This window comes from Solanum tuberosum, unplaced genomic scaffold (assembly GCF_000226075.1).
Source record: "Solanum tuberosum cultivar DM 1-3 516 R44 unplaced genomic scaffold, SolTub_3.0 scf00296, whole genome shotgun sequence".
In the NCBI taxonomy this organism is placed as follows: Eukaryota; Viridiplantae; Streptophyta; class Magnoliopsida; order Solanales; family Solanaceae; genus Solanum; species Solanum tuberosum.
The window spans coordinates 538,795-601,797 of record NW_006239217.1 but is presented as its reverse complement, the minus strand read 5'-3'; the positions used below and the strand labels follow the sequence as shown (position 1 = coordinate 601,797).

The 63,003-nt window shown below is 34.9% G+C and overlaps 6 protein-coding genes across 7 annotated transcripts; 2 read left to right on the top strand and 4 right to left on the bottom strand.

Moving 5' to 3' along the window:
• The first annotated feature begins 10,265 nt into the window (after positions 1-10,265).
• LOC107062992 (uncharacterized) lies at positions 10,266-11,201 on the top strand. The gene has a single exon (XM_015314335.1). The coding sequence runs from the start codon at positions 10,266-10,268 to the stop codon at positions 11,199-11,201; it is 936 nt and encodes a 311-aa protein (XP_015169821.1).
• Positions 11,202-16,758: 5,557 nt separating this feature from the next.
• LOC102600532 (NAC domain-containing protein 2) lies at positions 16,759-18,714 on the bottom strand. Its single transcript, NM_001318666.1, is given in 3 exon segments — positions 16,759-17,462; positions 17,710-17,984; positions 18,389-18,714. Coding segments are annotated over 3 exon segments (912 nt in total). The 5' UTR covers positions 18,567-18,714; the 3' UTR covers positions 16,759-17,003.
• Positions 18,715-23,445: 4,731 nt separating this feature from the next.
• On the bottom strand, positions 23,446-31,605 carry LOC102600200 (NAD-dependent protein deacylase SRT2). Its single transcript, XM_006359256.2, has 11 exons — positions 31,370-31,605; positions 29,859-29,901; positions 29,537-29,771; positions 28,391-28,456; positions 27,756-27,801; positions 26,591-26,751; positions 26,386-26,515; positions 25,351-25,512; positions 24,403-24,530; positions 23,929-24,028; positions 23,446-23,808 (listed from the first exon to the last, which is right to left on the bottom strand). The coding sequence occupies exons 1-11, from the start codon at positions 31,415-31,417 to the stop codon at positions 23,758-23,760; spliced, it is 1,170 nt and encodes a 389-aa protein (XP_006359318.1). The 5' UTR covers positions 31,418-31,605; the 3' UTR covers positions 23,446-23,757.
• Positions 31,606-32,205: 600 nt separating this feature from the next.
• LOC102599743 (psbP domain-containing protein 2, chloroplastic) lies at positions 32,206-35,294 on the top strand. Of its 2 annotated transcripts, XR_368249.2 has the most exons (4): positions 32,206-32,593; positions 33,651-33,806; positions 34,512-34,830; positions 35,001-35,294. XR_368249.2 is itself a non-coding variant. In XM_006359255.2 (3 exons), the coding sequence occupies exons 1-3, from the start codon at positions 32,282-32,284 to the stop codon at positions 34,770-34,772; spliced, it is 729 nt and encodes a 242-aa protein (XP_006359317.1). In that variant the 5' UTR covers positions 32,206-32,281; the 3' UTR covers positions 34,773-34,932. The 2 variants fall into 2 exon arrangements, 1 of the variants encoding a protein (XP_006359317.1); XM_006359255.2 differs by lacking the exon at positions 35,001-35,294 and having other exon boundaries at positions 34,512-34,932.
• A 377-nt stretch (positions 35,295-35,671) lies between these two features.
• Positions 35,672-40,710, bottom strand: LOC102599420 (proteasome subunit beta type-3-A). The gene is made up of 7 exons (XM_006359254.2): positions 40,585-40,710; positions 40,245-40,426; positions 39,321-39,428; positions 38,254-38,343; positions 38,052-38,136; positions 36,886-36,980; positions 35,672-36,078 (listed from the first exon to the last, which is right to left on the bottom strand). Exons 1-7 carry the CDS (start codon positions 40,588-40,590, stop codon positions 36,030-36,032), a joined length of 615 nt encoding a protein of 204 aa, XP_006359316.1. The 5' UTR covers positions 40,591-40,710; the 3' UTR covers positions 35,672-36,029.
• A 3,375-nt stretch (positions 40,711-44,085) lies between these two features.
• Positions 44,086-51,032, bottom strand: LOC102599098 (uncharacterized). The gene is made up of 6 exons (XM_006359253.2): positions 50,800-51,032; positions 48,464-48,549; positions 45,500-45,874; positions 45,173-45,394; positions 44,967-45,091; positions 44,086-44,888 (listed from the first exon to the last, which is right to left on the bottom strand). Exons 1-6 carry the CDS (start codon positions 50,800-50,802, stop codon positions 44,665-44,667), a joined length of 1,035 nt encoding a protein of 344 aa, XP_006359315.1. The 5' UTR covers positions 50,803-51,032; the 3' UTR covers positions 44,086-44,664.
• Between the last annotated feature and the right edge of the window lie 11,971 nt (positions 51,033-63,003).

Here is a 63,003-nt window from a genome sequence, read left to right as displayed (position 1 = left end):
AACCCATAATGTTCTTCCTTTTAATTACCACAATGATGACCATTAACATTTTACCACACCACATTCATACATTCAACCACTTGTCACTTTTCAGACATATTATGTACTGCTACCATATTCACATAAGAGAATTGAGCAAATTAATTGGGCAAATTTCATGACTTTCAGTCAAAAGTATACAACTTTATGTTAGTCATCATCATATCATCACTATAGTGCATTAGGACTTAAACCCAGTGTCTTACCCATATAATAACGTCTTTGGTCATAAATCAATGGGACTTAAACCCAACTTCTTATTATCATGGTGCACCGAGACTTTAACTTTGTGTCCTTACCCACTTGGTGCGGTGAAACTTGAATTCACCGTCTTACCCTCAATCAATGTCTTGATAAACCAAATACGTTACCAAAAAATAATTATCAAAAAACCATAAATATAATCTGAATTTAGACTTAAAGTACAAGAAAAATGAACAAAATCAATTAATTAGAACAACATGTTAGAATCATATAAAAGTACCAAGTTAAAATAAATTAAAACATTTTAATAGTCCCTCTCAACATTGTTATGAAGATTATCATAATTTACTAACCATTTTAAAATAACCACAAAACAAGGTTTGTTAGTACAAATAATATATAGGATATGAAGTATGCCATGCAATCGAAAAATTACTAGGATAATTCATAAAAATCACCTACCATTGATTCTTGAGAGAATGAGCAACTCGTGCCGATAACGTGTTGTAAAACTTAAGAACAAAAGAATAATATAAAGATGAAGACAAGAAGAATATAAGACAAGAGGAACAATATGAGATAATTTTCTTTCTTTCAAGTGTATCCAATATGAACCTTTATGCCTCTATTTATAGTGTAACATAGAGGCTTACAAAAGGTTAGTCATAAATATGACATTAACATGAATATAATGGGGGAGGTTATGGAAGTGAAATGTTACAAGAATAATGGTTATAAAGGTGGAGGTTATGGGGGTTATGATTATCTTCATAATGGAGGAAAGTAATGGAGTAAATTCTTGATGTAGTGGACATTCACAATATATTATTTTATAACAGTATCGAATATATAAACTTATTTTTAGAAGTACAAAGTTTGAAAGAAGAAAATAATTGTTCTTTTTTAAAATTCTCTGTTATTAAATACTCCCTCCGTCCCTATTTAGTTGTCCACTTTTATTTAGCTACGGATTAGCGATGAATTGTTAGAAAATTCAATTAGTGATGAATTGTTAGAAAATTCAACTAAAAATAGATGATCATTAATATTTGTCATTTCACAAAATCAATGTATAATGACATTATTCTTTCTATTTTACCCTTGCGAGTTATTAGCCTTGAAAATATACATTTAACCAAACATAGAAAAACTAAGTAAATAGTTCATGTTCATTGGTCAAATTAATTAATCAAAATAAATTAATTCATGTTGAAAACTTGATTTAAAAAAACATCAATTAAAGGTAAAATAGTAAACTTAGTTTCTTAATGCACGTGAAATCTAAAATGATGACATATAAATTAAAACGGAGAAAGTATCAAATTAAATACTCCCTCCGTCCCTTTTTAGTTGTCCACTTTAGAAATGGCACACAGATTAAGGCAACAATGATTAGCACAGTGAAGTTACAATTTTACCCTTATAGTACAATTTACTTCCAAAATAAATTCACTCAAGATAACTAATCAATGATGGGAAGTTCATAAGTTTATTTACTTTATTTATGACAACTTTTCACTTTAAATAAGGGTATAATAGGAAAAAATTTGTTGTCCTTTCTTGATTTGTCAAAATGGACAACTAAAAGAGGAAATATGGACAACTAAATAGGGACGGAGGGAGTATATAAAATAATAAATGAAAAAAAAAACATTAAATGCACTCTAAACTTGTTCGAACTCAGGATAATTTGAACACATACGCCAATTAATGTCTTTAATTTTGAAAAATCACTGAATTTTGTATGACACTCACGTAAAAGTCACTTAAGTAATGATAATTATTTTTAAAAATCATTTATAGGCCTTCTAACGAAAACACAAAGGCAAATAAAATCATATTTGTAGCATTCTTTAAGGAAATACTCATTAAAGCAATTGACCATATATTTTTAGATTGTTTCAATCCGTCTATAAGAATTTTTTAGGCTTTATTGAACAACTTTTTCGAAAGTCTTTGTATGTTTCAAGCATTATCAGTCCTTCAGGAATGTTCATAAAATTTGTGTTGTCTAGTGAGTAGTGAGTCATATAAATAGGTTGTGACAATATACATCAAGCGCATATCAAGTTTTTCATGCGCTACCAAACTTATTAGATATCATAGAATGATTGCATCTACTACAAGAGAATATGTCTCTATATAAATTATAATCAACACTAGGTCTTTTCGAGAAATATTGTACCACCACTCATTCTTTACATTTAAGGATTTTATTTTTCTCATTACGTTTTCTTATAAAAAAATCATTTGTACTTCACTGGCTTTACACATTTAGGATGTTAACATTATAGATCCAAAAACTTTATGTTTTTCAAGTGAAGCTAATTCTACTTCAATTGCAAGTTCCCATTTTGGTTAGTCACTCATTTATCTACACTTGTCAATAAATTTTGGTTCAAGATTTCAGTCTTCTTGCATTACTTCAATAGAAATATTATATCCAAAAGAATTGTCAACATCAAACATCATTTTGGTTCCACCTAACTTATTGATATCTCTTTATAATCATATTTTTCAGAAACTTAATAAACATTTATATACAACCAAAAATAATTATTTTATGCAATTGATGGAGAAAAAGAAATAGAAACGATTTTTTAAATATTGATAACAACTTTATTATACAATATATATTACATATACATAATATGTCGTTATTTGTTCCTTGGCCATTAAGAGGTGTCACATCACTTCTTTTTTATATGGCTTTATATATATCTATATATATAGAGAGAGATTTTTTATAACTTACACAAATCAAATCTATCAACAAATCATATACAAATAGCTAGGATAAGCATATACAAATTCTAAATTTATTCAGCCATGGACCGAATTATACAAATTCATAGCAAAATTTAAGAAATTATAGCTGAGAATCATAAATATCTGAAACTGTAGCTAAATTAAATAATACACTATAAATGTTTATCATTTCGTGTAATTTTTTCCTTACTAATAACATAACTTTTCATGTATTAGTTTTTTTTTTTTTGGTAAACAAGATACTTATATTAACAATTTAATATCCATCATTACATGGGATGGGCAGAGCAGTACGCTCGCTTAGTAACGTAAGGGAGGATTCAACAGCATTGTAGCTATTACATACATTAGGAGCTAATATTGGCTTTTGTAACCTAACAAAAAATGTTCCTTCCTTGTCTGCTTCCAGCGCTTCTGAGACAAACACCGGAGGAACATCCAAGCACAAAAAGGAGTTATCTTGGACTGTTTTTGATCCTTCCCTTGCTAGTGGATCTGCCACCCTATTAGTCTCCCTAAACGAGTGGTGGATTGGGGGGCTCCCCAGCCTGCGCAGCAGATCCCTGCAATCAAGAAGCATGTTAGTGTAGGAAGAGTGATCATTATTTATGATGCTTATGAGTTCCTTGCAATCTGTGTTGATCTCTAATGGCATTGGACCTCTGGTTAATGCCAATTTGAACCCCTGTATAAGTGCTGTTAATTCTGCTCTAATGTTATTTGCCAGATGGAGATTTCCTATGAAGCCTACTATCCATTCTCCTTTGGTGTCTCTTATGACTCCACCTATTCCGCTTTTTCCTTGGTTTCCTATTGAGGATCCATCAGTATTCAACTTGTAGCCTTGTATAGGAGGAATCCATCTGATCAAAGTTTTGATCGTTTTTTCCTTTAGGCAAGTGTTTCCCGTAAGGGTGTAGAACTCGATGGCTTGGTTAAGAGTTTTTATCGTGCATATGTCAGTTTTAGTGTTCTGGTGGTAATTTTCATTCCTCTTGTGCCATATGTTCTAAAGGAAGAAGGGGAATCCCTCTTTCCAGCTAATGTATTTTGTGTTTAAAGGTACTTGGAGGTTTTTAATGATGTTTAGCCAATCACTCCTTTGGGTATTTCCAATCTGATTTATGGAGTGTAGCACTTTGAGACTTTTCCACATTTTTCTTACAGTATAGCATTCTACAAAAATATGTTCTATTGTCTCCATTTTGTTACATATGTGGCATAGTGGGTCAATCTTTATTCCTATAGAATGTAAATACTTTCGAGTAGGTAATCTTTTATGTTGGCATAGCCAAATGAAGTATTTTATTTTGTTTGGGTAGTAAAGGGGCCATATCTAACTGAAGCTATCAGAAGTAATGGTCTTATCTTGTTCTGCTAGTATTTTATATACGGAGGTCGTTGATAGTGTTCCTCGAGGGCTTGGCCTCCACATAGCCTTATCTTTTCTGTTATGAGATATGTATGTACAATTTATTTGTAGGAAGATATCTCTCGAGAGCTCAAAGGTTATTACGTTTAAGTTCAGAATGTTGTTCTTTAGGATTACTTCTCCCACTCTAATGTTATTTTCTTCTTTTCTAAGGGTGCCCTGTATTTGTTCCCTAATTGTTTTCCCATTTGGTAGCCAAACATCGTACCAGAAGGATGTCGACTTTCCATCTCCCAGAACCCATCCCATGCCTTTTCTGCATATATTCCAGCCTGATAGCATATATTTCCAGAGTTTGCTATGTGTACTATTGGCTTTGGTATCCTTATCTAATTTCATATTGCTGGAATACTTCCTTAGTAAAACTGAGGCCCATGGCAAATTTGGTTGTTGAAAGGCTCTCCAAGCTAATTTGGATAGGAGGGCTAAATTTTTTATTCTGATCTTTGGACTCCCAATCCCCCTTCATTTTTTTTTGGAGGTTACTACTTTCCATTTAACCATATGTAATTTCCTTTTCTCACTAGTGGATCCCCAGATGAAATTACGTTGTATTTGATCAATTTTTTTTGTGATAGTTCTTGGTAATTTTATCATTTGCATGATATGAGTGGGAATATTATTTAAACAGGCTTTCGCTAAGGTAGTGCGTCTTGCTAGATTAAGAAATTTTGTCTTCCATCCTGCTAGTTTCGATTGGAGGTTATCAATAATGAATTGGAAGTCGTTGTTTGAGCTTCTTTTGTGCATAATTGGGAAGCGTAAGTATTTTCCAAAATGATTGCCTTTTTTTATGTTCAGCTTCTTGGATATCATGTTGCTTGGAGAATATTAGTTTTGATTTGCTCGTGTTTACTACTTGTCTAGAGGATTCGCAGAAGTCTTCCATTATTTTCAGAATACACTTACATACATACATTAATACCATATAAAGTGTATAATTAATACTAATTACTTGCATTAGTTAATATATGTTTTAAAAAAATGTACCAAGCAGGGTACTAAATATTAGTAATACAAAATATTAGTAATACACAAAGCTGATACACACATTATTTTTTCTAATACACTCTATCAAACGACCCCTAAAAGTATGAGTTAATATCTTAAAAGGTCACTGAAGTATGAGAAATTATCTAACAAAGTCATTAAACTTTGTTTTGTATCAATAAAATCACTCAACTTAAAGCTTTTATCTTCAAAAATCACTCAACTATATTTATTATTAAAATAAATTAAACATGACAAAATAAAATACTTTTCATACCATGTAATCATAAATCCCACAAATAAATAAAATTTATACAATTTATTTATTATTATACCAACCCACCCTGAAACCCATATATCCGATTCATGCTCTTATTTTCATTATTTCCTCTAGCAAATTGTATAGCTGAAAAATTGAAATTGTTGGCAAGTTACAATTGTTAGTTCTGATTACAGAAATTAAATCATCACATAAAAAATAAAAAAAAAGAGAAATCAACTTCTTTATCTTTTTATGGTCAAATTATTCCCTTCATTGTACAAATTAATTTCTTAAAAAATATTCTCTAACTTCATTAAATTCATGTCCAATCTTTTACATATCAATAATATGAAAAATTAATATTAGTACAATTGAAGATACTTATCTGTGTAATGTCACGAGACTTGGAACAAGCTAAGTAATTATATAGTAGAAAATAAAAATGTAAAATTAACTAATACTCCCTCCATTTCAGCAAATCAAAAATATATATTTTTTAAAATACTACGTGCCATTATCATTAAATAATTACATAAATTATTAGTTGTCAAATTAAAATTTCCATACATAATTCGTAAAATAAATTTGTGTCGAGGACCTTGAAATCTGATGGACTAAACCACTGAAAGACCTCAACATCCAAGAATTCAAAAATGTCACTGATAAGATCAAACAGATAAGAAAAAAATAATTGAAGCCAATTTATGGGTGGGTCTGGTATAATAATAAATAGATTATATAAGGTTATTTATTTTTGGGGTTTATAATTACATGACATAAAAATAATCTTTATATTTTATCATGTCAAGTTTATTTTAATGATAAATGAAGTTGAGTGATTTTTTAAGATAAAAACTTTAAGTTGAGTGATTTTATTGATACAAAATAAAGTTCAATGACTTTACTAAATAATTTTCTATAGTTCAATGACCTTTTAAGATATTAACTCCTAAAAGTATATGTTTAGGTTTAAGTTCATAACATACTAAGCACGGTGAGGTATTACATAATGCCCTAGAGGTTGTTTTATAATTTTTCAGATGCTTTTAGTATGCCATGTTTCATGTTTCTCTCATATGAGCTTTGGTACTTAATGTTATTTTGTCTAATACCTTAAATACGAGTACAATTTCATATGTACTCACATTCTTTTTGTACATATGCATTGTAGGTATAATCAGGTAAAGTCGATTTGTTTGATCAAGCTATGGTATCAAAGTTAAAGACATCGAGAGTCGGTCCACCTCATCCAGATTCGGGGTGTGACAAGCACATTCTTGCTTTGTATAATTAAGTAAAGTCGATTCGTCTGATCAAGCTATGGCATCAAAGTTAAAGACATTGAGAGTCGATCCACCTCATCCAGATTCGGGGTTGACAAACACATTCTCACTTTAGTTTATTACTTAACCATGATTTAGTATGATTTGATATAAACGTCCAATACTCGTAAAATTAACCCAATTTCATCCATCACCTCAGATTATTATTTGATGCATTACACTAAATGGAAGTAATACATTGACAATGGCCACATGGTGTTTTATAATAACGATTGTGCTAATCATAACAATCTTAGTAGTAAGGAAAAAAGTATAAGTAATTATTCATCTAACTTTCTTTGGTTAGTAACTCGATGTACTGCCTGATCACCTCTTCCCAATCGTCAATGCTTGCACGACTGCTTTATCATCTCAGCTACTCTACGTTTCCTCTTTGATCGTCCATTACCAGTCCACGGGGAGCTCATGTACTTAGCTGGACGTCTAATGTCCCTAGAAACTTTAGCATCCTGCATCTTCACTAAATAGTTCAATTTTTCGTTAATATCAACCAACAATGTCTCCGCCTTTTCTGATTGAGCTTCCATTTTCTCTAATCTTTCCTCAACTTGTGCTAGACGTTCATCAACTTTAGCACCAGAACTCAATCCACAAGAGATCTTAGAACAAAACACACGAGCAACTATTAGTAACTTGAGAGGTTTATAAATTTTCAAATACCTTTAACTTTAAACACAGGAGATCTTAAAACAAAACAAACGAGACGATCATTTATACAAAACACGAGATCATTAGTAACTTCAGAGATTTATACTACGAGAATAAAATTACCTCATTCTCTTTGTGTCTAATAACATAGTTTTGCTCCTCTATAACCACCACCTCCTCTACAACATCCTCCTTTTGCACGTCCCAATCGTGTACTTCAACTGTTTGCTCCTCGTCACTCTCCTCCGGCCCAGAAGTAGTTTTGTAGGAAGTAGCTTCCATTGTCATCTCTTAGGTTCAAATTTCAATATAAAACGGAATTTTAGAAATGAATAAAAATACAAGGAAAAAGGTAGATTTCTAAGGGGAAGTTTGCTTCCAACAAAACTCGTGTTCAAGATTTAATTTCCATAAGCTTCCTTATTGTTGTGTACGACGCCACATAAGAAATTTGAAAAATGAAATGAATCAAACAGAACATTACAAATGAGAGGATCATTTTTCTTAATTTCAAATTGCAATTGAAAATGCGATATAAAAAGCATAAACTTTCATTGTTCACCTGCAGGGCCATGGGCGTTCTGACCATCATTTGCAACATAGGGATCGAAATAATTGATCAGATATTGAGAATTCGCCTCCAAGGTCCGCGTCTTTAAAGATATTTTCCGCATATAATCTTCCTGCGACATCAGATAAATTTAAGATAAAAATGCATACACCGCGTCTAGATGACTGGAAAAATGAATGACGTGTACACAAACAGGAATAACAGCTAAAAATGCATCATTTAAGTATATAGAAATGAGTTTAGAAAGCGTACATTACTTGTCGCAATATTATAGATCTCTTCCTCGAACTGCAGTGCAATGTTCTGAAGCCGCAATACTTCTTCTTGCTCAAAGACAGGTGTATGCCTGGTTAAGATTTCCGTCCTAAAAAACCATATCAACAAAATAAAATCAGCCTAAAGTATTTGACATTACGCTCTGCTGTGAAAGACTAAAACTTGTTTTCTCTTGACAGCATCAGTTATTATCCAATTAACGCGAGCAGCAACCAGTCATTTCTACAAATTCAGAACAAAATGTAAGGCGTTGAGAGAGTTAAAGTAGATTTTCCACTTGAATTAGTTCCTTGAGTGAAAACCAAAAAATGGAAATATCCAGGGCATACCCCTCAAGTTAAGAAAAAAAAATGTTGCTTGATTGAACGAACATTGGTTCCCTCTGAAATGAGGGATGTAAGGAAGTCACTATGAAGAAGTTCCGGGAGCTACAAACGAGGCTTTGAGGCTCATATTGGTCAGGGGTTGGAACAGGAATTGAACTCTATGAGATCGAATCTCCTGTTGTTCCTCAGTAGTTCAGTGGTAGAGCTATCAGTTGTTAACCGACTGGTCTTAAGTTCAAATACTACTTGAGGAGATATGATTGATTTTGAATTCTTGAAATTCAATTAACCAAACAACCAATGGGAATATGAATGGACCTAGCTTACAAGTTATCGGTTCGTGTTTTAGTGAACTGTAGCTTTTCCCCGTACCTTGTATTTGAAGTATAATATAAACATATCAATAATGCATATTAACTTGAAATCACTATAAGAATCCATAAACTTCAGATTATCAAACCGGCTTTAAATGCGAATACCTAATTCTGACAAAATTCCAAAGTTGACTTGTCAAACTTTTGCCTAAGTAGTAATCTTCAGAAAACAGATAAACCCCGTGAATTTTCTGGACATATTTTCTCGGAAAATAAGTTACTCGAAAATGATGGAAAATGACTTCTCTAAAGTAGTCTCCTCTCCACTCACCAACACCTCCGACCCGGGAAAATGACTTTCCTAAAGTAGTCTCCTCTCCACTCACCAACACCTCCGACCCCAACCCTTGACCATCCCACCCCTCGCCACCCCTGACTCACTCCCCACACCATCTCACAATAGTGTTTTCACACTCAATATTATTCATATTTTCTTACTTACCGGTTATCAAACACTAAAAAATAAGTAAGAAAGCATTCGACCACCAATTTTTTAATACTTTTTTCCATAATTCAACTCATAAAAACACATTTCATCGTAAAATTACAAAATTCAACTTGAAGCTGAATTCCATAATTTTCAACAATTTAAAACTAACAAAAGGTATTTTCACTCAAAATTACTCACAAAAAATCGAAAACAACTACTCCCTCCGTTTCAAAAAGATTGATCTGGTTTGACTTGGCACGAAGTTTAAGAAATTAAAGAAGACTTTTGAATCTTGTGGTCCTAAATTAAAGTTATGTCAAATGTACAAAATTGTCCTTAATCTTGTGGTCTTAAACATGCCACGTGGAAAGCAAAAAGTAAAATGCTAACCAAAAAAGGAAAGAAGTCTATTTTTTTGAAACTGACTAAAAAGGAAAGGAGGTCATTCTTTGTGAAACGGAGGGAGTAATTTACAAAAATCATTTTTCATTTTCAAAACAAAATTTACTTTTTCTTCAAATTACACAATGAAAGAAAATTACTCTCATTATCTCGTTTTGGTGTGCAGGGACCTTCCAAATGTTCTTGTTGTCACAATGGAATGAATGAGGACATCAACCACCTGTTTAGCTATGGTCAAATAGCGGAGAAAGTTTGGAAATTTTTTGAACATACTTTGGGACTGCTCTGGCCTAATTCTGATAGCATTCGTACTAAGCTTATGAGATGGTGGCGTATTAAATCCACCAACAAAGTGCTTGAATTGACCACTCAATGCCTTCCTTCTGTGATTTGCTGGGAATTATGGAAACATAGATGCACTTATAAATATGAAGGCACCAAAATTTACTCTGGCAACATTATTCATCAAGCTACATACCACATCCATTTGATCCTCACTTCCCAGTTCCCTTCCCTAAAGCTTCCCACAAAATTTCGAAGCATTTGTCGGATGATGGAGAATATCAAGCCGAAGATAGATATCACCCCCGTCTTGTGGAGTAAGCCTAATTACGGAGAATACAAGCTTAATGTTGACGGTTGCTCTAAGGGCAATCCAGGAAGTGCCGGCGGTGGAGGTATTTTGAGGAATCATATGGGTCATATGATCATGGCTTTCACAGCATATTTTGGTCACTCTTCTAACAACTTGGCCGAGGCACGGGCTATCAAGATTGGATTGAAATGGTGTATTGATCACGGTTTCAATGTTCTTACTATAGAATCTGATTCCTTGACTGTGATTAACATGATCAACCAAGCTACTACTACAACATGGAGCATTAAGGAGGAGATTAACGACATCCATAATATGACTTCAAAGGGAAATTTTCAGTTCATTCATATTTTCAGGGAAGGGAATAACACTGCTGATCTCTTGGCCAACTATGCGGAGCTTGACAGGAAAAATGACTTCTTCACAGAAACTTTTCACTTACCAAGGAAGATTGTAGCCACTATGAAGAATGATGAAGAAGCTCGTCCCAACTTTAGAATCAGATTAAGGAAAAACACTTTTATCTTCGACCCTGGTTGAGCTCTTCTTGAATGGTACTAGGTATTCTATACTAGACTTTTTGGAAACCTCACTGTACTAGGAACAATCTTCCTCTTTTGCTTTATTTTTGGAAGCTAAAATTGTAAGAATGGCTTACCATTCTAGCTACTCTTGTATGAGGTAAGGTTTGGTCCTCCTCTGTAACCTTTTGCTTTGAAATAGAATCTACATTGTTGTTAAAAAAAAAAAAAAAAAAAAAAGAAAATTACTTGTTTTTCAATAAAAAATAATTTTCTAAAAAAAACAATTTTTTTCAAAAAATAAGCTTTACATTGTGTCGACATTTCTTTGACGACCACCAGATGGAATTAGATTCCACCAATAACCAGACTCTATGGCTACGGCAACAGCTCCGGCGACATCTCCGGCGGTGGCGGTACCTTCAACCCATTTAGCCTGAAACCGAGCCCGAGCACGAGAACGAGCTAGAGATCTTCGATTATTCAAATTCATCTAAATACTGATTTGATTTACAGATCGAAAATCAGATTTATACGTTCCGATCAAAGAAAAATCAAAACATTTTCCAAAAAGAATACAGAGAACAAGCGCATACATCTCAAAACAAAATAATCTTTTTATAACTCACTAGAGTTATGCGGTATTAATAATAAATTTAGTTACGAGAAATTGTGTATTATTTTGTGTGAGAATTGATCAGAGTTTAGTTATTCATGCATGGCTTATTTTATCTTTTATTTTTATAAATATAAAATAAGTAAAACTTATCTAAATACGTAACTTATTTTTATCATACTTTTTAAAAATTCCATACCATTGGAAAAAATTATAAAAAATCTCATTTTCTTCTCTCTCCTATTTTTGGATACATCACTCATGTATCGGGACGAGATATATCGGGGTCGGTGTACCTTGTATCAATAAAGGTAATGTATCGAAACGCGATGTATCAGGATGCGATGTATCAAAACATTGAGCGACGTATGAGACACGATGTATTAGAACATTGAGCGATGCATCAGGATAGGTATGCCTTGTATCAACAAAGGTAATGTATCGAGACGCGATGTATCATGACGTTCAATGATGTGTCTGAAATCCTTTAATTTTAAGGATTTTTTGTAATTTGAAAAAGAATAGAAATATGACGTAATTAGCTCTTAACACTATGAAATTTGTGTAAATTTTACATAAATAATACACAATTTTTTCGTTATTGTTGCTGTTTCAAATTTCAAATCAAATATTTATAATTCAATTCGTAATCATTTCATATAGTACGAATAATTTCTTCATGTTGAATATGAAGAAAGAGAGATTGAGATGGTTTAATTTGGACATATGAACATGAAATATTTAAATGCCCCAGCAGGAGGTGTAAGAGGTTGTATATAGTAGGTATGAGGAAAGGCAAAGTGGATCGAAGAAGTATTGGCAAGAGGTAATTAGACATGATATTATGCAACTTTAACTTTCCGGTGACATAACATTAGATATGAAGATATAGAAAGCACGATTTGAAATATAAAATCAATAGATAGTTGATTTTTAACTCGCTTTTCTACAAATTTAGGCATGGTGGAAGCTTGGGCACCCTATTTATGTTGTGCATGTATGTTGTAAATACATGTATTTTCTTTTTAGTTACCACATTATTTCATTTTTATTATTATTATTTCTTTTCTCTACTCCCATGTACCACTTTCCTTATTAATTGACTTTTTTCTTTATTGTCGTATTTAAATATTTTGATTTGTTGCACTTGAACGGAAAGTTTATTAAGAAACAAACTCTTCACCTTCGGGGTAAATTTGTCTATACTCTATTCTCTTCCGACACCCGTCCTAAAAAACAACCTCTCCACCTCCACCATGTAGGGGTAAATTTGTTTATACTCTATTCTCTTTGGACACTCGTCTTCAAATTACACTGAATATATTGTTCGTAACCAACTACGCTATGTTAACCCGTCAAAAGTTACCAAGTTATACATTTCTACTCCTCAAGAACAGTTGTCATCATCTCACTGTTAAATGTGTCAATTGTCAGGACAAGTGTCAATGGAAATTCCACCATTAATACTCTCAAACATGCTCATCCTCAATTCCAATTCCCCTTTTTTCATCTCACCCTTCAATCCCATGCATTGTTCTTGTACATAGTAATTCGCCATGGAATCTGCAGGAGCAAATGCAGAAGAAAATCAAAGCTCTGTTTCTGCTCACCACATGTATGATGAAATGCCAAGCTCAAATTCCACTAACAAAAGTGTTCCTGCTGCTGAAAGGAGTGACAGTACAGTTTTGGGTTTGCAGAATGCAGCAAATTTTTCTGGGGTTCGGAAGAGGAAACGAGGCGAGTATGTTGCTGAAAAATGGGACCCGATTACGAAAAAACGGGTTTGGTTGGGTATATTCAACACTGCTGAAGAAGCTTCCGAGGCTTATTTAGCTAAGCAATGTGAATTTGCTACTGCCCACCACATGCTTGATGAAATGCCAAGCTCAAATTCGACTAACAAAACTGCTGATGCTGCTGCCGCTACCACTGCCACTGCTGCTGATCATGGGAAAAATCCCTTTATTCAGGAGATATCTTTCCTTCACAAAAGCACCTTACTTGGAGCTGAATGGCATAACATGGGGAAATTGAGAAAAAAAACTTTCAAGAAAAAGCAGGTATGCAAAGGTTTTAACTCTAACATGCATGCATCTAAGAAACCAATAAACGTCATGAATCTAGAATCTTGTAAAGAAACATCATGTTCATTGTCTAAATCATCTGATAGGTGTAATACTATGAAAAGAAATCCTAAAGCTAAGTCAGGCTTACTTGGAATCCGAAAGCAAAAGAATGGGAGATATAGTGCTGAAATTAGAGATCCAATTAAGCATAAGCAAGTATGGTTAGGTACTTTTAACACTATTGAAGAGGCTTCACAAGCTTATTTATCCAAGAAGTCTGAGTTTGATATGTTAACTCAGGGATATAAGAAGGATAAACCAAAGAATTGTGATCAAACTAAACCTGAATCATCTGTTGGGGCATCATTGTCTAGTGGGGGTAGAAATAAAAAAATGGATTCTCCCAAAACAACGCGTTTCGTTGGGGTTCGCAAGAACCAGTGGGGGAAATATACATCTGAGATTGTAAACCCCATTAGTAAGAAAAAGATTTGGTTGGGGACTTTTGGCACGTATGAAGAGGCTTCCCTAGCTTATCAATCTAAGAAGCTCGAGTTTCGGGAAATAGTCAAGCCAAAGAAGAAATGTAGTAAGAAAATTCATTTAAATGCTAGGGAGAAACAAGTTGGGAAAGAGAAAATAACTGTAAATTGTGAAGGATTTCAGCCTGAATCAGTTGCTGGAGAAACTTTCCATGCTAATCTGTATATGAAATTCGACGTTCAGAGATCAAAAGAGGCCGAGTTGCAAAGCAATATGCCGGTTGATTTTAGTACAGGGGAGAAGCAAGCTGGGAAAGAGAAATTAGTTGTAAATTGTGAAGGATTTCAGTCCGAATCAGCTGCTGAAGAAACTTTCCATGCTAATCAGTATATGAAATTCGATGTTTCAGAGATCAAAAGAGGCCGAGTTGCAAAACAATATGCCGGTTGATTTTAGTACAGGGGAGAAGCAAGTTGGGAAAGAGAAATTAGTTGTAAATTGTGTAGGACTTCAGTCTGAATCAGCTGCTGAAGAAACTTGCCATGCTAATCAGTACATGAAATTCGATGTTCAGAGATCAAAGGAGTCCGAGTTGCAAAGCAAAACGCCGGTTGATTTTAGTACAGGGGAGAAGCAAGTTGGGAAAGAGAAATTAGTTGTAAATTGTGTAGGACTTCAGTCTGAATCAGCTGCTGAAGAAACTTGCCATGCTAATCAGTACATGAAATTCGATGTTCAGAGATCAAAGGAGTCCGAGTTGCAAAGCAAAACGCCGGTTGATTTTAGTACATGGGAGAAGCAAGGAAATCAAGAAGACGCAGATTCGTCAATGGGAAAATGGGTCCAACTTCCAGATGGCAGGGAAGTCAATTTTTCGCTGGAACTGGGTGTACCAATCATTGATAAGTATGGATCTCTTTTAGGTGAGTTCTGCGGTTTGGACAATCTCTGGATATATGATGAGAGTATATATTAAACGGAAAATGACAATGAATAGTTTGAAAAATGCAAGAAGAATTTTTGGGTAGGACTCTGTAGATAGTAGTAATATGTAAGCTTCTTGCAACTTTTGGTTTTCGTCATAATGATAATGACTATGTGCATATTAGTAAATCTGTGTTTGTTTGGAAGTTTCTTTTAGTGTGCTAATTAATTATTCTCATCTTGATGCCTTTGTGGACATTATGAAAATTGGACGTTGAAAAGTTCATCATGTCTACTTCCTTTCGACCCTAGCGCTTTATTTCATCGTTGTTACTACTTTCATTTCCGTATTTTCCTTTTCAAACTGCTTTGAGATGCATTACTTGAGCCGTGGGTCTATTGGAAACAGCCTCTCTATCCCTACGAGGTAGGGGTAAGGTCTACGTACTACATTGGGTATGTTTTTGTTGTTGTTTACTTCATTTCGACTACAGAAAATGGTATAACGAGTGCGGACAAAGACATATCTCATACATAGTTTCAGTCCCTACACAAAGTGTTACGACTTGTTTTGCAAGGTAGTCATACATACCAAGTTGCATATTAATTATGTCCTTCAATGTGAAAAAAGAGATGGGAAAAACAGTGTGAAACTGGATCAAAGACCCCAAAGGAATCCAAATTGTTCAAAGAGGCCCGTGACTGAAACTCAAAACTCCACTTCCCCAGTTGAGGAGGAGGACATCCTGGTTTAAAAGATTATACTGCACAGATTCGGAAGGAAAGAGGGACAGAATCAACAGGAGAGACAATAACCAGCAACTTGATTACAGTTTACAGGTTAGTGTTTGGATCGTCTCGAGACTAGGATGATATTGCAATGATGTAATGTTCAACATATGGAGGCGATTGACACTTAATTAAAGGACACACATAGAGAAATTCCAGGTACATACCGGCTTGCAGTCCATTTGGAGGTGCGTTGACAGTTAACGAGGAGTCAGCACTCAGCAGTATGTAGCGGAAGCCGGAAAGGATAAGTGTCTGCTAACATATGATGATGAAATGAGGAGCGACCACACTCCTCACGTAAGGAATTTCTTTTCGTTCCTTACTCTTTTTCATTTTATATCAAGGACCATGCAAAGTTCTTATATGAGGTAATCGAAATCTTACTAACTGCTAGGTTAAAGATGTTTTGCTTTGTTATTTGTTACATTCGTCTATTTTGTATGTAGAAAAGAGTCTTCGTCACTGTTTAGTGTTAACAACTCAACTTGGTGATTTCTTAGGCTTTTTCCCTATTGTTTTCACCAAGTCGACAACGATTTAGACTGTCTTATTGTGGATCTTACAATAGAAAGTTTTAGCTCTCATGCCTACATGAATCAGACACATCGATAAATTTGCTCCTGGGCCCTGAGCCCTTAAATATGCTATTTTCTATTGGAACCAGTGTAGAAGAGTCATAATCACAGAGATTTGAAGAATGATAACTTGATATTAACAAATTTTCATTTGTTTTACATGTTCCTTACAATAATAACATTAATAAGCCCTTCTATATGACTCTTTGGCTATGCTTATCAAGGCTCATTACAGGCCACCAAATTTGACTTGCATTTTGTACTTTTCTAAACTAATTAATAAAAAGTTGACCTACACCACCAAAGAACAAAGAAAATGTCATGGATCACAATCAATTTAGATCCAATGAATTTATACAATTTTAGTAAGGTTTTTGCATGTAAAAGAACATGTCTTGGAAATTGTTGAACTGGTCAAAGTTGCAAATTTGCTGCTGCATTTGGGTTTCAAATGGTTCATTTAGTAAACCATCCAAATAATTTAGCTGAAAATCAAGGGTGTTTCTGTGGTCTTCGTCCCATTTGGGCGCGCTCTGAACCTCCTTGTCACATGGCGACAAGACATGCTCTGAGCCAGAGCTCGAGTTTGTGGTGTGCATTCTAGTCATTGACTCCGATGATTCGAAATGGAAGTAGTCGTTTGTCGGTGTCGGTGTCGATCGGGGCCGTGGTGGCATCTGTGCTAATTGTGTGGGCAATATTTTTGGTTTTATTTCTTCATCAAATTCTCCAAAGCTTGCAGTTTCCTTGTTGTCCACATTGTAATGCTTCTCAAGTGTGCCTTTCTTGTTGTAAATTCGACACAATACCCAATCATCAAGCTGCAATATATGTCAAATCACATAATCAATAAACAATTTACAAATTGTATTTTGCACTCATAATTTACAGAGATGTAAACCTTTCACTAAGCTAGGATAGAGGGAGCAAATGTGATCTCCAATAACTTTTGTCACACAAATATTTATGAATATTTGATTGTGTACTATATTACTATGCTATATACTATATTAACTTAAATTCTGAATCCGTCTCTAGAGAGATAATTAAAGATGAAAAAGGACTTACCCTCAAGTTATTGTTCTTGCCAGCAGAGCGGTCCACATTGGCGAGCCTGTACTCGTGCATAATCCAATTGGTTTTTATTCCTCTAGGTGCTTTTCCAGCATAGAACACAAGTGCCTTCTTTATCCCTAACGTTTTGGGTTTTCCCACCGGTTTATCTGCTCCGGTTGCCTTCCAATAACCGGTTCCTGCTGCTCGGTTCGGTCGTGAACCGTTCGGATATTTTCTATCCCTTGGTGAGAAAAAATACCACTCCTTTTCACCGTACAAAGCCTTTTCTGCACTTGCCAATAATAAAGAAAGTTTAGAAAAAAGAAAAACAGTAGAAATAGGCAAAAATTAGCTTTCATAGATTTTGAAGTTATAATTTATTTTGAATAAAAATTATTTTTTGAGTGGAAATCTCAAAATTCCAAAACTTGTTAACTTAGCTCGTAAATTTAAGTTTTTGAAGTTGTGATTTTTGAGATATGAAGTTGTGTTATACATGCGACTTAGTTGTAAATTTTTTATGAAGTTTTGTAAGTGAGTTTCAAAAACTGATCTGAATCTGAGCAGTTTTTGGAAACTTGAAAATATGTGAAATCAAATTTTCAATTTTAAAATCTGATCTAAAATTTATGTTCATTGATTTTTTAAACCTAGAATTGTAAGTATGAAAGTTTGGAAGAGTCAAAATTACCAGGCAACTGCCATGGATCAAACTTGTAAAGATCAATTTCAGTTATAATTGATGCTGCAATCGGCTGTCCAGCACATTTCCTGCAGAGATAATGCTGCACCAATTCGTCGTCTGTCGGATGGAATCTGAATCCCGCCGGTAACTCCAATTGCTGATTTCCGGTTGCTCCTTTGTTCATTTCCTTCAAATTCTCACTCTTCGTAACTTCCCTTTCCCTTTTGATTCGATTCGATAAATCTCCCTCTTAATTTCCTCTGTTTATCTTCCTCTGTTTGTTGCTGTTTCTGCTGCTGCTGCTGCTGCTTTGTTAGTTTCAGTTGTTTGACAAAAAAATGATTATGGGTGTGAAGTGTATATATAGAGAAAAAATGGGGGGCAAATTGCACGTGATGGGTTGAAACTAGTCGTAGGTATAATAATATAAAATAAAACGTGCTGTAGAGTTTGACAGCAGAAACCAGGCAATAACAGGACCACCGTTATTATGTCGACAATTAAATATTACTCCCTCTATTTCAATTTATGTGACACTTTTCGTTTTTTGAGAGTCAAACAATTTAAGTTTGATCGGAAATTTGAGCATGAAATCTTCAATTTTTTTGAAATGAAATTTATATATTTGTAAACTACGTAAAAATTACTATAAGTCACAATAATTGATAATTCAAAATGTTTAAAAGATCTATGAAAAATTTACTGTCAAAAATAGACTTGTTTGAATCTCAAAATTCGAAAAGTGCCACATAAAATGGGACGGAGGGAGTAATATAAAGTATAATAACTAATTCATTAAAATTCAAGTATTGAGACTTTTTGGTAAGTTATTTTTATAATCACATACCCCATTGATTTCACAAGAATGACTTAGTTTGATTTGTTATGGAGTTAAAAAAATAAAAATTAAATTAAAGTTGTATCAAATGCATCAAAATAATAGTTAATCTTGTGACATTAAACATGTTAGTTGTCACGTGAAAAACTGAAATTAAAATATTGTCAAAAAAGGAAAATGGTCATTTTAAAGCAGACTAAAAAGAAAAGCAATTATTCTTTTTTAAATGGAGTGACTATTAAATTAAATCTAGACCAACTTTGTTCATGTAGTGTAGTCAAGAATATCCACGTATAAAAGATGAAGATAGTAGACATGAGTATGCTCTGATAGATGTGTGGGTATACTATGAGAGATATGCTTAGTAACGAAGTTTTACAAGTTGGGAATAGCTTCTGTAACAAAAAAGAGGAGGAAAGACAGACTGAAATAGTTTGAACATGTAAAAAGAGATAGAAAAACGTGTTAGAGCTGACATAGTTTCTGTTTGTTGAAGACATGACCCTTGTTAGGATAAAGATTCGGAAATTAAAAATTAAGACTAAAAAGGTTAATAATATTTTTACTTAATTTAAGAATCTAACGAAAATTATAATATATTAATATTATTATTATTATTATCATTTATATCTAGTCAAATGAGATCACATAATTTTATTTTTTAAAAATAAGAATTTTATTTTATGAGCATTAAGTGGGGTGGGGGTAAGGGGGAGTACTTTTAAGAAAAAAGTTGCTTGGTGATCAAGAGTCTAAGCAAGTGGGTGTGTGGGGGCCACTTTGTTTTTAGATTGACCGCAGCCATAGACTCAATAGAAGAGTAATATCCAATGAGAGTACAAACACGTGTAAAGATGTCCCCCACGTGTGCCTATGATTTTGTCACTGCTCTCGTCACTTGCCAGGGACCACTTATAATATCTCCGTCCCAATTAATATTAATTTTTTAAAAATATTTTCTTATTTTAATTGGTACTAAAAAAATTATCTAATTTATACTTCTCATATTATTTATTCTTTTAATGATAATTTATTATAATCATATTAATATTATGATATGTTTTAACAGAGACGAATCTATCATATTTAGTATATGATTGGGAAAAAAAAGAAAAAATATATTTTAATTATTATAGCAAAAATATTTTTTACTATTGACTTTAGTAACATTTACAAAAAATGCTAGAATGTAATTGTCACTAGTAAAATTGCCTCTAAAAAAGTATATTCAGCTATAACTAAGTTATTATCGTTAATTAATTTGTCGCTAAAAATTGTTTTAATATAGTGTAGTGAGAATTGATCACCAAACTTCTAAATAAATAATTTAACAACCAATCAAATACACTATTTAATATTATTTATAGCGTGAATATCAATAAATAATGTTATACAAATTTTAAGATATATACATAAAAACTTTAAGGAAGTCGGCTGTTAAAGTAATATAATAATAATAACTATCCAATAAATGAAAAAGAAAAAAGGATTCAATAGCGGTCAGGTCAGGACAAAGAAGACCACTCGTGTGCTGCCTACCAAACCCACAATTGTCAAAAGGATATTCTTAGAATAATAATACACCTTTCATTTCAATTTACGTGATGTTATTTGATTCGATACAAGATTTAAAAAAGATTTGTTTCTTCAAATTTTGTGATTTAAAATTAGTCATAAATATTGTGTGATTATCTTTTTAAAGTAAAATGAATATTTTAAAGTTCAATTATTACATTTAGAAATATGTAACTAAATAAAAAGTCGAGTTATATAAATTAGGACGGAGGAAGTAATACTCCTTCCATCTGAATTTATTAGATATTGTTTGACTTGACCTAAAATTTAAAAAAAAAAAGAGATTTTTGAAATTTGTGAGATAAAACAGCAAGTCATAAATATTTGTATAGTTATAAATCATTTAAAGTACGATAAACATTTTGAAGTTAAACTAACTAAAAAATATGTTTTTATATTTTAGACCGATTAAAAAAAAAAGTTATATAAATTAGGACAAGGGAGTACTTAACTAGTTTGTTCATAGCTCCAAATTTTAACTAGTGGAGTAGATGACTAGTTAGTTCTTTTTACTTCAAGCTTTTACTCCCTTTCATTTTTGAATATTCTTCAAAGTTATCGACTATTTACGAAACATTCAAAACATATGATTATTCATCATTAGAATTAAAATGTAAATATTCGATGTCGTGAATTATACATATATGAAGGTGTCGGCCAATTAGTGACTTACGAAAAATATCTACGCTAGTATAAAATTTCGAGTCATCAAAGTCTTGATTCTCGATTGCAGAAAACTTGAATCCACGTGTGATTAGGGGTGAAGCTAAAACATTCCATTCGAGTTTTGAATAAATTTAGAAGCTTTTGCTTGAACTCACCGATCTAATTCTCTGAACAATCAAAAATTTATACTTCTATCGAATCCTATCCTCCTTATCTCCAGATTGAACTTGTGTAGGTAGATGTTATATTTTTACAAAAACTATTAAACATGTAATAATATTTAACTGCAAACTCAATAACTTAGACAAATTTAAAATTTAAATCCTGACTCCGCCACTGACTCCTGCCAACCGTGAATACATAACAAAAGTCCTAAGAAGGAGGATTTGACGTCTCTAGATAAAATTGTAGCCACTCACCAGATATGCCCAACTCACAAAAAAATAAAAACGCCCACAACCAATAAAATTTGATGTTGATTGGTCAAATATATTAAAAAATGACTAGTAAAGTGTTAAAAAAAACTGGCAAAATACTATGAATTCAAAAAAAAAAAACTAACAACAGATTTAGTTCACCAAAAAATAAAAAATAATTGAGTTCACAGCCCTTTGACTAAGAAATTTAAGCACTTTAATAGGCCACCAAAGCAAGAAAGTTATTATTAAGAAAACAGAAACATAAAAAAGTGATGAACCACCAAAACTCCAAAAGATATGATGCAATGGATGAGTTGTTTCTCATTAAGTCAGGTATCTCGAATTCAAATTTTAGTATTAAAAAATTATTGGTAGGGAGTGTTTCCTCCTGAATGGGCCTCTAAATTCGAAATAATCAAATTTTAATGTAGATATCGGACATAGAAAAAAAATATTAAAAAAAAACAGAAATAGTGGTGAAGTTTTCAACTTTTTTTATAAGACAGCTAAGAGATGATGTGAAGTTTTGACTAGATTATGACGCGCTCCATGAGAATATATTTGTGATACCTCCAACCTCGAAGTTTCTTCATTCCTTATTTGCTAAACATTGGGTTTTTGTAATTTTTATATTCAAATTTAAATTGACTCCTAAAACTCCAAACAACCAATTATAAAATTATCTTTAGTTCATTTTTACGGCTATTATAATAAAAAATGAATCTTTATGTTAACATAATAAGAGAAAACAGTGTTTTTTCTTCAGGTTGTATCTGTAACATTAACTACTCATTTCAAATCATATTCTCAAGTTCATTAAAAAATACATCAATTAATATGAGTATCTTGGTAAAATATATGCATACCATTTATTATTTCTTAAAAAGTGTACAAAATTCATCGTGGACAAAGAGAAGTAAAGAAAGGATTCGTTGTATAGAATTTTGAAAAAAAGTTTAATCTTACCACTCTATTATAGAAAAATTGCTCTATTTTACCCTTAATTATACTTTTAAAATCCATTTCATGCTCTTATCGTTAGCAAATCACCTCGAATTTATGTTGGACCACATTGAAAATTATTTTGGATTCACACAACATAGGACCCCATTCGGAGGGAAACACTCAGTAGCATACCTAAGGCTCGAACCCGAGACCTCTGGTTAAAGAAAGAGCAGCCCCATCCATTGGATCACAATTGGTTATCCAATTTTCAAGTTTAAATGTGTACAAATATGGCTCAATTTTCAAATACAGTTTTTCAACCCTTTTTTTCATTTTTCAAATATCACATTTTTAATATCCAAATTGGTACTACATGTGTCAAAGTATTTTTTTAAAAATAAGGTCCAAATATAGCTAGTTTATCTCCTATTAACTATGATTCAAGACTACCCTCTAATACTTCATGTTAGAGCTCTGCCTAAGATCAAGAGGAAACACAGGACAATAAAGGTAAAATTAAGCAATGTGTATATTATATAGTATAGGGGTATTTTAAAAATAAAATAAAAATTCCCACCCCTATTCCTCTACAATCTTATACAAGCATAATAAATCTTTAATGATGCAAAAGGCCATCCTAAAATTTTTCATTTCCAAGCAATATTCTGTGTATTTTCGCGCCATTTCAGCTTCAACTCACTCATTAGAAATTCAAAGTAGTCGAGTTGTGTGGAAATACAGACGCGCACACATTAGTGTGTGGTACTTGAGCAGTGCATTTTTAAGAATTACAAACATTGGGATGGATTTAGTGGATTTACCACAAGTGAAATGCAGCGAACTTACATGTTCCGTCCAAGTGTACATTCCATTGCAGCAACTGATGAACAAGAATCTGGATGCTATTAATTAACAGTTCTCTGCATCAGGAACTAGGGAGCAGGGATACTCAACGATCCAATGCTGAGCAATCTTGGAAGTATCTGCATCATATAATTGTATAAGCTATGTTTCTAGTAACATTACAGCAAGAGAAACTGTAAAATAGATACGAGGGTCACTCTAAATTCTAATTGAAACTAGAACTTCCGGAAAGCACTAACCTCTCCAACTCGAGCACTAATTTTCAAAGGTACAATATCGTCAGCTCGTGTAGCACCAATATTTATAATTGCAGTAGCAGCACCTGCCTCACGCGCAGCTCTGTTGCAAAGGTTTATTCTCATGGTGTTGATATAAGTTATCCAAAAGGGAGAGAAGGAAATAAAAACCAACACAAAGAAGGAAATTATGATGTGATAATCTAACAGGTATATGCAAAGAGAGTAATAATGTTACGTTTCCAGAACCATCCAAAACAATTTTCGGAAAAGAGTAAGTGAATCAGAAGGGACCACTCTCCCAATTGAAATCTCAGGTCATGCAATTGCAATCTAGTTAAAAAAATTTATGCTTGGTATAAGACTAATTCATCAATGATGCACTTAGACAAGAACCGAATGATCAAACAAGTTAGAACTAACCAAGTAGACCAGATTTTCTTTTTATTAAAATGGAAGAGAGAAGCAAATTCTCACTTGATAAGCCGGAAAGCGGACATGGTCATCAAAGATGAACCAAGTACAAGGAAGGCATCACATCCCTTTGCAGCTTCCATGGCAGCATCTGCCCTAGATTTGGGGACATTATCCCCAAAGAAGACAACCTGTAATGTACCATATTTTAATGACTTATACTAGTACACTACGGTCAATATGACCATAAATTCAAAGGAACAATGATTAATCGAATACAACCAACAACATACCCAGTGAAATCCCCACTAAGTGGGGTCTGGGGAGGGTAGAGTGTACGCAGACCTTACCACTACCTCGTGGAGTCATCATATAAAATTACTAGGCAAAGGTGAATTGTGTCTTTTTCCCTTTTTATGAACTTTTAGAAGTTAAGGATGCCATTGACTAGGTATTGTATAAGTAGCTGTAGCATAAACTTTGAACTAACTATTAAAAACAACATAGAACTTATAGAGTTTTGATATCCTACAGCGAAATCGAAAATACAGTTCCCTACGGATTTGCACTGCAAGATCCAATCTTCTTTCTAGATGCGGAGCTATGATTAGCACGGAGCAAGAATAGATATATGTAATAAGTCCATATAATTTTCATTATAAATCAGCAGACTTATTACATATGAACTTTCTTCCCATGGTATTATGTGTATAATTATGGCACATGGCAGAAATTTGAAAGACATCTCTACCTATTGGCTATTCTTATTCACCCCGGTGAAAGGTTCGTTCTTCACTTCAAGATTACTCTTTGACATATTCGTGATAACAAAGGAATCATCTTTTACTCAATTCTTGGGAATTTCTTGCATTTGCTATTAATCATTCTTCATGAAAAGCCTCCTAGGCCAATTTTAACCTCTAGGAAACGAAAAAACATAAAGAATGAAAAAAGAGAAGCTGCTCCAAGTTTATATAAACTAGTTCATCTGATAAATTGAAAATTGCTTACGTCAGGTTTCAGAACTCCTTGGCAGCTCTGACATTCAGGAATGTAGAAATTCTCTTCCCAGAATTTCTCATCAATCTCAATATCCCCATCAGGCCTTTGTTTCATTCCAAAGCTCTTGTCTGATCGACTGTCATAGTCCAAACTTTCAATAGCTTCTGCCCACTGCAGTACTATAATATTTCCAGTTCATTTTATGCCAACGGAACAAAACAGTGAATACATTAGGTTGATCAAGAAGAAAGCATGATCTTGTTATTCAAGTTTTCCAATTTTGGGTTGGCTATTGTAATACCCCTTAGATGATGTCTCATACACCATAATCAAGGGTTAGCTGTTAAATTCTAATAATGTTGCCAAATAAACCATCGAAAACCAATGCTTGCTATACACAAGAAGACATATATAATGTCACAGCTGAACATGGTAGTTAGGCAGCTAATCCAGTACTTATTATTTGTTTATCCAAATATTAACATATGCTGTGTTGTCATCCAAACTGAATAGACCCTTATTGCAGTCCAATATCAATGAATGACAGTTTTCTGCATAAACAAGGTAACAGAGTTGTATGTAGAAATAGAACCCTTTAAGATGTGATGATGATGGATGACAAAGCAAAGCGATTGCTGTAACAGGTACAGGATTGCAGGCCAAAGGGGGAAGGTTTGGGGTAGGGGAGGAACTGATGCGTTGAGGCCCGAGGGTAAGGCAGATGGTTGTGTGACAATGAAATCCTTTTCTTTGTGGTAAAGTAAAGGTGACAATGGAATCAATAACATTCTATGCACCAAAATGTCCCTCCTCTTTTTGCCAGACATGTATAGGAAAAGCATCGTCAGTGTTTATAGTTCTATAGGACTTGGACATACATATAGACTAGTGCCTTGTGGAACAGTGCTGAAATAGATTTCTCTGTCATCTTTCATGAAGTCAAATCAACATAACTCAAATCGATAATTAGGCAGTGATTTCAAATGCTATGAATGGACTTATATGCACATTACTAGATTAATAGAATAATTGAATAAAGATAACCTTGGGATTATGAGCCTTCACTTGATCTTGAAATAGATCTCGAGGTAAAGAAAAACCACAATTTGTACAGGCAACAATGTAGACAGTCCCATGCAATTCAAGAGGATTGCTGCCAGCTCGGTGATGCAGCCTGAGAGAAAGAGTAACAAATTAGTGTCAAAAGGCTCATAAAATCAACGAAAAAATGAAAAGATGAGACAACTACCTGTCCACATTCTGTGTAATCAGAAAACTTATATGGCCTGCTTTCTCAAGAGATGATAGAGCTATATGACCTGTACTAGGTTGAGCAGCAGTGAAACGTCTCCAGCCAGCATAGCTCCGTGCCCAATAGCGCCTTCGAGCCTTGATTGATCGAAGAAACTCCTACAATTGGATATATAAATCAGACAGTTAGAATGTTGGCAGTAAGCAGAAGCTGACTCTGTAAATTTTAATGAAAGCAGAACTTTTTCTAGCACCTAAGAATGTGGTTTAGCAGTAAATGAAGCGGGATTGTAACTTTGGGAGACCAATTCAAATCCCAAAAGAGGAAAAATCACTACGTGATTACTTCCTATCTGCCTAAGCATTAGTGACAGAGTTACGGTACGGGCTTCAGTACCTGTGCTAGCAAGAGGTAGCAAATAAATAGTGGAATAATTGACATGCATGCAAGTTTAGTCAGCATGAGAAGAGCGAAGTTGAAATGGAGAAGTGCTACTAGGGTATTATGTGACAGACAGAAGGATAGATAAGATTAAAAAATGATCAAATTTGCCTGAAGGTGCCAAGTAGTACGCTTGAGGATACAATGGGAGAAGGTCGCCTGAGATGGTTTGGTCATGCTCTGCATCGACCTACAGCTGCAACCGGTACATCTGGTGCATAGATGTGCAAGTGCAACTATGGTGAGTGAAGGTGTTAAAGAGGACGAGGTAGAAATAACAATAAGGAAGTTGTCTCGAAAGACCTACAATTTCTGGGAATCAAAGCACACTTAGCTAACGATAGGACTTAGTAGAAGGAAAAGATCCATATAGGTGAGATCTACTAGTTGGGAATAGGTCTAACTTATTTTTTAAATCTTTTTTTGGTATGATGATGACATGAATTGAGCTTAAATGGAGAAACATGAGTATTCATAAGCCAATCCCAACCTATTTGGGACAGTTGTTGTATCATGTATATATTTCTGGAGATGACCAAAACCAAATTCATGTAGGATTTATTGTCTAGAAGAAATATATAGGTCTAGAGATGAACAGAACTAAATCCATAGTAGACTGATACATTTTTTTTCCACTGTGAGATATGCGAGAAATGGTATTTATAAGTGAATAATGACACTTCAATGGAACCAAGAATCATAGCACATGCCTTCAAATCACCTGATGGGTAATTGGTTTGAAACCCGTACTATAAGCTCCGTTTGGGCTGCCAAGAGAAGAGGGAAAAGCATTACCATTTGTCAAAAATATCACTTAACTTCTTTATACAGAAAATATCAGGCCCCAAAATAAAATTTAGAAGCAGCACAAAGCTGTAATACTGAATCCCCAACTCCACTCTTAAACACAACACAGACGTACCACCCTATAGAAAAAGGCGAAAACTGCAGGGAATGCTCAAAATAGAGTAATTACAAAGAAACTTTGGTTTCACAGTACCGTCCTGCATTGAATCGAACAGGACATCTTGCCGCACTTTCAGATTTAATCCTCACTTGATACAATTTATATAAATGCTCAACACCAAAAAAGTCAGATTTTTTAATTTGTTTATAACTGCACCAAATAGCAGGAAAACTAAATGTTGACAGCCTTCTGATTTTAATAAGAAATGTGTCTTCCTTTTTAGAAATGTAACTCAGCTAGGATGAGAAATTAAATATTGACAACGTCTTCTTCCCTTAGCAGTAAAATGTATTTCCTTTTGAAATGTAACTCAAATTATCAACTTCAGAGAATGATCAAACTGTTGACTGTTGAGAACGTTGAGCAAGCTCATCTAGTTTTAAACCAACCTTCTGTAATCCGGAATTCCACTCTCTGTGCTCATGCCAGCTCCCGTCAATACAACAAGCTTGGTACTACAAAAACAATGGAAAGGAACTAGTCAGTAATTCATGTCATAGTGTAGTTGATATTAGAAGAGAACACAAAAGAAAGTAGTATTTTATAACTCAAGTGTGGCTAAAGGGACACCCAATTTGACCTACAATTAAAGAATCAGCAAATGAATCACCACTAAAGTTCTAGTTTGTAATACAGAAAGTAGAAACACACGATGCCTGATAAAATTGCATGTAGGCTTATCACATAGTAGTAAATTCAGATAACAAATAAAAATACATCTATACTATGTGTATTATATCACAAAAACTTTAGCTACTTGGACTGTTAAACCACATATTATTTAGCTAAATGACTTTGAAATAATATCTTTCTTCCCTTTTTTTTGAATTTTATGACTTCAAAATAATGAACTTAATAGCAGTAAAAAGAAGTGTGGTCAGAATCAACGGCCTTGTTATCGTTACAAATCTACCAAATGCAAGAAATAAATAGAGGGATTTGATGTAAATGATGGCAGTGAGTTTCAAGGGATTCTATGTCTTTGATAATCTGCTTAGGAAATGCTATTTCAGTTGCACTCTCTTTTGTAGTAAATACATTTCACAATTCACGTAACCTCTGCCCCTCTTTCCCTCCATTCGTTCTGCTTTTCCCTGTAATTTTGACCTTCTTTCCTATACTTAGTTGCCACGTGATTGTGAATCCCTCTGTACTACATAATCTATGTATAATGAACATTGTTGCACCCATTTAAGAAGACATAAACAGATGAAATAGTTGACTTGGTTCATAATTTCTTCTTCCAGAATGATTAGAAAGAAACAACAAAAATGCCTTACCGAGAAAATGGGAAAGAGTAAAGAAGGGTCCTCGGAATGAATATATAGAAATACATGAAACAATTCACATTTCCTTACATGAGACTGTAGAATTAGACCATTGCAGCACAAAAGGAAAAAGGGCAAGCGACTAATCAAGCAAATTTTTCCAAGGACAACCAAGTATTCTCCAGCACAATAGAAGTAGCTAAACATCCACTTTTGTATTTTCCGGACCTTTCTAATCCAAAACAAAAAAAGGAGCACAATTCCTACCTTCTATCAAAGAATTCATACAAACTTTCCACATCTTCCATGCTAGGCGGGTCCGAATAAGGAACCATCTTCTTGTGACTCAAAAAATTTGAAGGTTCTTTATCTGTACAGTCTGATGAGATCTTTGGAAATGATATTCGTGCTGCTGTTTTCACAGACTTAGCATATCCCTCAAAGGGGATGAACTTCTTCACTCCACTAAACCATTTCCCCATTGGATTACTTGATTGATAAGCTGTAAACAAGAAAATAAACTGCTCAGGAGCCAGAGAACTTATAAGTACATATATTACGAACTTGATATCCCTGAACAAAGACTCACCTGCCAATTCTAAGCCCAACAAATCTCTTTTATTCTTGAAGCCCTGCCCATTCAATTTACACGTTATCGCTATAATTTTATCAGTACCACCAAAATCTATATGTTAAAGGTACCATAACTCTAATATCCAAAAGAACAGTTGCAGAGCTAAGTGGAGGCAAGGGGTTCAATTGTATCCCCTTCACCGTAAATCATACTGTCCTAGTAGGGCAAAAATGAACTATTTTTTGTTGTATATATGAGGTGTAGTTGTTGCGTTAACTGTTGAATCTCAACCAAAGATTCCCGTGTAGTAATAAAGAAGTTCGAAAATTTGCTTTAAGTCCCAGTTCCAATTTGCAATTGTGATATTCTAGCACTTTTTTGAATCCCCTTGTAATAAATATATTAGTCTAGTGGTCTATGAAGTAGGTTGAGAATCATGAGGTGTCAGATTTAAACCCCAGTTGATGCAAAAATACTAGGTAAGCACAACCTTGATGGACAGAGTTACTCAATATTTGTTGGTGGGAGGTAGCAAATACAACTGAAATTAGACAAGGTGCGCATAAACGGACCCTAACCCAAACTTAGTGGTTATCAAACTAAAGCTCTGCCACTTCAAAAGATTATTTAGTCCTAGCATATGATTAGATTCATGTGTAGTAATAAAGAAGGTCCAAAATTTTTCTTTAAGTCACAATTCCATTTTCCAATTGTGATATTCTAGAACTTTTTTGAATCCCCTTGTATAAATATATTGGTCTAGTATGATCAATGAAGTAGGTTGAGAATCACGAGATGTCAGATTTAACCCCAACCAATGCAAAAATACTAGGTAAGGACAGCTTGATGGACAGAGTTACTCAGTATTGAGGTAGCAAATACACTCTATATTAGTCGAAGTGCAAGCAAACTGGCACCAACTCCATGGTTATCAAACTAAAAGATACACGGCTCATTTGGTCATTGCATATGATTAGATCCTTTTTTTTATAACCATAGTGTCCGGATCAGTTTCTGCACAACTCGACTAATTCCACGGATACCTATCACCTCCCACCAACATTTGCACAACTCGACTAATTCCATGGATACCTATCACCTCCCACCAACATTTGCACCACTCGACTAATTCCATGGATACCTGTCACCTCCCACCAACAACAAATACCACGCACCTCTATCCACCAAGGCTAGAAATAAGACTTCTAGATTAAAAGAAATCCGGTAATGTTTTTGTTTCTATTGGGAATTGAACTTGAGACCTCATGGTGCTCAACCAACCAACGTCATTGACCACTAAGTAACACCCTTGGCTGCCATATGATTAGATCCTTCTTCAAAAGTAAAAACAAAACAAAACAAAAAAGGAAGAAGAAAGAAAATAGAGAGAACATTTCCCACTATATGCCTAGAAATGTATCTCAGAAATCTAACACTTACAGCAATTCGGCATAAAAACATCAACAAAGTCAACAATTAGATAAAATAGCTGCCGGTTATTCACAGTTAGATTATTATAAACTTACAGAAATTGAAGGTCTGCAACAAAGTCGCAGTGACATTGACATGGCCATAGAAATGGACTATAATTTCAGATTTTTGCTCTCAATTTCCTTATTTTTAGGTTCTCTGCTGTTCCGCCATCGAACGTATCGTCTTCCACGTCGAACAATTCTCCACCGCTCACAACTGAAAAAGGGGAATTTGCAATGGTTTTTTTTCCCTCTCAGTTTATATATGTCGTTGATTTTTTAATTTTATTTTTTGTTGTAATAGTTTTTTATTTAAAGCTTTTTACAGAGCTCCCACAAATTATACTTCTCAATTCTCATAACCTTAGATTTGATTGCGAGTGCTTTTCAAAAAAAATAAAATTGCTTTTCAAAAAAAATAAAATTGAATTAATGTTTCTTTGATTTAGTATGATAGAAGATAACTAATATGATATGCTATTTTAGGATAATGATCAATTAATATAGATCGTTAAATAAATATTTATTCTATCTATTTTATCATTTAAATACTTTCTCAATATTTTATATGAATTATAGTATTTTTATATAGTTCGTAAATATATAGGAAAACAAACAACATAAATGATATTCCAAGCTTGTTATCTCTTTTCCGATTCATCCAACACCCTCAAAATCCACTTCTTTACTATCCCACCACTCCACCCTCTAGAATCCCTAATCATGTCTTTATCTCATCTTCAAAATATTTTGCTAATTATATAAAAAAAAAAAAATATTAAGACAATAAATAAGAAATTCATTTATTTTTCAAAAAATTAAAAAAAATATTTTCATATTTTATTCAGATTGAGACGTGTTAATGTTGATAAAAACAAATGGACCTCAGTTCAGTTCATGTAAGGCAAAGGCAGAACAAATAAGATGACCCTTCCTTTCATCTCCTCTCAATTACTGTAACACACAATGTCCGCCATTAGCTCAGTATCTTGCTCAAGTCCCCTTCAAAATGGCTTCTCTCAACGCCTCCCGAGCATATCCATTAATACCCCATTACAGTTGAAAACGAGAAACAGATCCTTAATTGTGTCATCAAATGATAATGAATTGATTCCAACTTATTCAACGAGACGAGCACTGAATGTATCAATTTTGACGGTGTTACTGTCGATACCTTTCTCAAGCTCCGCTATTGCCATTGGTGAGGTGTTAGAGCTTGAAAGATATACGGATTCAGCTGAAGGTTTCACTCTCCTCAAACCCTCTTCTTGGAGCAAGGTTCGATTTGCCCTTATTTTACCCCTAAACTAATCGAGAATTGTTATTGTATTTGCAGCTTTCACTAATTAATCAGCTACCAAAACATATTCTGTTTTTTTTTTTTGCTTAGATTAATTGTAAATGTAAACTATATTAGGCTATTCAGCCAAACTTCTCTGTAGTAAAAAATGTCCTTTTTTATTTACTCCTTGCTTATCAGTTTATGTGATGTAATTGGACTTATATGGAGTTTAAGAAAGGTGGTTTCAAGTAAGTCGTAGTATGGTTAAAAGTTATTTCATTTAGGGTAAAATGAGCATTTTGAAGTTAAATTGTTAATGATATAGAAATGTGGCATTCTTGTTTGAAGGACATAAAAGAAAAGTGAGTGATAACAATTGGGACAAAGGGAGTAATGTTTTTAAAAGTTTAGGTTTTTGGCCATTTTAGGGGGGAAGGTGTTTTAGAGTAGTAGCATAAGTTGTTTTAGGCTAAAAAAGTTGAGTTTTCGAAGCACTTTTGGGACATCGATCAAGCACAAATTGATGATTCTAATATTGACAAAAGATGCTTTTCAAATTGGTTTTGCCAAACATACTCAGCTACTTTCTAAAAAATACACTACTTTTGGTGAATTTGACACACTCTTTGACATTTTTTAGAGTCCGAACAACATAGCTTATCAGTGTTGATTACCACCCTAGACCAAAATTGTTATCATGATTGATGTTGTGCAAATCCTTACTCTATCACGTAGACACGCACACATAATTGGAAGGAGAAAAAAATCACTCTCAGAGGTGTACCAGACAGTGGCGTAGCCACATGGTGGTCAGGGTGTTCAATTGGACACCCTTCGTCGGAAAATAATACCGTATATACAAGTAAAATGATACACGAAATGATTAAATAACATAATTTGGACACCCTTAACACAACAAATTATTGTAGCCCAGTGCTTTCACCTCCTAGGAATGAGCTATTTCTGGACACTCTTTGTGAAATTCCTGGCTCCGCCACTGGTACCAGATGAAGAGGTTTTGGATACTGATTATATTATTATTGGGTTCTTCAGGTTGACAAAGCTGGGGCAACTGCCCTGTTTCAGGATGCAAACAAGGGATCCAACAATGTGGGCGTTGTGGTTATCCCTGTAAAAATAACAACCCTTAGCCAATTCGGAACTCCACAATTCGTGGCAGATAAGTTAATTCTGGCTGAAAAACGCAAGGTCAGAATCCTTTTACTTTTGCTGTTCTTCTGTTTTCTTGCTGTTCCGAAACTACATTTACTAATGAGAAACTGCTATACTTAGCAAGCGGAAGAGTATTAATGAGGTTGAAATTCTAGTGGTTATTGTTCACATATTTTGCATTATCTCCATTTCCTTGGTAATATCTTTTATGTTGGTAAAGGAGGTGAATCCTATCCGAAAGTAACAACAACAACATATCTGGTGAAATTCCACAAGTGGGGTCTGGGGAGGGTAGAGTATGCAGACCTTCCACTACCTTGTGAAGCTGTTTCCGAAAGACCTTCAACTCAAGTGCAGCAAATCCAAGTTTAAAGAAGAAGAAAACAATGTAGAAAACATAGCAACTAACAAAGGAAGCAATGTAAAGCCTACAAGAAAGGACTAAGAACAACAAATAGTGTGATAGTCGAAATACATTAAACAACAAACGATGATAGATATCATAAGCAAGAATAATACGGCTAGTACAGTGACAAACACCAACAAGCCTAAACCCTCGAAAAGCAATAACAACCCTCCACTACCTACTGACCTTCTACCCTATCCAACAATCCTATCAGCAAGTGAGATTTTTAAATTTGGACTTTATAGAAGGATGTCGAAAGACTGTAGATCCCACTGAAATATTTTGCTTCTAAGGATTATTGGCAACTAATAGTACTATGTCTTTTTTACTTTTAGGAAAGTACAAAGGAGGCTGAAGTGGTTTCAGTATCGGAGAGAACGGGTGAAGGAGGTCTTCAAGTATATGAGTTTGAGTACAAGGTTGATAGCACGAGGGGAGGGTTGAAGAGGATACTTTCTGCTGCATTTGTGGCATCTGGCAAGCTCTATCTGTTAAACATTGCTCACTCTGATGGGTTAGAAAGTCCTATTGATCCAGATAGAAGAAATACGTTGGAACAGATTCTTCATTCCTTTGATATTGCTCCTTCAACTTAATTCAACATGAGCTCATTTTTTTCCCTCATTGGGCTTCGTCCTGGGATCAAAACTGAAGGTATGCCCTAGGTTTTTTTTTCTTTGGGGTCCTGTGTTGTAATTCTTCTACTTAATAGTACTAACCTGTTTATCTTTAATACGAGCCTCACATTCGTCTTGATGTGTAGCGTGTAGCTGTGTGTGTATGACAAAAGAGTCTCAACTGGCTACTTATGTTCCATTTTACAGGAACTTCCGATGCATAAAGGTAGTAACTCTATACACATTGACTCGTGAACCTCACGCTGATACTTTGTTCTTCCCTCAAGTTGGCAATAGACACCTCTATCACATTATCATGTTGACACCATTTTGGTCAAGCCTCAACCAATATTGGCTGATTTAAACGTGACACAGGTTTTGCCAAAAACTGATTAATGACAACAACAATAAACCCAGTGTAGTCCCATAAGCAGGGTTTGGTGAGAGTAGAATGTATATAGACCTTCCCCCCGCCTCATGGAGGTTGAGAACTGATTACATGACCTACGGGGACGATGGAAATTTCTCTGCCTTAGGAAGAACCAACCCAACTTTCTATGGTCTGCAGAGGAAATTGAAGATTGTATATTAATATCTGTTCCAAAGTCTATCTTTCCTACAATATTGCAGTTCCACAAGGAGTCTCAAAAGAAATTGATTCATCTTCTGTATAATTTGTCTCCCTTTCACGAAGACCATTTGATACATTCAAGGATTCTGAGTATCTTCTCAAAGCATGACTTAGTTCCAACGGAGAAGATAACCAAAACACTACATAGGCAAAAACTATATGGTAAAAAATGAAATCTCATGATCTTGGCACGACAATCGAGCATAGCATAGTAAGACACGAAGACAATAGCCAATCCATACCCATATAACAATGTCAAAGTTAATCATCTCTTCCTCAATCAACTTGGTTACAGTGTCACCGCAACACGCTGTAACCATACAAGGGCGCATTTTGGAAAATCTTGGCATTACGTTGTATAGCCTAATGACAAGAATGTCTAGTGTGTGATGGCAGAAATTTGTTGGGATGCTCAAATAGAGGATTGTAAACTAACTACAATGTTAACATTCATTACTGACAGACAACTGAATCTATTAAATAACAATCTTGGAGAGAAGTTGATACGATAACATCAAATATGAAATGTTGAGTATTCATCAAAACAAGTGAAATGTCATCCCAGTGAAATGCAATAGTGAACAAATATGGCACCCCACATGTGTTTAGTCCATCCTTCCCTTCAAGATCCTCTCTGTCACTTCAGTTGGTGTCCTGCAACCACACATACATAGATTGGAACAAATAAGATTGGAGTACCCAAAAACATAAAAACAAATCACTTTAAACTAATATGATTTCATTAAATATGTCATGATCCCCATCCCACCCCCACCAAGGATCAATAAATGAAAAAGGAAACTGAAAACTCCAAGTAACCACAACATGTAATTGGGGTTTGTGGAGAATCTCAACATGCATTAACTACGACATGTAACAACCATTTTCTCCAACCAACCACCCTTCTGCCAGCAATGTTGTTCAGATCCTTAAAAATGCTGTCGGGACCGACAAATCCTCCAAAAGTTATTCATATTTGGAGGGTATGAGACAAGTTCAACAGTATTTCTGGAGGATCCGAGAAACATAGTTTGTCAAGCCCCTTCACTCTGCCAAAGCCTTAAAGACTTATCGTCTTCCTAAAACCAGTTCCCCAAGCAACAAGCAACAAGCAAGAACCCATATCTCCAACATTGGAAACCCAATCCCATCACCAATCCAACTCAACCACTTCGCCATGCCTAACAATGCCATATCTTCTCTGTACTTCAGGCTCTTCTAATTTTATTTTATTTTTGAGATAAAAAAACAATCAGGCTCTTCTAATTTCTCTTTAAGGAGGGCGCTTTTCTAGAATTACCTAACCCTCTAAACATGTTGGGCACACACTTGTTGCCTTAAAGACCACCATCTTGAATATAATAGATGATGGATAATTTGTTTCAATTAGAGACTCCGGTAGACACTTGCTAAAAAGAGATGATCAAGAAAATAGGCATATGAAAGCATCTGAATACTTACACAACATAAACATGTCCTCCCCAACCACTTAAACAGTCACGGTCTACAGATGACAACAGTGCCTGAGAGATGGTCTCAAACAATTCTTCCGGTCCCTGAAATGTTAGCATACAATAAGAAACCATAAAGCCAATAAAAATAAGAAATAAATGCATGACAAACAACAGAAGCATTGCAAAGAAGTAACAGAGTAAAATTCTGAAGCATGTACATGCAATATTGGAATGGAAATTCAATTTCAAAAAAAATCTGGAATGGAAGGTTCTGAACCTCGAGAGTAACTTAATTACCTGTCTTACAATTAACATGAAAACTCATCTTATTCATTTTGTTTGATTAGTCAAAAATCATTTCGGTGATATCACACAAAGATGGTGTCCAAAATAAATATTTTTTTTGAAATAGTGGTGTCCAAAATAATTTTCAAAGCGAGCGACTCAAATGGCTCAACCACCCAATGCACCCATAGCACATCTGGCTATTCCAATCATCTGTACACATCCTCTGCCTACAACTAAAAGAATGTGATAGAAATATTTTAAAATGCTTCTGTACATTATTACAGCTTATTATTTTACTCTCGTTCTGGATAGTCCAAAAAATACATAGTGGTATAATTTCCCATGCTGCCATGTTCTCCTAGCCAATCCTCTGTTCTTAAGAGATGATACTGTATCCTCTCCTCAGCATCATTAAAGTCATCAATTAAAAAAGTGCAACATCCACAATTGTGTTGTGAACCAACGATATAATAAGATGTCATGTGTTCAACTTTTCCTTGTACAAACAATACTAACTCACCACCACCACCACCCTCCTCTACCTCATATTATCTATTGTTATCACACTCTGCCCCCCTTGGTGCATTACTAATGTCAGATTTTTCACCCATCAAGCAGTGTCTGCTTAAAGAAAATCAATTTGTCAAATCTGCTAGTTTTAATAAATCAAAACAGAGAACAGTGACATATGGGACTCCATGATGTTGTCTCCAAACATATATCACCAACTGCCAGCTGAAGCATCAAATGAAAGCAGCACTTCAGCAACTCTAGGAAGATTATTCCCATTACATAACAAAAAAATGGACATGTGATACATGGCATTCAAGCTAGAGACAGATTATCTAATTATATGGCAAAAAATAAAGCAAGAACAGTACAAACCATGTCGGGCTTGTACATCGCCTCACAGGCACCGTAAAGTGATTCAGATGCAGTACCAGAAACAACAAAATCTTTTGCGAGCTCCCTGCACGACAAGCATTACATCTAATAAGTAGCAATACTATAAGCATGCAATGCCATGGAGACCCTGGCAGAGTACATAAGTCCCCAAATTTTAGCAGTAGAAAGAAACTCAACATACTTTGCTCCAATAGAGTCCATTGTGCAAATAAAAGGCTTGTCATCATCTCCTAATCCAGCAATTACAGGCTGGCACAAGTATGGACCAAACCTACACAAAACCAAATGGATAATGAAGTTATTAACAAGTTGATGAAGCATTGATCATGGATGACAAAACAACAACCCAGACTGGATTTAACAGGTTTTGTCCGACTAAAGCAGCTATTTGGAGTGAGCATTTCTTGTTTAGTTCATTAAGTCCAAATGCTAAGGTTAAGCTTGATTAATTTTTTAGCTCAAATACGAACACGAGATGTTCGAAAAGAGAGTTTGAGAGCTTGCGTTAATTATTTAATTAACCACTTTATATGGATCATACCTCTAAAATCAATGTATGATGTCTAAAACATGTCTGCATATGGGGGGCTTTGGGGGGGGGGGGGATATAGCAAGCAATTGGATTTTTTTTAGAAGTAAGAACACGTCATCTGATGTGATTTCTACCCATATCTGAGCACATCCTCCTAACTTGAGTAACCTTGGATACAATGTAGGAAATATTTTCACAATAAAGAGTCCTTTCTGCGCTCCTCTGATTTTTCTTTACTCATTCTTCACATCTCTTTTCTCTCTATTCTCCTCTCTTTCTTCTAATCTAATAAATGAAACCTCAGATCTAGTTTATCAAATGGAAAACGATGTCTCGGCACACTCATCAGTTAAAGACAACTTAAGTCTAAGATCCAACGGATCATTAGCTAGTTTGGAACTTGAAACTAAGGGTTTGAACTTTGGGCTCAAAAGACTAGTGGAACAAGCCACCAAACATTAGCTTCTCTTTTTTAAAAATATCTGGGCATGCTTGCACACACCTCTGCTAGTTTACCAAGTACAACAAAGTTCTTAAAAGTCCAATTGACTCTAAAGGAAGCCATTTAAACACTTAATACTCAATTAAAAACTATCTCATCAAATCTTCAAAAATGCTATTCATATTCAAGAACATGCAATTATGACTCTGACATCATGTAATCTTCAGGAAGTAAACGTTAACACACTGTCAAAGAACATATGCTAGTTACCAACCTTTTCTCATAAAGCATAGCAGATACAAGACTGGCAAAGGTCTCGGGCTTCATATCCCTATCTTCTCTAAGCTCATATAGCTTGTGACGGAACATGAGGCGTTGCTGCCTGAAGAAACCATTACCAAGAGCCCATATCAGTATGCATAATCCAAACAAATCAAACTATTAATACACAGATTGTAATACACCCTCTCCCTATCCATAATCAACAAGAATGCATCAGCAAATAAATAAGTAAAACACCAGTTTCACCCTTTATTGTCCACTCCCCACACATCCAACCCACAGGAAGCCTTCCTCTTTGTCAGTAATCACTAACTCCAAACTCTCACTCAAAATATTAAATTTCTACTCCAATATACTTCTCTAATTAATGTGCTCTATAAAGCTTTCCAAAATAAAGAAATAGGTCCTTTGATAAATGATGGTAATTTCTAAAAAATAAAGGCTTACAACACCCAACACAATGGGGAGCCAGCAAAAATAGTACTAATAATAACTACAACTTCTACGCCTCAGTGCCAAACAAGTTAAATATATACAATAATGATAAAAATAATAATATTAGAAGTTCTCTAATAAGTCTAGAACTTGCACATATCACCGATGTTGATCTTTTTCTTTCATTGTGTCCTATCTAACTTTTTTTTTATAATTGTGGCATCCAAACCAGCTTGGGCGCACCTCAACTAATTCCAAAAGATACCTTCCACCCCCCGCCTGCACGAGGTACTAAAAACTCTGACCACCAAAACCTAGGACATATGGGAAGAAATGACCTAGTATTTTTTATTTCTGCTAGGATTCAAAACTGAAAACTCATGATTCTCACCCCCACTTCATTGACTACTAACTCACACCCTTACATGCTCGTAGTTGTCTTTAGCTAGCAAAAAACAGAATTAAAAAAATTAGAAATTACAGTGTTTGAGTATCAGTAGCCAAGCCAGAAAGTCCAATAAAAAGCTTCTCATGTATTTTATAAATCCTCTGGAAATCAGTAGCGATTGTCTGCAGCTGTACTCCAAAACGCCTATCACTCGCAATAGCGAAACAGTTTTTCCCAACCATCGCAACCAAAGCACTTCCATTATACTCAAAGATCTGTTCATAAAAATTACCAAAAAATGAAAATACACTATTTAATCAGATTTCAAATTCGATCTACGAAAAGAACTAGGTTTTACACCTGTACTAAGCATAAAAAGGAAAAAAAAAAATTGTACAGTTCATAGAACGAAGGAAGAAGAAGAAGAACTTACCGACATTGGAGAGTGATTTAGAGAAACGAATCGAAGTTTTTGCAGAATGCTTTTGCTAATGAAGAGAGACTGAGTTTTTGATGTCTTGAAGAACACTTCAATTGCAAGGACCTTAATGTTGAATTTTTGGGGATTTAAATTAACAAGAGTATAGGGTCAAAAATGTCACAAAAAAAATCAATAGATATATTTGATCTTTTTCGTAAAATTCAAGGGTATATTTGATATTTTTCATAAAGTTTAGAGGTATATTTGATTATTATTTTTATACAAAAGTCAGATTGTAGCCCGTAGGAAATGGGCGATACGTTTGTATTTCTATGAGAAACTCGATGAAATATTTTTATACACAAGTCCTAGGAAGTGCGCGATTATTGTACTTCTATGAGAAGCTCAATGGAACCCTTTTTTTTATTTTATGGCTAATATATGTGTTAAGTAAATGTTGAAACGACAAAATTAAAGTTCGTAATAGTATTACAACAATAACAATAATTACAATTCAGTCTCAAATAAGTTGAGGTTAGTTAAGTGAATTTTCATTTTTGTTATTTAAACACATATATCAACTAGGTGAGCATGTTCGAATGATTTATATGTTATAAAGATTCATCATGAATTGACAAGTTTTATGCTGGTTGTCGACTTACCGGCTACCGCAACCATCCTCTACTTAGGCTTTTGAAGTCCCACAATAATATCAAGAAAAGTGTTATCTATTTAAAAATTAAACAAATATATTATAACATATACATATATCAAACTAAATATTCATTTACACTATATAATTACATTATTTAATTCACAAATTACAATTTTTCATAATTCTAATCTTTGCAAAACTTGTCTCTAAACCAAACTACTCGTGAGATTACTACAAATAAATAAGTTTTAAAAATTGAAATGCGAAATTTAGTAGTTATTTGGCAGTTGCTTTAGCAGCTCCTTCTCTAAGACCGTCTTCAATAGCAGTGCTTATTCCAACAACACCAAAATCGTGTCATACAAAGACACAAAAGTTATTGGGTAAATTTTAGGAATAACATAGTTTTAATATGAAATTACAATCTATCCCTCTTTAGTTTGTAATTACATTAATCCCTTAAAAAGTAACACAAACCGGATACATAATATGTAGCTCGGATACATTAAAGAGTATCTCGGATACATTATAACATAAACCAGATACATTAAAAACTAGCTCAGATACATAATATGTAGCTTGGATACATTATAAAATAAACCAGATACATAATATGTAGTTCAGATACATTAAATACTGGCTCGAATACATTAATATGTAGCTCGGATACATTAAAGAAATAAGGGATTTTAGAGGTTTTTAGAAATAGAAGGGGATATTGAAAATAAGGAAAACATAAGATGTGCATTTCAGTAATTTTTTCAAAGTTATAAAAGTATGATTTAGTAGATTAAGACTTACCCTGATAAATGTATTTTATATTAGATAAAATTGCAATTATGAGTTATAATTTCTTAAAAGACTTCAACATTGACTATTTTGGTAAATATAAAAGTCGAATAAAGCTTTAAATAAATATAGTTTTTTATGGAAAACTTACGCGGTTAAGCAAATTTATACTAGAGCTCTAAGATGTTTAAAATAAAAACAATGAAATAAACACTTTAACTGGATTCGAACCCGGATCTCACAAGTGGATCCTCTAACTTCTACCAACAACACAATGACACTTTTATGCTTTTTATGGGTGCACCGTTAATTATATCATAATTTCTGTCAGTTTTTCAAGATAGATATATATCATGTAACACATTTGCAATATGCAGATGACACTCTAGTGTTTTGTGGTGCCACAGGGGAACAAATGTTAATTCTCAGAGTTATTTTCAACATCTTTAAAGCAGTTTCTGGTTTGCACATAAATTGGGGTAAGAGTTTCATATACCCAGTTAATACAGTGCCAAACATTGAATATCTGGCAGAAAAGTTAGGGGGGAAAATGGGTGAACTCCCAACCACATATCTGGGAATGCCTTTAGGAGCTAAGAGCAAGTCCAAGAACATATGGAGTGGTGTGATAGAGAGAAGTGAAAAAAGATTAGCAAACTGGAAAAAGCCAATACATATCCACAGGTGGTAGACTCACTTTGGTAAGCAGTGTAATGGACTCTATCCCTTCATATATGATGTCACTCTTTCCTATCCTAGCCAGTGTTACTGATAGACTGGATGTTGTTAGGAGAAACTTCATATGGAAAGAAAGTGAAGACAAGAAGAAATATCATCTAGTGAAATGGGAGGAGCTACTGGAAAGCAAGAAAGGATGGGGCTTAAACATTAGGAAGCTAGACAGACATAACAAAAGTCTAATGATGAAGTGGTTATGAAAGTTTGCATCTCCAGAAGAAGCTCTATGGAAAGAAGTGATCAGGTCAAAATATGGCATGCAGGATAGATGGATGACAGAGGAAGTGACAACTCCTTATAATCGTAGTGTATGGAGATCCATCAGGAAACTATGGCAACTAGTTTCAACAAGAACAAGTTGCAAGGTTGGAAATGGAGAGAAGGTGGCTTTCTGGAAGGATGTATAGTGTGGGCAATGACCTCTGAATCAAATTTTTCATGAACTTTACAACTTATGTAGGCCCAAGATGCTAATGTGGCTGAACTATGGACAGGACAAGGTTGGAATCTTCATCTAAGAAGGAATTTAAATGACTGTGAAGTGAACTTTATAGCAGATTTTCAGAATACAGTCCCTCAAAATCTCAACCTTACAGAAGAAAAGGACAACTTGGTGTGGAAGGTGGATAGCAAAGGTATTTTCACTGTCAGGTCTACTTACAAAGATCTGACAGGAACAAATACTCAGGAGATAGGATGGACATGGAGAATGATCTGGAAGACCAAAGTGCCTTATAAGGTAAACTACTTTACATGGTTACTGACAAAGGAAGCAATCCTCACTCATGAAAACCTTAACAAGAGGATACATAACCTATGCTCTAGATATGCTATCTATATGAAGAACAAATAGAGACAGTCAACCATCTCTTTTTGCATTGTAAATGAACAGACCAACTGTTGCAGATGTTTTTACACAAGAGGAAGATCATGTGGGTGAAACCTGGGAGAATTAAAGAAGTGCTAAAAAGTTGGAACAATGACAGAAATGCAGGAAGAAAGGAGAGATGGAAGATGGTTCCCGCATGTATCTGGTGGACCATATGGAAGGAGAGAAATCAGAGACATTTTGAAGGCAAAAAGAGCAACATACAGAAGATCAAGATAGACTGCTTAGGCCTTTACCATTTTTGGTGCAAGTAGCTATAGACAACACTGGAAATGTTTTTAATGCAATTGACTGGTTGTAATTAGAATTATTAGGATTTTGTAAAGAGAATTTTGTGATGGGAGAATACACTTTGTTGTAGTACACCTGTGGATATATAGAAGTAAAGTTTACCATTCTCAAAAAAAAGAAGATTAAATGCCATTAGTCATCATCTCAATAATGACCAAAATAAGAATTTACTAATAATTGAGACCAAACGTGCTAATATCCATATAAATTATACATAATCAAACCTCGTCCCTATAATCCGAAATAGATAAGAGGAATTTCTAAGATGATATACACCTTCACCTCCAAGCTGTTCGAGTCACTATGGGAGCAAAACTCGGTTTCCAAAACAACCACCCTTTATCTACCACGTACAGCTAAACAGATGACATGTTACAAATGGTTAGCATTTCACAGGACATCAGGTTCTTCAACTGAAGAAAAAACTCGGTTTTTATTTGTTAATAACCGAGAAATCTCTGAGAACCAGCAGCACAAAGATCCGAAATCTGGTGGATAATGGATTCATCCCTAATTCACTTAGCCAGTCATGTGCGTCTAAACTCTCACATCATGTCACATCATGTGATGCGCTCTTATCATTAGACCAGCTTTGTCGTTTTTTCAACCAGGTTATTCACCAACAGCCCACAAACACATTCGTGAGGTCTCAATTTTTTCATGTCAGTCAAATGGTACAGATACTAGTTCATATTGAGAAGCTCAACATGAAAAGAAGAGGACAGATGCCTCAGGAAGTGCCAGACCCAAAGCTTACGTTATTGCTTAAAGTGCTAATAGGACTCTCAGCACGCGGAGTTTTGAGTTTCACAAGGTTTATATGATCTCCGGCAGCCAAAACATTCCCAGGAGTTTGAAGTATCACAGATTTAACCCTGTTCGATACCATTTGACAGCTACTAGATTCCTGCTTCACTCTAAAAACGCCCCATAAGTAGTGTTTGTGTTGGAATCCTGCCAACCAATTTCATCAAACAACTTAACAATGAAATCAAGATCTAAGCTTTGGTGTACAATCGAGTGAAAACTTACTCCAGTTATGCAGGGGAAGTTCTGTGGATGTGAAAACCAACAGCTCTGCATTTGTCATAACTGCTCGGAGAGCAAATTCTTCACCAATCATTTCCTCAATCAAATGATCAAAATCCTGCTCGTATCTGTACTGAGAAAAATAAAATGTCAACAAAGCGAATATGACGAAAACTATGTGTAAAATGGTGAAAATATAAAGTAATTACCTTGCATCCGAAGGAAAGAAATACAATGCAATGTTATCATCTCTAGGCTCTAATGTATTGAAACTCTTAGGCCATATATCAGATTTCGGAAGCATTTCCAAGTGAAGCAAAAGTGAAAATAACTTCGCTTCTTCAAAAACCTTTTGGCATGCTTTGACTGATAGGTGAGCAACAAGTCCATCAAATGTCTTATACTCTTTGTTCCATATGTTAAAACTACCCCTGCCAGAAAAAAGTGCAAGAAAACGGACATTTTCATTCACAATACGACAGGTCAATATTGATGAATTATCACCCAACTGAATAATCTGTGAGATATCTCCTCACCTCCAAATAGGATCAAGAACAGGTTGTGCTTGTTCCACGACAGCATGAATACAGTTTTTCTTATCTATCAGAGACGTAGGATTAGACTTCTTATCTAAGTGACTATGCTCTACCAAATCAATTCTAGGATGTTTCTCAACATCTTTCTCGGAAGACTTATTTTGAACCGCCGTTAAATCTACCTCAGCAATCGATGGAGGAATATCAAGTTTTGCTTCAGAACTTGCTTTAAGATGTCTTGAACTAGTGCAATTTTCAGGTAAGACGCCAACAGAATTCATGATAGTGAGTTCATTTGGCACCTTCACCTCACAATCATCACAGACCCAATAGACAAATTCATCAAATGTACTGGGAACTTTATCAAGGCAGTAGCTGAAAAGATTAAAACATGGAATATTAACAAACTAAAGAAAGACATGTAAAGGTTAACCTAAAACCATTATCAGTATTTAATGACAACCATGAAACTCAACTTCTTGGTAAAATTATCAGGGTCGACTTCCAGGAGCATGAGGAAGAAGCATGGGAACTACTGATGCAAATAGATAGCTGCAGACAGGCAAGGCTCCCGGAGACGAGGCATCTTTAAAGAGGCCTAGAAACAAAGGGACACATGAACTCAAGGGGCTCACCTCTTTGATGTTAAGATCAAAAGTGATGGGAGGAGAGTTCGGGGAAAAGATGGCAACCTTTTACAATGAAACTCAAATTGGTGACATGGAATGTAAGGGGATTAAACAATAGGGTTAAAATAAGAATTCTGAAGAGCCTTATGTACAACTGAAAGGCTGATATCATTGTCTTCAGCAGTCTAAGTTGGAGGGGGATGCCGAAGAGATTGTCAAAGGGTTACAGGGAGGGAGATGGGTGAAATTTTCCTGCCTAGAAGCAAGTGGCACTAGAGGGAGAATTCTGATGTTGTGGGATGATATAGCATGGAGAGGGGAGACTTTGGAAATTGGATTATATACTCTTACTTGCAAGTCTGTCGCACTTCTTCAAGACTTTTGAGTGCCACGTAACGGGAGTATATTCCCCAAATTGTTATCTGGAAAGGGAAAATGAGTGGGAGGAAACAGGAGTTGTTACGGGACTGTTGGAAGGGCCATGGGCCGTTTGTGGAGATTTTAATGTGACAAAGTTTCCTTCCGAACAATGAAATTGCAAGAGAAGAACTCCAGCTATGGAGGAATATTCTGATTTTATAGAAGGTTCTGAGTCAACTGGCTAATCTGGATGTTGTACAGGAGAACAAAATTCCGACAGAAGCAGAATCACTACTGAAGGCTCTTCTGATGGAACATGGAGAATACATCAAAAATGAAGAAATTTCACGGAGACAAAGACCCAGAGCCTTATGGGCTCAAGGAGGGGACAAGAATACCAACTTCTTTCGTAAAGTGGCAAATGATCATAAGAGAAATAGTAATATAGACCAACTAGTAATTCAAGATGAACAAGTGGGAGATCCAGTTGGAATTAAGGGGGGAATATTTGATTTTTATAGGAAGCTTTACTCTGAGACTCAGGACCGGAGACCATCATGCAATTTTATCATTTGCCCAGTCATCACTGAAGTTGAAAAAGAAGCTCTACAAAGGGATTTTGATGAGCAAGAGGAGTATACATGTCTAGATGGCTACACAATGAGTTTTTTCATCAAATGTTGGGAAGTACTGAAGCAGGACAACATAAAAACTTTCAAGAATTTCCATTCTCATGGAGTTTTTGAGAAAAAATTCAACACAACTTACATAGCTTTGATTCCTAAGAAGACAGGAGCCAAGGATTTAAGAGAACTTAAACCTATAAGCCTTATAGGAAGTATGTACAAGCTACTACCAAAGGTTCTAACAGAGAGGTTGAAAGGGTCATTCGTAAGCTGGTGGATGTTCAACATATGGCTTTCATTGAAGAATGCCAAAATAATGGATGTCCTAATTGCCAATGGAGAAGGTGATTCCAGAAGCTAGACATTGGAAAGGCCTATAATCATGTCAATTGGGAATCCTTGCTGAAGTTGCTCTCATGCATGAGTTTTGGAGGAAAATGGATTAACTAGATAAGATACTGTATTTCAACACTCAAAATTCTCAATCCTTATCAATGGTTCTCCCGAAGGTTTTTTCCTTAGACAGCAGCAATGCAGTACAGAAGATCATATTGAATTGCATTAGCCTTTTTTGTTTCTGGTGCAAACAGTTATATCAGATTTTTTTTATGGCCGTGGTGTCCAGGCTAGCTTTTGGGCACCTCGACTAATTCCATGGAACATTTGCCACCTCCCAGCAACATGTACTAGGTAACTCAGTCCACCAAAGCTAGGACATATGAGAAGAATCACCTAGTATTTTTAGTCTCCGTTGGGATTTGAACTTAAGACCTCATGACTCTCAACCACTTCATTGACCACTATGCCACGCTTTTGGGTGCCAGTTTTATCAGATTTAGCTTTTCTTTTTGTGGCAAAAGATGAAAAAGCCAATCTCATCAGTGAAGTCAGGATTAAACTTCTGCCTGCTGAAACATTGCTTAAGCTTTTCTTTTCCTTGTCCCTTTTTTGCACTTCTCGCTGTCAAAAACATTGCTATAGACGATATGATTCCAAAAAAACATCTGCCTACTGAAATGTTCATCTTGACTTAACCTTTGTTGGAAGAGTAGAACTATACGCATATCGCTAGTCCAAACCAAAACAGGATTTACAGAACGGTCTTAAATATTTTCTTTCATGATTACAGTTGACAGATACCAAGAACATGTTCTGATGATCACACAGGAACTCATCTTAGTTCCATCATCAACTAATATACATGTTCCTGCTAGTAATAAGGCAATTCTTTGCACGTTCATGCAAAATAGCAGGGCAGAAATCAAGAGCAAAAATGAAAAACAAAAGCTAATAAGAGACGGTAAAATGACTGAACTTTAAAAATGACATTTGGTAACAATCTAACTTACCGATGTACAGCAACTTCAAGACATTTTACACAAAATACAAATGCGTTAGAGAATCCTTTGTCACCACACTGTAGACATATTATCACCTGCACAACATGGCGAAATAATAATTAAAAATGCAGCCATATGCAAAACAATATACAAATAATGCAAAGTTTGTGTTATGTTGGATTTTATGCAATTATAAACAAGTTAATGCTGTTTAAGTAAAAGAATACATACACAATAATACCTCATCTGCACATGAAATTTCTTATTTTACCCAAACAATTTCACAATCCACAAACTATAACAAGCAAAGTAAATCTGATAGCTCCATCGTAACAAAGAGAAGATGGTGAAACAACAAATCCACAAGTAAAAGGTTCTTTCAGAGCTGTTCTGTCAATGGAGACTGAATAGATACAAATTTATCCTCTCTATGGTGGACCTTGTTGTATAAAACTAAATACATCCATGAACGCCAAAAGAGGTGATCAATAACTATACCCACCATATTTCACCCAAAATTGTGGCCCAGTGGTCAATAAAGGGATTAAGAACAATGAGGTCTAACGTTCAAACCCCAACGGATACAAAAACACACATGTGATTTCTTCTCATTTGCCCAAGCCTTGGCGGAGATAGTTACTCGCTACTTGTGTTGGTAGAGATAGCAAGCATGGGCAGAGCTAGGTACTGTAATCCAAATCTCCTTAATGAAAGAAAATTACACTATATATACTTTTATGTGTATATACTAGATATTAAATCTCCACAGGGCTTCTTCCTATGATAACTTCATCATATTTTGAATCCTGAATATCCTCGCTACACCACCGTAGCAGGTACCCCGTGAAATCCGTCCAGATGTGCACAAACTGGCCTGAACTTCAACAACAAATGACAACATACACCAATGTACTCCCAAAAGTGTGGTCTGGGAAGGGTGGTACCCCTATCCATTGAAGGTAGAGAGGTTTCTAAAACAAGTAAAAATTATAAACAACATATTGGAATTGAGAACTATGTGGTCTAATGTTCAAACCCCAAGGGATACAAAAACACCATGTGATTTCTTCTCATCTGCCCAAGCCTTGGTGGAGATAGTTACTCGGTACATTTGTTAGTATAGATAGCAGGTATAGACAAAGCTAGGGTACCACAATCCAAATCCCCTTCATAAAAAAAATTACACTATATATACAAGATTAAAATATCTTTTTGTGTACCCTTCGGGATGGCCCAGTGGTTTGGGCTTGGGACTTCCATGTTGGAGGTCTCAAGTTCGAAACCCCTTGCCAGCGAAAGCAAGGGGTTTGCCTTCTGGGTCGAGCTCGTCGTGCCGGGCTTGCCTAGTGCGGGTTACCTCTCCTATGTGGTTTGCGAGCTATTGCATAGGAGCGGAGGTTTTACCCGATGCGCACCCAAAGGGTAGCAGCTATGGGTTTCCCTTGTCATCAAAAAAAAAAAAATCTTTTTGTGTATATACTAGATATTAAATTTCCATAGGAATTTTTTTTAATGACAAGGGGAAACTTGCAGTTGTTACCCTTTGGGTGCACATGTGGTAAAACCCTCGCTCCTATGCGATAGCTTGCAAACCACACAAGAAAGGTAACCTGCACTAGGCAAACCTGATGCGACGAGCTCGACCCAGAAGCTAAACCCCTTGCTTTCGCTGGCAAGGGGTTTCGAACATGAGACCTCCAACGTGGAAGTCCCAAGCCCAAACCACTGGGTCACCCCAAAGGATAAAATCTCCATAGGACTTCTTCCTATGACTATTTCACTATACTTTGAATCTTGAAAATCCTCGCTACGCCATTGGTAGCAAGAACTTGTGAAATAAATCTTAGTAATCCCACAAGTGGAGTCTAGGAAGGGCGGTGCCCCCACCCTTTAAAGGTAGAAAGGTTATTTCCGAACACCATGGTTCTAAAACAAGTAAAAGATATATCCACCATATTGGGATTGAGAACAATGAGTCTAATGTTCAAACCCCAAAGGGATACAAAAACACCACGTGATTTCTTCTCATTTGCCCGAGCCTTGAAGGAGATAGTTACTCAAAACTTGTGTTGGTGGTAGAGATAGCAGGTACGGGCACCGCAATCCAAATCCCCTTCATCAAAGAAAATTAAACCATACATACAACATCAAACAGTATCTTTTGTTTCCAGGTGTACACAAGCTAACTCGAACAACACATTTCTAAAATAAGAAATACTACTACATTGAAAAACCACAATGACAGTCAACAGAGAAAATTATAACTTGTGATAAAAAAAATAAAAAATCAATGAGAATTAATACTAAGGCGAACAGGAGGAATGAGAAAACATATATGAACATACCATGGCGGAAACAAAAAATGTGAGGACCCAGAAACAACTGCATGAGAATTGAGAAAAAATCAGAACATTATGCACCTCGCAGCTGTATATATTAATGTATATTAGAATATGGTAACAATTTTTTGGAATGAAAAATCAATTTCATCGTTCTTCTGCTAAACCCCTAAAAGTGGCATTGGAAGCAGGGTGACAAAAGGCTGAATTAGGACAAATTTGGACAATAGTTTCATAGGGTTTTTAATGTATATTTGATCTAGAGGTGGGAGATCGGGTTTCTCAAATTTCGAGTTTGGTAATTGATAGGTAAATATAGATACTTCTCTGACATAAGTATGTTCGCTATTATGTTCGGGTTTCCCAAATTTCTATTATTCATTTTAGATAACAAGTTTTAAAAGTATTTCTTTCCTTCTTTCTTAGACTTTGTGCCGAATCAAACGACTTCACATAAAATGGAACGGAGAGAGTATCAAATAACAATTTTTTAGATTTTGGTTCGGTAATTGAATAAACGGTAAATTAACTTCGATTTGATATGGTATTCACTAATACCGTATTGAAGTCATAGCCAATTGTATTACAAAGTTAATACTACTTCTCCTATCATTTCTAATTTTTTTAATGCGGAGATGCAATATAATAGAAAATCAACAAGTAAGAAAACATAAAAAAAAAACAAATTGATACAACTAAAAGACGTGTGTTTAGATTGTTTATGCTTATTCTTTAACTCTCTTTGGACTTAAACTAATTAGTAATGGATATGTTGATATATGACTTTCATTAAGTAAATAATTTGATATTTGGGAAATATCGAATACCATTTGGTATTAATGTCTCATACCAAACCCAAACCCAATATTATAATTCTAAAATTTTACTCAAGAATACCGTAGTTCTAAAATTTTACTCTCGAATACCATACTAAATTATCAAAAATTTCAATTCAATTCGGTAATTAAATTTTCAATTTTTTATATTCAACCCTAATTTGATCCCTCAAAATAATTACCTATTTAAATATGCAAATAAAAATATCAATTACTATTTCCATCTCAAAATAAGTGTTATTTCACCAACAAAGAAGAAGTTATTTTGTCCAAAATAAGTACCATCGTAAAAATTCAAAATATTATTAAATAAACTAATTTAGTAAATTATACATGTATTTATTAATAAACATAATTTTTCCTAGAATAACACTTATTTTTAGACTGATAGAGTATTGTATTTATTTTGGTTAGCAACTATCTGTATCGATTTTTCGAAAAACTACCCCCTTTATCGATGCAATGCCTTCTTAATTAAAGTGACCTAACAATATATATATATATATATATATAAAACACGTCCAAAAAATCTCAATACTCGAGCTATCATGTGTGTATACGTAAACTAACATTAGATGTTTATCGAAATACATATGAATTATTAGTTGTTCATTTTTTCTATATGAAATATTATCATTGTCGAGGTAGAAAAAATAAACAATTGATAGTTATTATGTGTTTTGATAAACATTTTGTGATAGTTTAGTTAAGAAACTTACACGATTAATAGTTCATATATGAAATTAAAAAAAAAAACTAAAATAGTACTATAGGTGTGTTTTTTAACCTTTTTAACTCATAAATAACACTACTAGCCCCTAAATTATTGCTAAATATTAATCTTACTGTGATACATGATTGAACATATTTAACTTTGAATTAATTACTATTTTTTTCATCCTTTAATCTTTCAAAATTTTCAAGTATGCCACGTTAGAAATTCCTTTTTTTTTTTTATAAAATTAAGGGATAAGGTGCAAGTACCCCCTAGACTATGACCGAAATCCCAGAGAGACATCTTAACTAAACTAAGGTCCTATTACCCCTGAACACATTTTTTTTTTTAATTTTGTACACCTTTTTGGCTTACGTGACATCCAAATATCTCCCACGCGCCTCAACTGTGTGGAGTAACGAAATGTGCCACGTAAGTCAAAAGGTGTACAAAATTACAAAAGAAATGAGTTCGAGGGGGTAATAGGACGTATCTTTAGTTAAGGTGTGTCTTTGAGATTTCGGTCATAGTCTAGGGAGTATTTGTGTCTTATCCCTAAAATTAAACCAAATGTGCAAATTAAAATTAGTAGTACTGAATGATATGCATATCGTCAATTAATTTAACAATTTGTTTTAAATTAAGTATTATGTTGTTGTTGCTGTCTTACCCTCTCCAAATTCCACTTGTGTGATCAAAATCAAGTATAATTACTATGTTGTTGTTGTCGTCGTCTTGTGACTTTGATTTACTCAGCAAAATCTAGGGAAGGTTTTCGCTTTGATTTGAACTTTATGCGGTCGTTTGTTATGACTATTTATTGTTGCTACTATTGAAAACACGTAGAAACACTTTTGAAATCTTGATCAAACACAAATGGTTGCTCTAATATTGACAAAAGCACTTTTCAAATTAAGTAGCCAGTTCAAACACTTCTTAATTAATCGACAGTTAACTGTATGAGTCATTAACAATAATAAGAATACCATACTGTAAAATGTGAATGTACTGTCCGCTACCTAATACCAAAACTACCTTTTATAGCTAAACAGATGACATATTACATATGGTAACATTTCACATAACATCATTGATGAAAAAAACTGTTTACATTTGTTGAAAATCGAGAAATCCTCGAGAGCCAGCAATACTAAGATCCGAAACATAGTGAATAATACGAAACTTTTGTCCATTGCAAAGTTTAATTTCAGTCAAATGGTAGATAAAGAAACTGATATTGATTCCCCTGTCCTTTTGGCTGACTCTATTGTACCCAACTTTAATCCCAACTACAATAATATATAGTCATCCAACCTAGCAATTGTTTTTCTAATCCTCTTGCCTCTTCCCAACTCGTTCGTCATAACTTGTGCATCGTCCTCAGTAAGGGACCTATGGTTCACAGCATCTCTGGCAGCCAAAATATTGTCAGGAGTTCGATTCCTGTTTGGTACCAGTAGACGGCTACTAGAACCCTGTGTCGCTCTGAAAATGCCCCATAAGTAGCATTTCTGTTGGTATCCTGTCAACCAGTTTCTCAAATAAGTTAACAATGAACATGGACTAATAACAGTTAATGAAAGCACAAAATAAGTAAAAACTAAAAACTTACTCCAGTGACGCAGGGGCAGTTCTGTGGATGTGAAAACCAATAGCTCCCCATATGGTGTTAATGCTCGGAGAGCATGTTCTCCACCAATCATATCTTGAACCATACTATCAAATTTATCCTGGTGTCTGTACGGAGAAAATGAAAATGAAAACAAAACAAATTTGATGAATAGCACTAAGCATAAAATGGTGAACATATAAAGTACTTACCTTGCCTCCGAGGGGAAGAAAAACAACTCGATGTCATCGACAGTAGCCTCTGGTGTGTTGAAATACTTAGGCCATAAATCGTCTTGAAACCATTTCAAAGTGAAGATGAAGTTGAAGTAACTTTGCTTGTTCAGAAACACTTTGACTTGCTTTGTGGGAGAGGTGAGTAACAACTCCGTCAAGCGTATACTTGTTGTTCCAAATGTTATAGCAACCTCGAACAAATATTTTTATTCACAATGTATACAACAATAAATTCTGAATAATCTGTGAGATATGTACTCACCTCCAAATAGGATCATCAACAACATGACTATGCTCTACCAAATCAGTTACAGGTGGGACAACATCAGAATTCGTTGTTCTAGTGATTTCATTCTCGTTGCATTCGTCGCATACCCAAGGGACATATTCAGTGAAGGTGACTTTGTCAAGGCAGTAGCTGAAGAGATTTAAAACACACAAGATTATTAAACCATGTAAGGTTAACCTAAATTACAAAAAGGAGGCGAAAGAAGTCTACACATATCAATTGATTATTAAGATAGAAATTGAAATAGAGAGACTACTACACAAGTTTTGAGTAATAAAGTCCACAGTTAGCCTAAGATACCAAATTACCTCCATCAGAGTCAAAACCAGCATAATCGGACTTAGAAAGTTACAAACGATCTACTGATAGCCATTTATCATTTCAATTTTATCATATGCCTTGAAATAAACAACAAAGTCAATAGAAATATCCAACCAAGGTCTATTCAGAATAGAGTAAAGGTGTTATAAACCTTGAGGCAACATTTTAGACATAGTTTGCTTGTGTTTTTGACATTGGCTATGCATCCTTTCTACATTCCATCTCATGTGTGCCCAATAATTTTTTCCGCTAAAATGTCTAAGTGTCTTATGAACCCTAAAATGTTCCATCATTCCACCATCATGGGCCTATAGCAGACAACTCTTTCATGGAACGTTAGACTAACGAGCACTATAGTTTTTACGAGACTCAATATCACTAGCATATAAATCCTTTATACCTTCCAACTTAGGACTCAAAATTTTGATTAAGGAATATTTCCTAAAAAGCATATGGATAACCACAATATCGTTTCCTTGTATGAAATTCTACCCAGTAGCATGCCTTTGATTCAACCTACCTTGAGTTTCATGTCATTATTTATCTTGCATGAGAACGACTCAAATAGCTTTCCCCGATGCATGAAACTCAACCAAAAAGGTCTTGTCATAATTTGCAAGTTGCAATAAATGAGGCGAACTAATTTAGCTTATATTTCAACTTCTTATAAGACTTATCTTACTTTAACCCGCCACAAAACCATTATCCTTTTTAATCATATCATATTAGGGGGCAACTGCTATACTCTATCCTCTTCAAAACCTCCTATAAAAGCTTCCTAACCCATTGAAGCTCCAAACCTCTCAACACTCTTAAGAGTTGGTAAATCCCTTATAGCCTTTACTTTGGTCTCATCCACTTTTATGCCCTTCCATCTTACTACAAACCCCAAGAAAACAACCCTAAAAATCACATTTATTAAAGTTTGCATAAAATTTCCCTTTCTTAAGTATTTCAAACTTGCCAAAAAAAAAAAACTCTCAATACACGATTCTTAAACATATGAAGGGACATTTACAACAAATAAGCAATCAAAAATCATTTATATGAAAGCCATACTTTGTTTTAAAGGTGACCTTTCATTTGGATTTGGTGATAAGGAGAAAAAGAAACAAAGTTCATATTTCTTTAAGCGAGAAGAGCAACACTCACTTTATTGAATTATATCCATTCTCCTACCTCATGGAGGTAGAGAGGCTATTTTCAGAGGACCCTCAACTCAAGTATAGAAACTCAAAGTAGGTATGAAAAGGAAACAATAACAACAACAATCTAAGCATACCGATATACAACAATAACAATATATAACAATAGTAACAATCTAAGCATACCGATGTACAACAACTTCAAGACAACTAATACAATGAATAAAGGCATTTGAGAATCCTTTGTCACCGTAGTTTAGACATATTTTCGGCGCCTACACAACATGGAAAATAATTATTAAAACTACATTCATATGCCTAGCAATATTTAAAAAATGCAAAAAATGCATGTACTCTATATGACGGAAGTTAAATCAAGAAATTAAAGCATATGTCATAGTCTCCATTCTCCAATTTTAGGAGATGTAATGAGTCAAATCAAATCTGAGTTGTGCTATCAATGTAGACTGAATAGGGGAAAGCTGGAATAGCCTCTGTCAAATCTTTGAAGCAGACATCAATCAAAGAACATCCATCAAAGTCAAATGACTCAAACCACCTAGAAATTTTAGTAAGCTCAACAGTGATGGAAGTCGCGTTCAAGAAAGCTGTGGTGGAAGAGGGATAATCAGAGGCAACCAAGGCAACATGATGTTTGCTTACTGTTTAGGTCTAGGCCAAGGTACTAGCAACATGGATGAAGCCTGTGCACTACTCTATGGTCTTAAATGGTGTTTTAGTAGAGGTTACGATAGGATTTGGGGAGAAATGGATTCCCTACTCTTAGTTAAATGCATAAATGGAGAATGGAAAATGCCTTGGAGATTGGATAAATCGATTCAAGAAGCACAACAAATAGTTGAATCTCATGGATTTATCATCAGTCATTGCTTCAGGGAAGCCAAAAACCTACTGATATATTAGCATCCATGAGTTATAGCGTTGATGCAATACATGATTTCAACTCTTTCTCTGATCTCCCGAGGGAAGTTAGGGGATTAATTAACATAGATAGATGGGAGCTCCCTTCCTTCAGAATGCAGTAGGTTAAACCTTCTAATTTTTTTACGAACCCCCCTGAATACTCTTTGTCAAGGAGTCAAGTTAGTAGAGTAATAGCTAGCTTAGACTCCCCTTTTTTTTGTGTTAACTTGTAGAGTTTATCTAACTCTATTTCTACCCCAAGATCTTGTATTAAGTTTTGTATGCCAAACTTCAAAATGTAAATCTTTCATATCAATGATCATCGGAGGCAGTTAAAAAAAATTATACTATATATTGTAGCTAGAGTACCACATATTCTCAAAGTTTTGTTATTTTCTTAAAGCACGATTGATGTAATTATAATTAAAAGTTATAGACAATTAAATTTCCAATTAAGTTTCACTTCTTAATTTGTCTAATTCACTTCAATTTGAATCAACCATGTTTTAATATTAGCTTTCTAAAATTGTCTTCAATTTTTTGAGGTGTCTTCTTAGACATTTCAAGGTCAAACTAATTAAATTATCAAATAATTAAATTTTAAAAAGACATTGTCTTAACTTTAAACATTTTTTGAAAGTGTAATACAAACGACAATATTGATGATTTAAACCTATTTTTGTAATTAAAAGTAATACAAAATATTATACAAGTAAACATGATACTCTAATTGGTATATTCAATTAAATGAAGTTTTAATTCTATTTTTAAATATTTCTACTACTAGAATAATTTTGATGATTTGTGCAACAATTGACTCAATTGAAAAAGTTTTCCAAACTATAATCCATACGAATTCACTTAAGATATAAGCGTTTGTGGGGTTATGCAAATCACAATAATTTATATATGTCAATTGGTGTCTTAGAATTATTACAAAAAATATTATATCACTAATTGAAAAAAAATTAATTATCAAATTATAATTAACTATCATGTATTTTAATAATTTATGAAAGTAAAATATATAAGCAAAAACATTAAATAAAATAAGATCTCCCTTTTAATTTTTTTATTGGTAATAGTAAAACAGATTCAAAAAGCAAAAATAGAATAGAGAAAGAGAGGCAGTAAATGTGGAAATAAATTTCCTTGACCGATACTTTTCAATGCTGCTACTGCAGTCTTTATATATAGCTAAAAAAGAAACAGCAGGTTTAGACTAAAAATTAGGAATTACCCTACAAAGTTTTCTCCTAAAAACTAGATAACAACCCACGTATAAAACTACTTCCTAAAGACTAGGACAAACCTACCAGATAGAAATTTTATTTACTAACAACTCTTATTTTACTAACGGGACTCTTTTAAAAACTAACGCCCTCCCTTAAACTGAAACCTCTCATGCTTCAGTTTAACTTCAACTTCTTGAACTCTTCCATAGTGCCAATTCCAATCAACCTCCTCAAATTTTGGAAAGGAAACAACTTGAGAGGTTTGGTAAAGATATCTGCCAGTTGGTCTTCACTTCGGCAATATTCCAACTCTATTGTTCTTTCGTCGTTGAGATCTGACAGAAAATAATACTTCACGTCAACGTGCTTGCTTTTTCCATGTAGCACATGATTTTTTGATAGCTTGATGGCAGAGTTGTTGTCGCAGAAAATTGTAGTTGCTCTTTCTTGTTTGAATTGTAGTTCTTCAAAAATTCTTCTTAACCAAACAGCTTGACAAACACAAGCTGTAGAAGCAACAAATTCCACTTCAATACTCGATAAAGTGACAACTTTTTGCTTCCTGCAAGACCACGAAACAACCCCTATGCCTTGCATAAAAACATAATCGGAAGTGATCTTTCTATCGTCTTGATCTCCTGCATAGTCATTGTCCGTAAAGCCAATCAAATCTGACTTTTCTCCTTTCGGGTAGAAAATGCCAAAATCTTTCGTTCCTTGTAAGTAGCGAAGAATTCTCTTCGCAGCTAACAAATGCATCTCCGCTGGACTCTCCATATATCTACTTACAAGACTTACTGCATACATAATGTCGGTTCTTGTGGAAGTTAGGTACATTAAACTTCCCACAATTTGTTTGTAAAACATGCTATCCACCTTCGTTCCTCTCCCAAATTTGTTTAGTTTTAAGCCAAACTCAACTGGTGTGTTGGTGGGATTGCAGTTCAGCATCTTGAACCTGTCTAAAATTTCTCGCACATACCTTTTTTGGAAAATAAATATCCCATCATCAGTTTGCACCACTTATAATCCAAGAAAGTAATGCATATTACCAAGATCAGACATCTCGAACTCATCCATCATAGACTTCTTGAATTCACCAAACATGGCACTATCGTTCCCAGTATATATAAGATCATCAACATATAAGCATACAATAAGCATTTTCGCGTCATCCCCAACCTTCACAAAAAGTGTATGTTCATATGGACACTTTTGAAAACCCATTTTCAGAAAATAAGCCTCAATGCGACTATACCAAGCTCGGGGGGATTGTTTTAATCCGTAAAGGGCCTTCTTTAAGCAATAAACTTTATGCTCATTTCCAACCTTAACATAACCATGAGGTTGTTCGATAAATACCTCTTCCTCCAAATATCTATGTAGAAAAGCTGATTTGACATCCAACTGGAAGATAGGTCATGAATTTTGCACCGCCAATGCATTTACCATTCTGATGGTGTCATGCCTTGCAACTGGAGCATAAATTTTAGTGTACTCCACACCGTACTCCTGCTTGTATCCCTTAGCCACCAATCGCGCCTTATATTTGTCGATTTCACCATTTTCCTTCAGTTTCGTCTTGTAGACCCACTTGACGCCAATGGTTTTCTGCTTCTCAAGAAGATCAATAAGCTCCCAAGTATTGTTTCTTTCAATAGCTTCAATTTCAGCATCCATTGCCTTTCTCCCTTTTTCTTCTCTAACATCACTCTAAAAAATTGTAGGGCCGCAGTCCGCAAACAATGCAAAATGAAATTGAATCATCATTTACCTCATAGTCTAACATCCATGCAGGCCTTTTTTTAGTACACCGAAGTGAGTGAGCTGCTGAATCAGTTTCTTCCAAAGCTGCTGGAAAATTTCCACCAGTTGTTGGTGTAATTTCAGCACTTGTTGGAGAAATTTCAGCGGTTGTATGTCACGACCCAGACCATCGTGATTGGCACCCACACTAACCCTCCGGTGGGAGAACCATTACTACAACTCAACTAACCATAAAACCATGCAACTAACTCAAACTAGGGCATTTAAAGTTACGGAAGCAGGTTTAAATGTTAAGAAAAGAAATAAAGTTCCTATAAACTCCCAAAAGTCTAACAAACAAATGCGGAAAAATATACCTAGAACCTGAAAGTCAATGTACCAAAACATCTAAAGTTCAGCCATAAGTCTAAACAAGAAGGGTTACAACCCCATACTAACATACGAATAACTAACTTGAAAGTCTAAGTCCGGAATGTGGACATAAAAGGAAAGAGAACTCATGGCAGCCCGGAAGAACTGGCTCACCCTGATCATCTAAACGAGGTCTGCCAATAGCCGCCTGTAGATGCTATGTACTCAACAAAGAAAGAGCTAGTGCAGTATCAGTACACAACCATAGTGTACTGGTAGGATCACACGACTATCCCACTAAATGCAACATACATAAGCCATTACAACACAATAATCACATGCATACACCGAACATATACAATATCAATATCATTTACGAACAACGTACAATTTCACAATTCTCAATACAATTATGTCAAGTCAATGGTCCTCTCATGGAACCCAAACCCAAACTGTTAGCGTACCGGTACGTGGTACCCGATCCAATGTTTATGCCGGAACGTGGCAACCGATCCCATGTTTATGCCGGAACGTGGCAACCGATCCTAGTTAGTGTGTCGGAACGCAATATCCGATCCATTCAACAAGCCACAATCATAATCATAAGTATATTCTCAAAATCATACAATCAAGTCATGATTCATGACATTCATCATTCATCTATCTTCATTTACAATTAATGTGATCAATAATGCAACATTCATACACATACATGTATTATAATGAAGTAAGAACAAACATATATCACACAACATGAAATCACAACCATCACATACATCAAACAAAGTTTGAATCCCCTAAGAAACTTGATTCTTCCCTTTCCAGATCCTTTCCGCTTGTTCTTGGTCTAAAAACAATCAATATAATGCTAGGATTAATAAACAAGACTTAATTACCCGGAATAAAGTCAACACTATCAACCCTAGATCAAACCCATGATCCTCATACCTAGATTAGGGCTTTTCCCACCATAATTTCCAGATCAAAACCCTCCCCATCGATAATTACCCACTAGTTTACGTTCTACGGATAAAAAAATGGATTCGGGGAGTGAAAACCTTACCTTTAGCCTCAAGAATGGTGGAACACTGTCAAGACAACACCTAGGGTCGTCTCATAGCTCTCAAAGTCAAAAAGTGCAGAATAAAACATTTTTGGGGTTTATTTCTAACTTAAGTCGCGTCTGTCCCGCCACAACAGTCCTTACCCAGCCACAACGGCCCCGCCCTGGTGGGAAAATCCTGCCTTAGCGGCTTGCACAGAACCAATGAGCAAATTTCAGAATTCTAATACCTCCATTTCACAACACACCTTCAACCAATGACACTTAGAAACTACCCGTTCACGCTAAGATCAGTTTTGAGAGTTCTACTCACTCGAATTCAATTCCGTAAAGTCGTACAGGTTCGTTAACGTCTTAGCTATCTACTCATGCGATCAAATTCATAATTAGATCACCCAATTGTTACCAGATTTCCCTAGACCTCACTGACTTCGATTTCACCCAAATCTGGACTAGGTTGGGAAATTCTAAGTTACTATGAAAGTTTTCCGCCCCAAAATTTTCCTTGTTGGCTTTTCTATAACGACGGGAACCAGTCGTTACAATAGATATCAATTTACCCATCATTCGTCCCCGAGTGACAAACTTAGCAAAAATAGGCTTAAGTAGGAATGTAGTAGTACCTGAATCGACGAACAATTGGGGATACTTGTCTCGCATGTCCTTCTGGGTTCCCAAGTAGCTTCCTCAACTGGACGATGCTTCTATGAACTTCACGGACTTAATCTCCTTGGTCCTCAGCTTCCGAACATCACGATCAAGAATTGCAACCGGTTCCTCCTCATACTAAAGGTCCTTGTCTAACACCACTGAGTCCCATTTTATGATGTAATCCCCATCACCATGATATCTCTTCAACATGGATACATGAAATACCGGATGGACTCCCAATAGGTTAGGAGGTAAAGCCAAATATATAAGCCACTGGTCCTACACATTCCAGAACCTCAAAGGGACCAATGTATCGCGGACTTAGCTTGCCCTTCTTGCCAAATCTCATCACCCCTTTCATGGGTTATACCTTAAGAAGAACATTCTCACCAGTCTGAAATGTCATGTGCCTTACCTTATGGTCTGCATACTTCTTCTGTCTACTCTGTGCTGCTAAAAGTTTAGCTTGAATACTTATCACCTTATCTTGAGCATCCTTCACTAAATCAACCCCAGAGGTTTCACATCTCCAACCCCAAACCATCCTATGGGTGATCTACATCCCCTCCCATAAAGTGCCTTAAACGGTGTCATATCTATGCTGGAGTGATAACATGTCTTCTAACACTTGAATAGTCCTCTCTGATTGCCTGTCCGTCTGTGGATGGAAAGTTGTACTAAAAGTGAGTTGTGTGCCCAATTCATCATATAACTTCCTCCAAAATTTGGAGGTAAACTGCTGTCACGACCCGGGAGCACCCCCTAGTCGTAACCGGCGTACTCGACCTCGAAGAGGTCTAATACAAGCCTCTTAGCATTCATTCATCGCATAGACACTAAAACCATAAGGAATTTAAAACTTTCTTTACCAAGAAAACATTTCATAAAAAAAAGATAGCAAGCGGAAGACTTTCTAGACTTTATACATGATGTCTCAAAACCATCTAATACTTTAGAGTACAAAATTCGGGACTAATCCCGTACACAACTTAAACAATACTAAAAAGACATAAAAGAACATATTGGGTATTGTCCTCGAATCTATGAGGACTCACCAAGTCTTCATCT

Coding starts and splice junctions, on each gene's coding strand:
- LOC107062992 (XM_015314335.1), top strand. CDS start 10,266: ATGAATGAGGACATCAACCACCTGTTTAGCTATGGTCAAATAGCGGAG.
- LOC102600200 (XM_006359256.2), bottom strand. CDS start 31,417: ATGGCCATGTCAATGTCACTGCGACTTTGTTGCAGACCTTCAATTTCT. Junction 25,513..26,385: donor TGAAGGCTCATAATCCCAAG/GTTATCTTTATT, acceptor ATAGTACTGCAG/TGGGCAGAAGCTATTGAAAG. Junction 24,029..24,402: donor TCCGCTTTCCGGCTTATCAA/GTGAGAATTTGC, acceptor CCTTTGCAACAG/AGCTGCGCGTGAGGCAGGTG.
- LOC102599743 (XM_006359255.2), top strand. CDS start 32,282: ATGTCCGCCATTAGCTCAGTATCTTGCTCAAGTCCCCTTCAAAATGGC. Junction 32,594..33,650: donor AACCCTCTTCTTGGAGCAAG/GTTCGATTTGCC, acceptor TGGGTTCTTCAG/GTTGACAAAGCTGGGGCAAC. Junction 33,807..34,511: donor TTCTGGCTGAAAAACGCAAG/GTCAGAATCCTT, acceptor TTTTACTTTTAG/GAAAGTACAAAGGAGGCTGA.
- LOC102599420 (XM_006359254.2), bottom strand. Junction 39,429..40,244: donor GCTACTGATACTCAAACACT/GTAATTTCTAAT, acceptor TGGTTTCTTCAG/GCAGCAACGCCTCATGTTCC. Junction 36,981..38,051: donor CGATGTACAAGCCCGACATG/GTTTGTACTGTT, acceptor CTAACATTTCAG/GGACCGGAAGAATTGTTTGA.
- LOC102599098 (XM_006359253.2), bottom strand. Junction 45,395..45,499: donor GTTCTTGATCCTATTTGGAG/GTGAGGAGATAT, acceptor TTTTTCTGGCAG/GGGTAGTTTTAACATATGGA. Junction 45,092..45,172: donor TTCTTTCCTTCGGATGCAAG/GTAATTACTTTA, acceptor TTCTCAGTACAG/ATACGAGCAGGATTTTGATC.